The sequence below is a fragment of the Rhizopus delemar genome, genomic scaffold (assembly GCF_000149305.1).
Source record: "Rhizopus delemar RA 99-880 supercont3.10 genomic scaffold, whole genome shotgun sequence".
In the NCBI taxonomy this organism is placed as follows: Eukaryota; Fungi; Mucoromycota; class Mucoromycetes; order Mucorales; family Rhizopodaceae; genus Rhizopus; species Rhizopus delemar.
The window spans coordinates 359,244-428,543 of NW_027137836.1; the positions used below are offsets into that span (position 1 = coordinate 359,244).

At 37.7% G+C, this 69,300-nt stretch overlaps 20 protein-coding genes and 1 non-coding gene across 21 annotated transcripts; 10 read left to right on the plus strand and 11 right to left on the minus strand.

Annotated features, from left to right (window-relative positions):
- Nucleotides 1–3,532: 3,532 nt before the first annotated feature.
- Nucleotides 3,533–8,596, plus strand: RO3G_12087 (uncharacterized protein; the record flags this gene model as incomplete). The annotated part of the gene is made up of 2 exons (XM_067666671.1): nt 3,533–5,171; nt 5,331–8,596. 2 exons carry the CDS (start codon nt 3,533–3,535, stop codon nt 8,594–8,596), a joined length of 4,905 nt encoding a protein of 1,634 aa, XP_067522772.1.
- Nucleotides 8,597–11,268: 2,672 nt separating this feature from the next.
- On the minus strand, nt 11,269–11,920 carry RO3G_12088 (uncharacterized protein; the record flags this gene model as incomplete). The annotated part of the gene is made up of 3 exons (XM_067666672.1): nt 11,269–11,450; nt 11,517–11,638; nt 11,772–11,920. The coding sequence occupies 3 exons, from the start codon at nt 11,918–11,920 to the stop codon at nt 11,269–11,271; spliced, it is 453 nt and encodes a 150-aa protein (XP_067522773.1).
- A 638-nt stretch (nt 11,921–12,558) lies between these two features.
- RO3G_12089 (uncharacterized protein) lies at nt 12,559–13,921 on the plus strand (the record flags this gene model as incomplete). The annotated part of the gene is made up of 4 exons (XM_067666673.1): nt 12,559–12,578; nt 12,722–13,473; nt 13,835–13,845; nt 13,910–13,921. The coding sequence occupies 4 exons, from the start codon at nt 12,559–12,561 to the stop codon at nt 13,919–13,921; spliced, it is 795 nt and encodes a 264-aa protein (XP_067522774.1).
- A 3,126-nt stretch (nt 13,922–17,047) lies between these two features.
- Nucleotides 17,048–19,357, plus strand: RO3G_12090 (uncharacterized protein; the record flags this gene model as incomplete). The annotated part of the gene is made up of 9 exons (XM_067666674.1): nt 17,048–17,155; nt 17,218–17,724; nt 17,826–18,011; nt 18,069–18,112; nt 18,184–18,515; nt 18,626–18,776; nt 18,826–18,960; nt 19,007–19,147; nt 19,195–19,357. 9 exons carry the CDS (start codon nt 17,048–17,050, stop codon nt 19,355–19,357), a joined length of 1,767 nt encoding a protein of 588 aa, XP_067522775.1.
- A 309-nt stretch (nt 19,358–19,666) lies between these two features.
- On the plus strand, nt 19,667–22,168 carry RO3G_12091 (uncharacterized protein; the record flags this gene model as incomplete). The annotated part of the gene is made up of 4 exons (XM_067666675.1): nt 19,667–21,320; nt 21,377–21,498; nt 21,550–21,751; nt 21,810–22,168. The coding sequence occupies 4 exons, from the start codon at nt 19,667–19,669 to the stop codon at nt 22,166–22,168; spliced, it is 2,337 nt and encodes a 778-aa protein (XP_067522776.1).
- Nucleotides 22,169–22,473: 305 nt separating this feature from the next.
- On the minus strand, nt 22,474–23,790 carry RO3G_12092 (uncharacterized protein; the record flags this gene model as incomplete). Its single annotated transcript, XM_067666676.1, has 5 exons — nt 22,474–22,758; nt 22,821–23,272; nt 23,331–23,411; nt 23,470–23,615; nt 23,672–23,790. 5 exons carry the CDS (start codon nt 23,788–23,790, stop codon nt 22,474–22,476), a joined length of 1,083 nt encoding a protein of 360 aa, XP_067522777.1.
- A 4,209-nt stretch (nt 23,791–27,999) lies between these two features.
- Nucleotides 28,000–28,440, minus strand: RO3G_12093 (uncharacterized protein; the record flags this gene model as incomplete). The annotated part of the gene is made up of 1 exon (XM_067666677.1): nt 28,000–28,440. One exon carries the CDS (start codon nt 28,438–28,440, stop codon nt 28,000–28,002), a length of 441 nt encoding a protein of 146 aa, XP_067522778.1.
- A 365-nt stretch (nt 28,441–28,805) lies between these two features.
- Nucleotides 28,806–30,116, minus strand: RO3G_12094 (uncharacterized protein; the record flags this gene model as incomplete). The annotated part of the gene is made up of 1 exon (XM_067666678.1): nt 28,806–30,116. One exon carries the CDS (start codon nt 30,114–30,116, stop codon nt 28,806–28,808), a length of 1,311 nt encoding a protein of 436 aa, XP_067522779.1.
- A 312-nt stretch (nt 30,117–30,428) lies between these two features.
- On the minus strand, nt 30,429–30,551 carry RO3G_12095 (uncharacterized protein; the record flags this gene model as incomplete). The annotated part of the gene is made up of 1 exon (XM_067666679.1): nt 30,429–30,551. The coding sequence occupies one exon, from the start codon at nt 30,549–30,551 to the stop codon at nt 30,429–30,431; it is 123 nt and encodes a 40-aa protein (XP_067522780.1).
- Nucleotides 30,552–32,125: 1,574 nt separating this feature from the next.
- RO3G_12096 (uncharacterized protein) lies at nt 32,126–33,932 on the minus strand (the record flags this gene model as incomplete). The annotated part of the gene is made up of 5 exons (XM_067666680.1): nt 32,126–32,235; nt 32,400–32,533; nt 32,583–32,682; nt 32,743–32,866; nt 32,970–33,932. 5 exons carry the CDS (start codon nt 33,930–33,932, stop codon nt 32,126–32,128), a joined length of 1,431 nt encoding a protein of 476 aa, XP_067522781.1.
- Nucleotides 33,933–34,695: 763 nt separating this feature from the next.
- RO3G_12097 (uncharacterized protein) lies at nt 34,696–37,536 on the minus strand (the record flags this gene model as incomplete). Its single annotated transcript, XM_067666681.1, has 2 exons — nt 34,696–37,259; nt 37,389–37,536. 2 exons carry the CDS (start codon nt 37,534–37,536, stop codon nt 34,696–34,698), a joined length of 2,712 nt encoding a protein of 903 aa, XP_067522782.1.
- Nucleotides 37,537–38,343: 807 nt separating this feature from the next.
- On the plus strand, nt 38,344–39,902 carry RO3G_12098 (uncharacterized protein; the record flags this gene model as incomplete). Its single annotated transcript, XM_067666682.1, has 5 exons — nt 38,344–38,376; nt 38,423–38,590; nt 38,820–39,129; nt 39,339–39,355; nt 39,666–39,902. The coding sequence occupies 5 exons, from the start codon at nt 38,344–38,346 to the stop codon at nt 39,900–39,902; spliced, it is 765 nt and encodes a 254-aa protein (XP_067522783.1).
- Nucleotides 39,903–41,162: 1,260 nt separating this feature from the next.
- RO3G_12099 (uncharacterized protein) lies at nt 41,163–43,106 on the plus strand (the record flags this gene model as incomplete). Its single annotated transcript, XM_067666683.1, has 8 exons — nt 41,163–41,302; nt 41,434–41,750; nt 41,799–41,946; nt 42,089–42,132; nt 42,262–42,419; nt 42,474–42,871; nt 42,975–43,034; nt 43,085–43,106. The coding sequence occupies 8 exons, from the start codon at nt 41,163–41,165 to the stop codon at nt 43,104–43,106; spliced, it is 1,287 nt and encodes a 428-aa protein (XP_067522784.1).
- A 2,891-nt stretch (nt 43,107–45,997) lies between these two features.
- On the minus strand, nt 45,998–46,754 carry RO3G_12100 (uncharacterized protein; the record flags this gene model as incomplete). The annotated part of the gene is made up of 3 exons (XM_067666684.1): nt 45,998–46,308; nt 46,362–46,430; nt 46,499–46,754. The coding sequence occupies 3 exons, from the start codon at nt 46,752–46,754 to the stop codon at nt 45,998–46,000; spliced, it is 636 nt and encodes a 211-aa protein (XP_067522785.1).
- A 2,983-nt stretch (nt 46,755–49,737) lies between these two features.
- Nucleotides 49,738–51,587, plus strand: RO3G_12101 (uncharacterized protein; the record flags this gene model as incomplete). The annotated part of the gene is made up of 5 exons (XM_067666685.1): nt 49,738–49,969; nt 50,023–50,160; nt 50,215–50,953; nt 51,004–51,435; nt 51,491–51,587. The coding sequence occupies 5 exons, from the start codon at nt 49,738–49,740 to the stop codon at nt 51,585–51,587; spliced, it is 1,638 nt and encodes a 545-aa protein (XP_067522786.1).
- A 644-nt stretch (nt 51,588–52,231) lies between these two features.
- RO3G_12102 (uncharacterized protein) lies at nt 52,232–54,743 on the minus strand (the record flags this gene model as incomplete). Its single annotated transcript, XM_067666686.1, has 5 exons — nt 52,232–53,310; nt 53,358–53,771; nt 53,822–53,926; nt 53,973–54,221; nt 54,284–54,743. 5 exons carry the CDS (start codon nt 54,741–54,743, stop codon nt 52,232–52,234), a joined length of 2,307 nt encoding a protein of 768 aa, XP_067522787.1.
- Nucleotides 54,744–56,033: 1,290 nt separating this feature from the next.
- RO3G_12103 (uncharacterized protein) lies at nt 56,034–57,903 on the minus strand (the record flags this gene model as incomplete). The annotated part of the gene is made up of 7 exons (XM_067666687.1): nt 56,034–56,188; nt 56,252–56,517; nt 56,605–57,090; nt 57,152–57,271; nt 57,327–57,486; nt 57,538–57,611; nt 57,662–57,903. 7 exons carry the CDS (start codon nt 57,901–57,903, stop codon nt 56,034–56,036), a joined length of 1,503 nt encoding a protein of 500 aa, XP_067522788.1.
- A 2,705-nt stretch (nt 57,904–60,608) lies between these two features.
- RO3G_12104 (uncharacterized protein) lies at nt 60,609–62,260 on the minus strand (the record flags this gene model as incomplete). The annotated part of the gene is made up of 6 exons (XM_067666688.1): nt 60,609–60,628; nt 60,707–60,772; nt 60,834–61,274; nt 61,445–61,743; nt 61,834–61,872; nt 62,037–62,260. 6 exons carry the CDS (start codon nt 62,258–62,260, stop codon nt 60,609–60,611), a joined length of 1,089 nt encoding a protein of 362 aa, XP_067522789.1.
- A 1,692-nt stretch (nt 62,261–63,952) lies between these two features.
- On the plus strand, nt 63,953–64,498 carry RO3G_12105 (uncharacterized protein; the record flags this gene model as incomplete). Its single annotated transcript, XM_067666689.1, has 1 exon — nt 63,953–64,498. One exon carries the CDS (start codon nt 63,953–63,955, stop codon nt 64,496–64,498), a length of 546 nt encoding a protein of 181 aa, XP_067522790.1.
- Nucleotides 64,499–66,367: 1,869 nt separating this feature from the next.
- Nucleotides 66,368–66,463, plus strand: RO3G_12106 (uncharacterized protein; the record flags this gene model as incomplete). The annotated part of the gene is made up of 1 exon (XM_067666690.1): nt 66,368–66,463. One exon carries the CDS (start codon nt 66,368–66,370, stop codon nt 66,461–66,463), a length of 96 nt encoding a protein of 31 aa, XP_067522791.1.
- Nucleotides 66,464–68,200: 1,737 nt separating this feature from the next.
- On the plus strand, nt 68,201–68,272 carry RO3G_19148. The gene has a single exon. It is a non-coding gene; the product is annotated as a tRNA-Glu (tRNA).
- The last annotated feature ends 1,028 nt before the right edge of the window (nt 68,273–69,300 follow it).

Here is a 69,300-nt window from a genome sequence, read left to right on the forward strand (position 1 = left end):
ATGATCAATTTGACAGAATAGATGATTACTATTTCTAATCATTAGTTTAGCCTGTTCCTAGCTTGTACTGTCAATTATGCTATTGGGATGGTTTCAGATCACTCTGGATGTAGGACTATTTAAGGAGACGGTACGGATGAATATAAAATCCTCTAGTTCCGTGATTGGGTATTACGGCTAATAATAATATCTCAGTTAGGATAAAGGTTTACATGACTTAATGATGATCCAGTAAGTAATTGTCATTCCTTATTCAACATGCTCATATCATCAATAAACTACTGTAGCGGACAAAACTGGTGCACAAAAATGAAAATCAGTATTGCATCTCCGCCATATGTCTGCGACTTTTGTGGCATATACCATCTGAAAGGCAGTCTAAAAGATACATTATGATATGCAAACGGGAACTGTGTCGGACATCCCTCAGGGATAAGATCATTTTTAGTGATTTTTTGAATATTTCCATTTTCGCCAAAAATATAGTACTTGTGTAGCCTTCCTTCAATTTTCCTCATATCTCTCCCGTTTGCTTTCAGATTTCACAGTATATTAGTGAGCTTTAGTAGCTCTTGAAAGATACATAAATCCATGCTTATTTTGTATTTCCCATTGAATTCTCCCTTTTGTTTTCATCCTATTCACCATGGCAAAGTACTTGCCTTATATGCTTAAGAAAATAAGCAACTGTAAAAACAAAACTCTGAGATTTCGAATACACTTAGTTCGTACGGCAGCGGATCTTTTTAGGGTAGCAAGAATCTCCAAATGGACAATCAACAGGATAAGAAAGGAAGAAAAGAACATCAAGGCTTGTGACCGTGGTAGTCGACCGATCGTAGTCAGCAAAATAACTAATGCAATCATCCGCCTAAAGTTTCGACAAGGACCTTTACGCACAGCTTCTGATGCTCAGCTCTTTTTGAGGTCCTTAGGATACAGTATTAGCAAACTGTCAGTCAGAAGGCACTATAGGAAGCTAGATTTTGAGTCTGGAACTAAGGAATCGAAGATTTTCATTAGCTGTATAAGCCAGAAAAAGCGATGAAAGTGGTATCACGACAAACCATCGCATACTATAGAGGGCTGGAAGTCCATCATCTTTAGCAATGAAAAAAACATGAATGTTATGAGTGCAGATAGTATACACTAATATTGAAAGCAAGTCAAGCAACCTTAGCGATCTTTTTACGGTGATCAAACAATGAAGCATGTTGGTGGCTCTGTTACATTTTAAGGCTGTATTAGATATTGAGGACCAAGATATTTGTGTCAAGTATACGATGCTGTAATAAAGTCATAGGTATACACATGTATTTCGCTTACTACATACCACAAAAGCCTAGGGTATAATGGTCTAAAATATCGTAATCTCTCGTTTCAGCATGACAATGACACAAAGCACAAGCCAAGACATGCCACAAATTCAATATTTGATAACAGGGCTTCTGTGCTAAGGCGTTAGTTACCACTAATCCCGGCTTAAGCCTTCTTAAGCATGTCTGGTGGCAATTGAAGGCAAAGCTATGACGATACGACACTAGACCAAAAAGGGTAGATTATCTTTGGAAAAGAATAGTTAAAGAGTTGGGCTCTTTTACTGAACGTGATATACACGTATACTACTAGCATATGCCAAGAAGAATATTCGATGATATCAAGAGATGAGATGATTATACAAAGTCTTAGATTTTAGACACTTTTGCGGTTTTTAGAAAATATAAAATTTTATAAATAAAAAGCATGTTCCTCGCTCAGTTTTAACAATGTCATGCTAGGAATACACGTAAATTACAATGGCTAGCATATCTTCCTTCTAATATAGTTTCATAGCTATTGCAATGACCATGAGCAAGTAATGGTAGCTAAAAGCTGAAAAAAATTTATGTGCACCAGTTTTGTCCGCTACTGTATATTACAATCATGTCATCTTATTTGACTATGTGAAGTTAATATGAATAAAGCTTAATATAAAAATCTAATCAAAGTCTTTTATTGATCTGTGTTGGGAATAATGTTATAAATGATTCCAAGTTATGTCAACATATTATTTAGGATCATATTGGATTCCTTTTTACGGCTAAAGCAAAAGATACAGTAGGTCAAAAAACTGCTGCAAGGAATTGCAAAATTCAGGTTTTACAGCTGGTTGTCCATGGGTACTGCACCAAACTATCTCAAACTTTGACTGTTTGTGCCACAATAGGAAGGGAATTTATTCGTTAATTTTCGGATGTGGGCAATGGTTATTGGTGGAATTTGATACTGCTAAAGGTAGTATTTTAAACATCCGGTATTTTTTACTTGTTTACATATGTTTGACATAATGAATTTTAATATGAACCAACCGGTTGCCATCACAATTTTTCTCTCTTTTGACGTGATTAGAATGCTATCTGTATTTAAGAGTGCTTACAATTCCTTTATTTTAAATTTTATATTCCCTTGTTTAAATTATTTCTCTTTTTTACCCTCTCGTCAATCGTATGCATAAATGACTGTCAAAGGAGAAAGTAAACGATCTCAAACAGACATTAACCGAATCCACATCAAAATATGATATTGCTAAGGAGGCTGGATTACATGAATCAACTGTTAGTAGATACTTTATAACGTTGTTTTCAAGTAGGACAGTGAGCACAGGTGGTGGACCTACAGTAGTCTCCAAAGTGACGAAGCGGTTAATCAAAAGAAAAGTCATGGAAGGGGTTCTAAAGGCTTCTAAAGAGGTGTACCGGGAGCTGGTTGGATTTGGCTATGATATCTCATACCAGTCAGAAATTAACGTACTGAAATCAATGGAGTTCCATTTTCTGATAGAAAAAAAGGAGCCATTTCAGACAAAAGTGCATACGTAGTATCAGCTAAAATGGAACAAGGAGCATCAGGATTGGGCAATGGTTGACTGACAACAAATCGTTTATTTTAATGAAACCAAGACCAACGTATAGGGCTTTGATGGTGATGATCACTATCGGAAAAGGCCAAGTGACCTTCTTCAACATTGTTGTATCCACACAACTAATAAAGTGAACATTCATGGATAAACTTGGATACTACAGAATTATAGTCTAACCAGATCTCTATTAATAAACGTGAGAATTCTGCAATAGCCAATCTTGCCCTGTTGTCCTACCAGCGTTCTAAAAGACTATATCGGAACCTGATTACAACAACGGCAGTTCAATCCTATTCTATAATTATCATTAGATCAATAGTTTAATTACTTCATTGTCCCTTGATTCGTCAAGTAGACAGCGGCTATTGATTATCCACTATCCTTCCTTATATTCCATATCATTCTTTTAACCGATCAATTGAAATAGCGGTAAAGACCCAGACATTCAAAAAGTATAAATACCCTCAATATTTTTATTAATAAAGTCATATATAATCTTTAGTTTCACAACTATCGTCTTTTTGTAGTTTTTGTCTTCTATTTCATATTTGGCAAAACATTTTTTTTTGTGAATTCTTTATTGACTTTATTTTTAAAAACAACCCTCTTTTTATTACTACCTACCTTACCACTATGTCAAACTCAAATGACTTTAACTCTGCTGCTGCTGGTTCTTCCAGTAGTAATGATAAAACTTATCCTGATAACGCCCGTCGTATGTCAGATGTATCTACCTTATCTTCAGAGGCACAGTCCTCTGGAATGACCACGTCCGCAGTTTCTTCTGGTTCTTTTGAGCCTAGAATCGCAGCTCCATCCATCCACTCTTCTATTGAGGAGTTGGATTCCACCATCATCGGTGCCACCCAAGTTATCCTTAACTTGTCTGTTCGTCTTCTTTCCACGACCCCTGAGTCAGAGGAAGATAGCATGGTGCGCGCCAAGTACGAAGCCTGCTCCAAGGACCTAGAGAGACTAGTTCATACTAGATATCTCCTCCAACGAGCTATGACCCATGCTGTTCCTACCGCTTGGACTGGTGCACCTCAGGTTGCCCCTGCAGCCTTGAATGTTGTACCTCCAAACCTACCCCTCATGCAGTGGAAGGGTGCGGTCTTTGACCCATCTGCCCCTGTCTCTGTGGATGTTAAGCACTGCTTAAAAAAGTTTCAGGACGTGATGTTCGCACATGGTCTTGATCTTGATCAGCACTGGCTTCGTCTTCTCCCTCCCTGCTTGTCGTCTAGTCAACGTACTTGGCTTGATGAATATCAAGAAAAGGAGGATGTCCATACGTGGAGTCAGTTCAAAAAGGCTTTTACTGGCCATTATGGTGTTGGTTCGGCTGAAGAAAAGGCCACGTCTACAACGGAGTTGTTACGCATCTCCATGACTGCTGCTGAGACTGTTGACCAATACGTTGAACGTTTCAACAACCTCCGTCGCTTGGCACAGATCCAAGATCGCTGTGTCTTGACTCGTTGCTTTCTGATCGGTCTTCAGGCCGACATTTACAAGAAGGTGATCGTGTCCTTAGCCAATTGTACGGATGCGCAAAAAGAATCGGTCGACTACGTTGTCAAGTTGGCCAAGACTTTGTACCATTCATTGTACAAAGTACGTAGAGTTGCTAACGCTTCTCACACTTCTGCTGGCCCCTCCATGGTCAATGACTCCTCTTCTTCTGGTCGGAAGAAATCCTCTGCTTTTGTCTCTGGTTCTGCTGTTCGTGCTGCACCTTATCCAAAGGCTTCTAGGAAGTATTGCAGCTTCCATAAGACCACCACCCATAGCAACGATGAATGTCGTGCTATGAAGAAATCTTCCTCTCTTTCTCCTTCTTCGGGTTCTACCCAAGTTGATGTCTCCTCTGGTTCTGCTGCCTCTCAGTGGAATCCAAGAAACCAACCTTCCGGTTTGGGACGTCCGTGCCGCTCTTGTGGTGCTGACAACTGGCGTCCTGGTCATCGATGCAAAGGAAAGGGTCGCTCAACTGGCTCTTCGGCTGACGACTCTGATCTTGCTGGGCCTTCTCATTTGTTTCGCGGAATGAGTCGATCCCCTGCTTCTTCCTTGTCTTCCGTTGCCTCTTCTGGTAACGATGTTTCTGCCTCTGTTGGTTCTTCTGCCACTCCTACTACAAGTAGTAGTGATGCTTCTTCCGGTCGTAAGACTGATGCTGCTGGTCCCGTTGTCTCTGTTCCCGATTCGTCGGATGATATGGACATTGATGTTGCAGAAGCCCTTACTGTGGCTGAAGCTGCTCAGGCCTGTAAGTACATTACACATCACATCTTTTCTAAAGCGCCTTCAAACACTAATACGCTTTATGTTCCTATTATTGTAGAGCACATCAAAACATGGGCCATGATTGATACCGGTTCAACTTTTTCGTGTGTGTCTCCTTCGTTCTGTTCGTCGCTTGGTTTAGTTCCAACACCTAATCCAGGATCGATCAAGTTAGGACATAATAGTTCAAGTATTGTAAGCCGGTTAGGCATAATAAATCTTACTGTTTATTATAACCAAATCCGTTTGCCATATGAATTTGAAGTGTTTGATTTTAGCAGTGATGTCCCCATTTGTTTAGGACTTGACATTTTGCCTAAACTAAGAATAGGTTTAACAGGATTAGCCACTTCTTGGTTAAATTCTAATATTCCTAAAATACCTGATCCAGTTAACCCTGATGACTATAAGCCAAATGAAACTCCTGTTGGCACTAAACAGGAAAGACAGCAATTGATGAGCACTATTCAACCTTTGTTAGATGCTAATACGAGTATCCCCATGTCTTCTCATTGTAATTTACCTGGTGCTATCATTACTCTTGATACTGAACCCAATGCCTTTGCTTATCGAAGACAACCCGATATTGCTATTGCTAACAGAAAAATCATGGAAGACCAAATTCAAACTTGGTTGGATGATTGTGTCATTGAACCTGCTCCTTCCAATACTCGCTTCAACAACCCTATTTTTCTTGTTGGAAAAAAGGATGTTAACGGATTATACACTAAGAAAAGAGCAGTTATTGATCCACGTATGCTTAACCAACTCGTGAAGAATGTTGATAGAATGCCTTTACCTCTAATCAGTGATCTTCATCAACGTATGGGTTCTGCTACTATATTTACTACTTTCGACATACGAGCATGCTTTCATCGTTTTCTTATCCAAGAATCTGATAGACCTAAAACCGCATTTACTCATCCATTCACTGGTATGCAGTATCAATTTCGTCATTGTCCTTTTGGCTTGACAAGTACCGGTAACATTGTACAGCGTGTTCTTACAAATTTGTTCGCAGATCTTCCCTACACTGCACTCTATATTGATGATCTATGTGTCTTCAGCTCTGGTGACATGAATCAACATATTGAGTATGTCCGTGAAGTGTTGAAACGTCTTACTGCTGCAAACTTAATTATTAATGTTGAAAAGACACATTTTGCACAAAGTTGTGTAAACATTCTTGGATGGACTATTGGTAACAATGGTTCTCTAATCCCTGATCAACGTAAACTGACAAATATACATTCTTGGCCCACACCTAAAACTGGTAGACAAGTCATGAGTTTTCTTGGATTTGCAAACTATTTCCGTAATAGTTTACCTATGTTTTCTCGCTTGACTGCTCCACTTGACCGGTTACGATCTCTTAATTCTTTAAAAGGAATTTGGAATGAAACCCATGAATGCAGTTTTCGTAACATTAAGGATGCCTTGGTGAATGCCCCAGTTATTCACATTCCTAACCTTAAGTACCCATTCTACGTCGCAACAGATGCTAGTGCTTATGGTATCGGCGGTGTCGTTTATCAAGTCATCGACCAAGTCATTCAATATAACGCCTTTGCTGCAAGATCTCTTTCTCCTACCGAACGTCGTTATCATACAAACAAACGAGAGTTGTTAGCGATTGTATTCATGTTTGAGAGATATAATAAATGGTTATATAACCGTCATTTTACCTTGACAACTGATCACAAAGCCTTGATTTACATCAAGAAGCAAGTTGTTCCAAATGCTGCCATGCTTGTTTGGTTTGAAACAATTTTCGAATATTCCTTTGATATTGTTCATTGTCCTGGCATTAAGAATATTATCCCAGACGCACTTAGTCGTTTATTCCCAGATGACAATAAACTGGAGGGGGGTAACAATGTCAACAATGTTGCCATCTACAGTATCCGTGGTAAAGAAAAAGAAAAAAGAAAACCAACTTTTAAAGAAAAATCTAAAAGTTATGAAACACAAACATATGCAGTCACTTCTGCAACATCATCATCATCATCAAAACCCTTATTGCATCGCGCTTTGCAATATGAAGATTATATCACACCTCCTCCTGAGGAAAGAAAAGATATAATATTAAAGGCTCACTTATTAGGCCATTATGGAATTAAAGCCATAGAACAAACCATTCATGGTGATAAACTCCATTGGACTAATTTACGTCAAGATATTCAGGATGTCATATCCAAGTGTCACGAATGTAAAATGTTTAATATTGCCAAAACAGGTTATCATCCCCCTAGAAGTATCCTACCTGACGGACCTCTAGATCATTGGGTTATGGACCTCGGCACTTTTAATATAACATCTACGAGCGGAAATAATTTCCTTCTTGTCATGGTTGATTTATTTTCTCGCTTTACTATCTTGAAAGCCATTCCTGATAAACAAGCTCTTACTATTGCCAAACAGCTTGTTGATATCTTCTGTACTTTCGGCTGGCCTAAGGTCATTGCTAGTGATAACGGAAAAGAGTTTACTGCTACCATCGTCACTGAACTTATTAATAACAGTGGTATCGATAAGAGAGTGTCTAACCCTTTTAATCCCCTTGGTAACTCAGTCAATGAAGCATTTGTAGGAATTGCTAAAAAGACTATTGTTAAACAGTTACAAGGAAGAAAAGAAGATTGGGATCTATATGTACCTGCAACCCAATATGCTATGAATCTGAAATATTCCAGACTTCATAAGAGTAGACCATATACAGTAATCTTCAATAAAGTACCAAATGATATGAAAGATTATTCTCATATTAAACCCACTCTTAGAAGTGAAGCTGTAGATTCTAAAGCAATAGAAAACAGACTTAAATATGCTACTGAAGTCGTTATCCCTGCTCTTGCTAAACGCATTAAGGAAACTCAGGATGTAGACAATGCATATTTTATGAAAACAAACAAAATCGTTCACACACCATTCCCACTCCATAGTGAAGTCATGATTAAAAATGTGAATAAGGAAAACAAAACTGATCCGTATTACGAAGGTCCTTTTTATATAAGTGGAATGACAACTAATGGCAGTTACATATTAGTTGACAAACAAAATAACCTCTTATCAAGAGATGTACCAACCTCACACTTAAAACTTATTGCATTACCCAGCAATAAAAGTGCAGAATCAATCGATGACCAACATTATGAGATTCAAGCAATTATACAACACAAAGGAACTCCAGGTAATTACCAGTACCTTGTTCATTGGAAAGGATACGATGATCCTATGGATTACACTTGGGAACCTACTTCTAGTTTTGATGATCGATCTTCAATTGAAACATATTGGGCTCGTCGTCAAGCAGGTAATAATACTGCTGTCTCAAAGAAAGCAAGATTACCCAAACGTACCGTTCCTACTCGTGATCATCACAGTAGAAGCAAGAGATCAAGACGTTAAATTGTCTAAGTAGTTGACCGTCTTTTTCCCTAAGACAATTTTTCCTAAAGAAGGTTTTTTTTTACTATCAGGTTTTTATGACAACTTACTACTACGATCTACCCTCAATTATACTATGTCTATTTATCTGCCCTATGATCATTATCGCACTTATTGTGTATGACAATTACTTTTTCCTGAATCTTCACTTATCCTTTTACCGTTTGCTTCAAACTAGAAGGGGGCAATGTTGTATCCACACAACTAATAAAGTGAACATTCATGGATAAACTTGGATACTACAGAATTATAGTCTAACCAGATCTCTATTAATAAACGTGAGAATTCTGCAATAGCCAATCTTGCCCTGTTGTCCTACCAGCGTTCTAAAAGACTATATCGGAACCTGATTACAACAACGGCAGTTCAATCCTATTCTATAATTATCATTAGATCAATAGTTTAATTACTTCATTGTCCCTTGATTCGTCAAGTAGACAGCGGCTATTGATTATCCACTATCCTTCCTTATATTCCATATCATTCTTTTAACCGATCAATTGAAATAGCGGTAAAGACCCAGACATTCAAAAAGTATAAATACCCTCAATATTTTTATTAATAAAGTCATATATAATCTTTAGTTTCACAACTATCGTCTTTTTGTAGTTTTTGTCTTCTATTTCATATTTGGCAAAACAAACATCATGACCTGGATTTTGTAATCCAGCATGAAGCTAGCAAATTGATGTCCTGGTGTTGTATAACCTCTGAAGGACCAGGATATGCTTGCTAAATTCACGATGGAAAGTTGTACTCGGGTGTTTACTAGCATATTTTGAACACTACGCTTCGTGATAGTATGAAGTACTACAATTTCGACTGGTCCAACATTTACTTTTAGCATGACAATGACCCAAAACACAAGGCATAATTTACAATGGCCTAGTTCTGTAGTAACCAAGAGAGCTACATTAACGATTGGCCAGCTCAGAGCCCGGACTTAAATTCAATCGAGCACGTATGGCATCAATTGAAGTTGAATCTCAAATATTACGAACGTAGAGCAAAGAACACGAATGTGCTTTGGGAACAAGTTGATAAAATATGAATTGATTTCGATAAATATCTTTTCGGAAGTCATGTAGATAACATTTCGAAAAGAACTCAAGAGATTATTAATAGAAAAGGAGGTTCAACTAAATATTAATAAATAAATTCATTCCATTCAAATTTTCGTTTTTCCAAATTTTCAAATTGCGCATCTCATACTTCATTCAATACTTATCCAATAGGGCTTAAACTCTTTCGGATTTTTCAAGACATGTAGAAGATTTACTATGTGGGAACGGAGGCAGTTTGTGCCATTGTAACAGGATGTGCGCTACAAAAACCAAGAAAAATGGATTCCTTGCAGCAGTTTTTTGACCTACTGTAGGTCCCGGAGATCGCTGGCCTCAATTAAGCTCTGATCTTTATGCAACTCCGCATATACATTTTCGTACCCCGTATCATCCTTGATGCCAAATTTGGTAAGATTTCAATCAGCGCATCAGGTTCTATTGGCCATTGAATTTGCCTAGTCTACCGCTTAGAGAAATGAAATTGGGTGACCAAGATTTCAGAATTGGTCCAGCAGTTGCGGATAAGAAATTTATAGGAGTAGATGCAATAAGCTTTATTAAAGTCTGTAACAGTGATTAAACTTTATTAAATGAATAAAACTGCATTGGCTATGCACGATGAACTCTACGAGACCTTCTGTGTTCTCTAGTAATAGGTGTTTCCAAACTAGAGCGACCAGCTAAATCGGTCATTACATCCATTATCGGCGCCGTGGGATCAATCATTCCAGGGTGTTAAGGATACATAAGATTATAGCCACTTTATTTTAGTAAAAGGAATCAAATATGATCCTGAATAATATGTTGACATAACTTGGAATCATTTATAACATTATTCCCAACACAGATCAATAAAAGACTTTGATTAGATTTTTATATTAAGCTTTATTCATATTAACTTCACACAGTCAAATATATGACGTGGTTGTAATATAGTTTATTGATGATATGAGCATGTTGAATAAGGAATGACAATTACTTACTGGATCATCATTAAGTCATGTAAACCTTTATCCTAACTGAGATATTATTATTAGCCGTAATATCCAATCACGGAACTAGAGGATTTTATATTCATCCGTACCGTCTCCTTAAATAGTCCTACATCCAGAGTGATCTGAAACCATCCCAATAGCATAATTGACAGTACAAGCTAGGAACAGGCTAAACTAATGATTAGAAATAGTAATCATCTATTCTGTCAAATTGATCATAAATCTGTCCTAATTCTTTAACCGTATCATGTCTATAAATACTCTCACTTTTTACATGTAGAATTATTTATCATATTCAATCTTAGTTATCTTAACTTAATAAAGAGATACCAAGTTCTAACAGTATTTCTTTATCTTTGTTGTTATACTACTTTTACCTAAAACCCCCTTTCCTAAACACAGGGATCACTGCTGCCGAGGGAGTAGGAGGCATGCAGTCCTCGTCATCTGTATTATTCTCGCTTGAAGAAGCATCGGAATGATAGTTGTGCTCGAACTGAAATGTCTCATGTCGATCTTCTTGGCTATCATGGATTTCAGTATGATTTGTTTCTACCATTCTAAAAACTCAAACCTAATCTCTACGTGATCTACGCTTGTATTTACGTTTGTCAAATTTGGACTCGTCAATTTGAATATGATCATAGAGTTCGTTGTCACCGAGTTTGTAATCACCAAAATACCTGATAAGATCATTGTGCATAAGCATCTGCCAGTCAACAGCAAGCTGACTAGCAGTAGGACCACTAATGCGAACTGTGTTGATGATAGTAGCAATTGATGCCTTACAAAAATACTCCGAAAGAACTATGCACACCTTACTGATGTCCGACTTATTAAAAAATATAGACTCCTTCGTAATGGATTTTTGTCGATCATTATGAAGCCCAATTGATGAAGGAGTGCGACAACGATAGTAGAACTGAAATTTGCTACGTCTGTACCTAGGGACCATCTCATTCGTGCATCCATTAAAGTTGCAAATGCGCTTTCCCCCGTAGAACGCACCAATGGATTCCCTTAGGTGACTGCAATTCCATCAGTAAACATGCTCTACTTTCCTTTTATATCATTTACGTCCATGTAGTTTTTTCTGACACAATGATTCTTGCTTCGCTCACTCTGACACCATCTGAAGGAGTACGAGACCCATCAGGAGCAGACAATTGGCCAGAAGTACGGCCATCACGACGTGATAAGGATACAACAGAGCTTGAGACGGACATAGGCGAAAATAAGTAAAATACAGAGAAAATACAAAAATGCAAAGTGATGTATCCATCATTCATAACTCGATATGAAAACAGTATTAATAAGCTACATGATAAGATGCTGCGTAATTGCACGGTTAAACTATATTAAATCCAGGAACTAAATCACAGTCAGCCGCAGTCAATCATATACGAATATTCTATGACAAATATAACAATAGAAGAACACGTAACCCTTATCTATTTGTCATCAGCTATATCATACTCATTAATTATTAATCCATGACATGAAATATTATCTGTGTATGAAAAGTATAAATAGAGTACAATTTTCTTATTAAATAAAACAATCTCTTTATCGAGTCTCGTCCTCTCTTGTTCCTTTTTATTCGTGGATAAATCACAAAGGAATATTTATATTCTTCCTACAAAAACTTACGCAACATAGGTATCCAATCACATTGATGATTATCTACTCCGAGTCAGAGTTCAGGGTCAACAAATAAAAAACGCAGAATAGCACAAAAGGAAAGAAAAAAAATTACTCTAAAAAGTCCACTGACCCTGACTTATCTAAGCGGTAGACTAGGCAAATTCAATGGCCAATAGAACCTGATGCGTTGATTGAAATCTTACCAAATTTGGCATCAAGGATGATACGGGGTACGAAAATGTATATGCGGAGTTGCATAAAGATCAGAGCTTAATTGAGGCCAGCGATCTCCGGAACCTATCTTTTGCCCTTGCCCCTTTTACTAAAATAAAGTGACTATAATCTTATGTATTCTTAACAATCGATCTATCACATGTAAAGAGTTTGTGTCCGGGTTTTGCAACGCACTGTAATCTATCTGATCATCACTTCCAAAAGTTTTTTACCAACCTCCGCGCTTTAACTGTCCGTTCCTTTGATAAACCTGATTATGATTTAACTCCTCCCCTTACCAAACTACATTATTGGGGATCTAGCGACAACATCACCGTTGAGCAACTGACTCGCAAACTATGCTTCCTTTTAGCTATTACTGGTTTCCTTTGCCACTCTGACCTTCACCGAATCAACCTGGGAAAAACTTCCGTTACTACTAACGACTCTCAACTCAAATTACTCATTGACTGTCCTAAAGAAAAAAGACAAGGCTCACCTATTGAACGCGTGGTTATTATCAATCACCACCCAGATCCTATACTTTGTCCTGTTAAAGCTTTCCAATCTTATCTTACTCGCGTTGCCAATACTCCTTGCTTCGGGCCTCACCCAACTCGTCCTTCTCGAACAATCAACTTTCTCATAAGAAAACTTAATGACTTCTCTGTTTCTGTATCAGTTCAAACCGTTAGTCGGCATGTCCGCAGTCTTTTATCTTTAATTGCTGTTGCTGATGACTCTGGCGTTCGCCGACCTCCACTTCGAGCTCGTGCTGTCGGTTCCACTAATGCTGCTCTTCTTGGTGCCAATGTAGACGACATCTTGGTTCATGGGTCTTGGGCTTCTTCTTGCGTCTTTGATAATTTCTATCGCTTGTTTCGTCAGACTGTCACTAACTTTACTAGTATGGCTCTTTCATGTAATTCTCTTGCTGTCCTTCCCTCCCTCCCTTTTATTATTATTTTATTTTATATCTTATTTCCGAAATTGCGAATTTTTCTATTGATAATTGTATACATACACAATATTTTTATTTTATATTTTATATTTTATATTTTATATTTTATATTTTATATTTTATAATTACATTTCGATAAATAAAGAAAAATTGGTAACACAGTCAGAGTCTCCTCCTACTCCCAATAATGTAAGAGAGTGTTTCATTTCACTCACACAAGTAACTCATAATCGATGAGCCTCTTGAACCTCTTTATTGAGTAAGGACGAGAGAGAGCCCATTCAATGCAAACTACGCCTTGGAATATAATGATGTGTTTTAGGGTCCGAGGTAGTAAGGTATAAGTTGTGTGGACTATTTATTGTACATATCACTTCGTGCTATATATGATATACAGTCAAATTATTAGTTTTGTTGTAGAACAGTAACTGATTGTAGTTGACATTAATAAATGTAAGTCTTAATACAAGATCATAATTAAAATAAAATAAAATATAAGTTTATTTAAATAAGATCATACAATCAATTCCAATTAAACATGTTCTTTTAGAATATGTATTGTATTCATGAGAGTTCTTTGATAAGAAGAAGTATCAACTAAAATAACCAAATCCAATCCAATGTCAGGAATATTGCTAATCTTTCACATAATTGAAATAACGCGTAAAATAACGTTATTCAATTCAGTGAGGAATTCCCAGAATAAAAGATAATCTATGACAGACATACAAAAGAACAAATGAAAAGTTTTCATAATCATAATTATAGATAATACTTGCTAAAGTACCTGAATATTAGAAGAACGATCACAATAGAAGATATCAAGCCACTCACTCAATAAGATATAAATACCTGCCTTCAATTAGAATAATTTTTACTTTAACTTAAACTGAAATAAAGATCAGTCTCAAAAAGTACCCAAACTGTTTCTTGATCTTTGTTTTTACCTTTTCTTTTACTTTTTAAACCATTATACAACAAGTTTAAGAATCTTTTGAGTGATCTCATACGACATTAAGGAAATTACTAAGGTAAACACGACAAATGTAAAAGGTGAGGCTGCAAAAATGGCCCCTTCAAATAACAAAAGTATCACAATTACAACTGTTGGAGCAACTTGTGAAATGAATTTTATTGGCTCGATATTGGGTGAACCCAAACTTTTTTCCAGAAAAGCTTCTTCCAATAAGAAGAGAGACACGATGGTGAATCTCTGAGAATGCTGTCGTAAATGCCAAAGATGGCATACCTAATTAGCATTTCTTAGAGCTCACTACAGGTATAATGGTTACCTTAGATAAACACAGTATGACATGACGATGTGTCGTAATGGATAAGGTAGTTATTCACAAGGTGTCTGAAATTCAAGTTCTGATTAAAGACCGTAATTATAGAGTCGCGCATTCCTGTATCCATATTCACCATTCTTAATTCAGTTGAGCTATTATGGTCTAAATTCAAAGCTAATGTAAAGAAAGATTGTTTCTCTGTAGACAGTAATCTTAGCAAAAGAATGTTTCAATCAGTTCATCTGGTGACAGTTAAGGATTGTTGCAAATGGATTAAGCATGGAATTTCATTTTTTGATGAATGTATAAATCGTAAATGTATTTTTTAAATAATGCGCAAATAAAAAGTAACAAAAGGATATATCATGTATTTAATAAAAGTCCTATTAGGCGTGTGATACAAATAGATCTGTCCGCTTGAACCAAATCAATATGAAGAAAAGTAATCAGAAGCCAAAAAAAAGCCTTTTGGGATCAAGGGCAAAAAGGTATGCATTTAAGAAAAGCATGAGGGTATGGTGTTCAATGGCGACATAGAAATTTTGCAACCATTAAATATGCATTGAGAAATAAAAATAGAAAATAGCTCTAATGCATAGATTTATTGTAAAAATCGATAATAGTGTTTTTACTGTATAAGTAGATTGAGAATAGATAACAAAGGGTTACTCAAATGATATTGTGAAGAAACTTTTTACCAAAGCCTTTTCGATTGATATCCGCGTCTCTCAAGACAGCCCATCATCATTGACATTTGATTACTTATATAAAGTTTTTTACCAAGTTTAAAGAGTGTCCTTAAAAGAATTACTGCTTAAATGTACTTAAAGCTAAAGATAATATTAACAGTAAAAATTTTCTTGACTACCTTAGCAGAATTGATAGTCTTGTTCTATATCATATCATTCAAATTTTAGTATATTTCAATCACCTTTTGGATATGTCTATCTTTTACTTTGTATATATTGATTTGCTTTATTAATTAGTGACAGAATATATTAAAACTTCAAGGATATAAAAGAGTAAGTTTTTGAATTTTGTAAACCAATAGACCTATCGACATATTTCTATCTAGTTGATGACATATTAACAACCATTAGCCTGAACCCAAGTACATTTTATATTATATATCATACTACATCTGGCTTAAAAAAGTCTTACGTACATATCAAATTCACATGTAGCTTTATGGATACACTATAGTCTCCTTAGAGACCATATTATCTCCAATTAGCAGGTTACCTCTGTATCCAATTTGTTATTTTGATTCATGGAGATAGTTTGTCCGGTTTTTTCGTTCAGGAAAAGCAGAAAAGTATTCATCTCCTCTATAAATGGACAAACGTCTGATTTATATTGTAGTTTGCTTATTTCAACGTCAGGTCTGTGCAGCATAAAAGATGAGCTCCCAAAACTAGTGTCAGAGAGATTTGAACATTATAATTATCTCCAAATGTATCACTTCATTCAATAAATTTAATTTGAACGCAGTCAATAAGGGTCTGCATACATCTTTGGACAGGGTACAAATTATTTTTTGTTCCTTTAATTTTCAACTGGAAATGATGCCTCGCCCCTTATATGCATAAACTCCTTTGAAATTAAAATCTTAAAATCGGCCTTCAATCAGCTAATATTACTAGCTTCATAAAAAAAGCGAACCATAAAGTTCTCATAAAAAGTCATATCAAGATGAAGAAAGCATTTTTTAGTATGATTGTCTTTTAAAAATCACATTTATCCACCATCAAACACAATGAAATCGTTTGGTTGAGGAGAATAAGTACAATGAACAACGAGACCAACGTCAGAAACATCTTCTTATTAAGTTGTTCTTGAAAGAGTTGAAAATGCAAATGAATTGGGAGCTTTTGCGATTAAGAATTTAAAAGCTTAACTGGCTTAGGTCATTGTTATGTTCAGGTTGACATGAAGGACACCTTTTATTAAATTATTAAAGCAAATATCAGCTTACGGTAGAGAGGATATCAGACTTTTTAAATAGTTGTCGTATAAACAACAATTGACAGTAACGTTAAAATTTAAATTGGGGCTCTTTGTTAATAGTCAAAATACATATAAAAAAATCAGAAACTGTGTGAATTGTCCTTGGTTTTCAATCCCTGATACATTAATTCATTCAGGGAAAACTTCGGTGCTTTAAAAAAGTGCTATTAAGAAGCGTTCATCCCTTTTCAAACACGCTTTTCCTTTTCTCTTCTTTCTATTTTGTCTCATTCAAAAAAATGAAATTTGTGTTTCTTGCTTTAGTACTACCATGCTTGACAGTCGCTAATTTACTTTGGCCAAAACCGCAGTTTATGGAAACGGGTTTATTTGAATTAAATCTTGATGTAAATTAATACGACCTTCCATTTTTTTTTAGATGAACTAAATTATATTTTTGATACAACAGGATGAATTCCACATTACTGGATCAGATTCGGATATATTGGTCGAGGCAATTGATCGTTACACTCGGTTGATAATGCATGATAAATGGATTCCTGTACAAATTGAGCCTTACACTGCTAGCAAAAATCTCCATATCAAGCTGAGACGTTTGCAAATCAATGTAGAAGATATAAATAAGGAGCTTGAATACGGTGTTGACGAATCTTATGAGCTGGAGATACCAGACAATGAAACCACTGCAACAATAAACTCCAACACAATATGGGGCGCTATTCGTGGTTTAGAAACATTCTCACAGCTTATTCAGTATCGTCCAAGGCTGAATAAACACGGGGAGCAAGATATAAAAAACTATCATGAAAATGATGATGACAATGATGATGATGAGGAAGAAGATGATATTGGCTTTTCCAGATCATTCATAGCCAATGTGCCGATCAACATAAGAGATTATCCGAAATTTTCTCACAGAGGTCTTATGCTGGATACTTCAAGAAATTATTTTCCAGTAAAAGACATACTTAGGACAATTGACGCTATGGCATATAACAAAATGAATGTAAGTGCATGTTTCACTCTTTCTCTTCTGCTTATCTTCATTTCATCTAGGTGTTTCACTGGCACATAACTGATTCGCACAGTTTCCCGATCAAACTTGAAAATGCTCCTGAACTTGCGCATGAGGGTGCATACAAGTTACACCAAAAACGGTTGATTTACAGAAAAAAAGACGTAGAACGGGTCATAGATTATGCTTATAGACTTGGTATTCGTGTTATTCCTGAAATCGATATGGTAAATTATATAATAAGCATCATTGATTTCTCTAATCATCTTACTGGGAACAAATAGCCTGCACATACAGGCTCTTGGGCATTATCTCATAAAGATATCGTGTAAGTTTTGTTCGTCTGCATACTCCTTGGGGTTTTAATTTATTATTTTACTCCTTTATTTGGGTGAGTAGTACATGTTCTGGTAAACATTATCTAGATCCATCCAATGATTGGAGCCAAAGGTTTGCAGCTGAACCAGGCACAGGTCAATTAAACCCAGTTCTCCCCAAAACTTATGACATTGTCAATAAAGTCATTACAGAAATTGGCTCCCTATTCAAAGATAACTGGTATCATGGTGGCGGCGATGAACCAATCTACAAATGCTGGGAACAAGATGAGAGTGTATTAAAATATATGAAAGAGAATAATATGACCGGGGTTGACCTTTTAGATCATTTCTTGGATAAAGAATTAAACACCATTCAAAAAATAGCTGGTAAAGTGCCAATACTTTGGGAAGGTATATAAAGTATATTTATTTAGTTACATTATAAAAAAAAAAAAAAAAAAAAAAAAAAAAAAAAAAAAAAAAAAAAAAAAAAAAAAAAAAAACTGATATTGTCTTTATAGATCCTGTTACTAATAACAATTTACCGATTTCTAAAGAGGTTGTATTACAAGTATGGATAAACCCTGTTAGAGAGGCAGTCAAGAAAGGATATAAAGTCATCGCATCCAATTACAACTTTTGGTACCTTGATTGTGGTCACGGTGGTTGGAGGTAAATGTTCTTTTATTGTTGATATTTTATGTACAAATAATTATTATAGTGGAAATGATACGAGCTATGATGAGCAAACACCGCCAAAAGTTCCCAAATCATTAATGAAGGAACTAAAAAAGCATAGCGTTGAAGATAATTATCGTACACAAAATTGGGGCGGCTCAGGTGGAGATTGGTGCAGGTAAAGTATGAATTTAAGAAAAGCTTTTAATCTTATAACTTTCTAGTCCTTTTAAGTCATGGCAAAGGATTTACAGTTATGATCCAACATTCAACTTAACCAAAGCAGAGTCAAAAAACGTATTGGGTGGCGAAGTTGCTTTGTGGACAGAACAAACAGATGAAACTGCTTTAGATGTCCGCTTATGGTAATTTTATCAATTGAAAAAATGAAGGAAATTAATCTACTTTTTAGGCCGAGAGCAGCAGCAGCAGCAGAAGTTTTATGGTCTGGAAGATACGATGAGAATGGAGACAAGAGAGATATAGGAGATGCAATGCCTAGAATGTTTGATTGGAGATATAGATTATTAAAAAGAGGCATTCGAGCAGAAGCATTACAGCCATTATGGTGGTAGGATTACCTTTTTCTTTTAATTTTTTCAAAATTAACAATAATCATATAGTGGACAAAATCTCCATATGTGTGACTCTCAATATCCATTCTAATACAGAAATAAATGACTTTTTTGTATCGTTTAGAAATAAAACAGTATCTGATATTCTTCCCTTTGCATTTTGTTTTTATGCAGAGTTTTTTTTTTTTTATTTTTATTTTTTTTTTTTTACTTCGCCGCCACAGTTCTCCCTTTGTGACTGTTTAGTGGAGATATTAAGCATTAAGAAAAAACAAAAACTTTTTTGCTTAATTCTTCAACTGTAGCATTATGCATCGTCACAGACCTGGCAGCTTACATCAGTCCAACAAACCCTTTAAAAGCCGCCATGCAAGTAAAGGCGCTTTAAAAGAAGTCTCAAAGGGTAAAGTGAACCGAACTTCTGTCAAACAAGGAGGAGGTTTAAAGACACTTTCCAAAACCGATCGCCGACATGCTGCCAAAGTGTTGCAACAAAAAAAGCGAGAGGAGATGACTCGTACGAGTCGTATCTTTGAGGGACGTCAGGGTGCTCCCAAGATCGTCCCTGTATTACCTTTATGTCCAGATAGTGAGGTTTATGGTGCGATTGACGCTCTTTACAGGTCGCTGGGCCAAGAGTGTCCCAAGAACGCATTTGAAGAACCTACCGTATTGAACGTGGAACGATTTAAGCAAAAGATTCAGCTTGTGCCATTGAAACGCAATTTCTTGGATGTGCTTGATGCCTTTAAGGTAGCAGACTTTGGTATCTTGCTGATGTCGTCTGATGTGGAAGTAGATAAGTTTGGTATCAATTGTCTTTTAGGCATCCTAAATCAAGGCCTTGTGAATGTAGTTCCTGTGGTTCAAAACATTGAGAGAATACCACAAAAGCTTCGTGCCAGCACAAAGAAATCATTGACTGCCTTTGTTCAACAATTTTTCCCAAAGGAAGAACATTTGTTTACACTGGATAATGATACAGATGCCTTGAACACATTGCGTTTCATTACCTCACAGCGTCCCAAGCCGATGTCATGGCGTGATCATCATCCTTATATGTTGGCTGATGAAGTAGCTTATGAGCCTCTCACACCTGAGCGAGGTACTCTCAAAGTGACAGGGTATGCTCGCGGCAACCCATTTAACGCCAATCGGCTTGTTCACCTTCAAAACTTTGGTGATTTTCAAATTCAACAGATCACGGGTGCTCCTTTGAATGGTCTCTATCAGGGAGATATGGAAGTCGATGCTGAATTATTAGATACCCCAAAACCCGAAGAGCAAGATGATTTAGTTGCTGAAAATGAACCTGATTTTATGGAAAACGAGCAAACATGGCCTACGGAGGAAGAAATGGCCGAGGCTGATGAAAGAGTACGCCGTATGCGTGGTATGGACACAGATGAAAACTCGAAGCGTGTGCCCAAGGGAACATCTTCCTATCAAGCCGCTTGGATCTTGGATGATGACGATCAAAATTACAGTGAAGGCGAGTTTGATGAAGACAACGACGCAATGATGACAGAAGAAGCTGACGATGAGGATACTGTTCAGCCTGCATCTTTTCCTGTGGATGATGAAGAATATGAACAAATTGAGATGGATGGCAAAAAACAAGACGAGGACGAGTTTGATGCTGAAGAAGAAGCTAGACAATATGAGGAATACCTCAAACAAAGACAAAATGAATACCAATCACATAACGATTTCCCTGATGAAATCGATACACCTATGCACATTCCCGCTAGAGAACGCTTTGCTCGTTATCGTGGTCTTCAATCCTTCAGAACATCACCTTGGGATCCCTTTGAAAACTTGCCTGTTGACTATGCCAGGATCTTTCGATTTGAAAACTATGGGCGCACCAAGTCTCGTGTATTGAATCAAGCTATTGTTGGTAATGTCAAGCCAGGTCAACGAATTACTATTTGGATTAGTAATGTTCCCATTCAAGCTTTCCGTAAATACCCACTTTATTTTCTTGAAAAAGACGGACTGACTTACCCCTATGTTTAGAGGCTTACGATAGAACAAGACCTTATATTGTGTTTGGTCTTTTACAGTATGAACACAAGATGTCACTTCTCAATATACAACTGCAAAGAGATAATGCATATGAAGAACCAGTTAAATCCAAAGTAAGAAGCAAGAAGCAAAAAACCCGATTATTTACTAATTTATAAATGTAGGATCCGATGATTATGCACATGGGGTTCAGGAGATATAACGTCAAACCAATCTATTCCCAAAATACAAACAAAGGCTCTAATAATGTCCATAAATTCGAAAGATTTATTCAATTAGGTCGATCTTACGTTGCCACAGTGTATGGACCGATTGCATTTGGAAAAACACCAGTGACATTTTATAAGGAAACTGAAAATCCAAATGGTAAAATAATAAGCAGTGTGAAAAAGAGAATTAAGAAATTAACCAGCGATTGATATAGAACCCATCTTGGTGTCTACAGGTACATTCATGAACGTTGATGTCAAACGTATTATTGCCAAACGTATTATTTTAAGTGGACATCCATACAAGATTCATAAACGATCAGCAGTGGTTCGTTTCATGTTTTTCAATGTGGAGGATATCTATTGGTTTAAGCCCATTCAATTAACAACAAAATACGGTCGAGTGGGTCACATAAAAGAATCGCTGGGTACACACGGTTATATGAAATGTATATTTGATGGAACCTTAACACAACAAGATACTGTGATGATGTGTCTTTATAAACGTATATTTCCTAAATGGAATACAGAGCTCTACAAAGGAGGATTATCACCTTCATCTGTTCATAATTAAAAAAAAAGTTTTTTTTAGATTTAATACACTATTCGCATGCATTTACAGAATAAAAACAAGATTGTTAACCGAGTGATTCTAGTACGTTTGTTAATGTCTTCATATCGTCACGAATACTCTTGGCGAATCGAACCACTTTTTCCTTATTGTCCAAGACTTCAATTGATTGAGTCAATGCATTGTATCGAACCGAGAAGGGCCTGTTCATCTTTGCTGCAAAATCTCGTACTTTCTCTTGTGCTTCTTTAAATGAGTTTGCTACAAAATAAACCTACAGAATTTTTTATTTTTTGACCTCTCTTGCTTCAATCCCTTACTGGCTGAAATTCAGTGATTGGATATTTCTGCAGAGCCGTCTTCTCAGGATCAAATGGCTTAAGTTCAGGTTTATCTGATAAGCAATATTCTAATTCACCAAATGAACTTAACAAGCCTGCACCATAAGCCTTCAGTTCTCCTCCTTGTCGACAGATACCGAACTCAACTGTGAACCAATAAATAGTCGCTAGTTTTTCCACATCTTCATCAGATGCACCAAGTGATGCTAAACCAATTTCTTGTGAAAAGTCAGCAAAATCAGGATCAGCAAACTACAAAAGTTTTTTTTTTTTTTTTTAAAGAGTATGATCTGAATTTTGTTTTTTTTCTTTACCAGGGGAACATGTCCTAGTAGCTCATGACAAACATCCGGTTCGGGTGTATAATAAGGCTTTGATGGATGACGAATGTATTGCGTAGAATAGAATACGCGAAAGGCAAATGAGTTCAAGAAATCTCGACTTGATAATAGTCCCATCACAGGACGAAGAGTAAATCCAGTACAGTCCTTTAAAAATCGCGAGACACGTTCCAGTTGAGGGATTTGTTGATCATTGTACCCACAGTTTTGAATCAGCAAGGGCAAGACATACTGATGCTCGCGACAAGCATGCGTGGGATACATAGATACCAGTTTACGAAACACTTTACCCCACGTCTCTGTCTCTTCAGCAGTATATTCAATCTCTGGCACAGGCTGGCCGGTACGATATGATTTGGCAAAACGGGTAATCTCAGCACGTCTAGCACGGTAAACGGGATCATTGGCACCAGGATGGTCGGAACCTGCGGAAAGAGAAGGGTCAATGAGTGAGAAGAAAATAAGCGAGAGTGTGCATCTTACTGAGTTCTTCGCCCATTTCCAATACTTTATCGGCAAATGTATCAAGATCTGTCAATTTTCTTGGGAACCATGCAACGCTGTCTAAATTCAAGCGATTTGTATTCACATTTATCTGGTGTAATTAAAATTCAACCCTTACCAGCAGATCCTGTGCCAGCTCCAATGACACGCACCTCTTTGGTATGCTTGCCAAGGTTTTCTACCACATTGCTTACTTGATTGATATCCTTGGCATCAAAGTCAACAAAGAAATCATAATCTCGATCATTTGCACGGCTGGGACGACTATACACTGCGTTTAATATCCTATCGAATGAATACAATAGTTAAAAGGTATTTACGATTCAATTCGAGTAAGAGAGATATCCATAGATTTAATTGTCGCTAAGCAGCTTTCAAGTGAACCAACTTTATCAGTAATCGAAAAATACAAGGTAGTCTTTAACGCATTTTTAACCATATTCAGAGATATTGCTTTTTATATATGCTTTATCGTTGTCAGGGAAAATATATATAAAAAAAGAAAAAAGGCATAATAAAATTCAGCAATTGGATTATTTATGCTAAAAAAAAAAGTTCATGCCTCTGATCTATCACAGTCCCGTGATTTAGCAGTTAAATCTTTAGATGGTATTAAACAAAGGATAAAAAAAGAAAGCAAAATAATAGGGAGCTATGATGATTCAAGACTGTTTGATGAGTTATTGAATTGCCAAATATCAAGTAATAACCTATTGGCAATGAAGAAAAGACACCATGACACGTTATTGTCAGTAGGTAAGATCATAGTAAACCCTCTTATTATTTAGCTCAAGTACGATGGCTGATGTGTACACTATTATTATATTCTACACATTTCAAAACAAACTGTATATAAACTGCGAACAAATAAAAATAAAATTGCATTATTTTAAGTGTTACAATGGGGATGTATAAAAAAAGTAGTTTATATTTTGCTTTGATGATAAGTGAAAAAAAATAAAGTATAACAATTGACTACCATTCCTTAATCATTTACTCCTTTTAATTTACTCTTAAAAACCACAATTATGCATAGCAGTACCCTTACTCAATAGGATTCATTGATCCAGTTTTTTAAATCAGTTTATTGGCTAAAGATCACGGTATTTTTATGCTTCTGTGCTTTTCTATAAAATGTCCTTTTTCGGTCGGGCTCAACAAGTGGGTGTAGGTTACATATTTCGTTCAAATTGGAATGCCCTATGCAGTCATAGTCAATGTTGTTCTTACTTGTTTCTTTAAAATAACCCTCTAACCGGGGATTATTATTAAAAAAAGTATTAATCATGAACTTTGATTTATACCAACAATTGAAAGCTGAATAGCAACTTTTTTTTTTTTATAAATTCAAAAATGTCAGTTTTCATTTCAAGTACTCTATAAATCATTAATAAATAAACAGCTGGTCTTTATTTTCTTTGTAGGTGAATACTCTTTTATAGGTCATATGTGTCAGTTTTTGTGTAAATTGGGACAAAGTCTGTTATTTCTTTTCGATCATGTTGACCTCATAAGATGATGGATGAGCTTATGCTATCCATGAGAATAAGGTAAAAAATCGTTCTTGTTTCAATGTGTGTATCTTGGTTGATGGATTCTTTCAAGTCTTCCGATACAAGTTGCTATTAAAATGATAATAAGAAGGGCTTGTATATGTCACCCTTTTCTTTCCATGTATTCTTATCTACTCGGACATACCGCTCAGCAACAAGTAATAGACAGCCAAGAGGTGGCAGTACAAGCTATAGGTTGAAGGGATGCAAATCTCTGGTTTCCAATTAATTTTTTTTTTTTTTTTTTTTTGCTTTTTCCCTCTCCAACCCTTCATTCTGTGAAGAATAAATGAAGAGCATAGCTATATGAAGTAGGTGATATGAGTGGAACACACTTCATAAAATTCATAGCTCAAGAAGGTTTTAGATGGCTTCCTCTGAGAGATGGTATACATGATCTTTAATAATTTTATTGTGTATATGAGGGTTTGATTCGGATGCCACGTTTTAGCTGGTCATCGCCAAGAATATGTTTAATAACGGGTCTTAAACCCACAAACAGAAGACAACCATGCAAATTGAAACGAGTACCGCCAGAAGAGAGACGAATCCAGCAAAAAGAATTTGACCAATTCGCTAGGGGACTTTGCCCCATGATCTATTAGTGAAACAAACACGGTGGATATTTCAGAATTGAATGTCGCATTCTTACAAATTTTACAATACAATTGATACATAAAAACGACCAAATAATGCAGCATTCATTCCTAAAATAGTGTATTTAAACCAAAAAAATTGTGGCTAAATTTCAGTACATAAACATTAAACTTTAAAAAGGTGATCAAAAACAGCAGCTTTTTCAAGTACTCATAATTTGTTGAATGATATTTTGTACATAAAGCTTATTATTGTTCCTAATTTCTTTAATCAAAGAAATATTTTAATGAATATCTCGTCGCACTTTCCTTATTCAATGCTTCCATGTCGTGTGAGGCCATTCAAGATCTCCAGGTTATATAATTGAAAGCATCGTCTATTCTATTTGGTGTTCAATAGCCATCACACACACAGACAACTTTAACTTGTGCAACTTTGGGTTCCAATTATTCATTTTGAAAAATAGGATATAGTTTGTATTCCATGGGTTCCCCCACCAATTCAACAGAAGGACCCAATTCACTGATCCATGCCCCATTTCCCTTCCTATTTTACTTTGAATTGACTCCAAACTACCTACCCAATATCACCCACCGATCCATCCTTCAATAAAAAGAGGCATATTCTAAGAGGAAGGAGTGCGATCATGAATGGACAACTCCTGTTGCATTCCTATTGGTTAAAATAATAAACATACTCGTCTATTCTTTTTGCTTTTTAATTATCACAAAGGCACACTTATTTTTAATAGTTTTCTATTGCCAACATTTTATGACTTGTTCTGATCAGGTCTATTTTTATTGTCAAATGGATTTATCCAATCCTTTAGAGTGCTTTGAATGCTGTCTATGCAAAGTACAATATTGCTCCAACAGGATCCTCTTTGGCGAGACAGCAACTGATAAACAAAGGAGTCTGCCCATACCTTACGTCCCTCCCACCTATTGCTGGTCACCTATGACGAAGGTGCATTGAGTGGAGTGTTCATGCAGATTATAGATAGAAAGAAAAGAGAGGGAATGCCCATACTCTCTTTCTGCATTGAGGGTCGATTCTTTTACTGCATGTAACAGATGTATTCACAAGGTGAAAAGGTAGCTTTATTTCTAATAAAGAATCCTTCTTTTAAAACCTTGGATTCATTCTGTATAACTTTATCCGTACTACTGTTCTGATGACATCATTTCAACTCAAAACTATTTTTTTTTATTAAGACTATTCAGTACTTTACTAGTGAAAAATAAGTTTATTTATTCAACCTTTGTTTCTCTCCTTTTGTTTTTCTATAAACATCTCGGCCTTTTATTTGTTAGTCAGCTGTTCTATGCAACAGATGAGAATAATCCAATTGAATTCTTTTTCTTGGGGGGAACTGATCCGGCAATGATTAGAAAAGAAAAACAGTAGTTTTACACTACTCTCGTTGAACGATCAGGGACTGTTTCTCTTTTAATAAAAAGGGACATTTGATTCATTTGTATTCTTTAAACATGAAAACAAAACATGACTTTGGTTTTATATTATTTTATTTTCACCGCAGTGTTATATAAAAGTAGCATTATCAAAACAAAAAACAAAAAACCATGCATCCCTCATGAATCTCAAACCCATCCTTTCACTGCCCTTTTCTGTTTAAGCCGAGAGCAAAGAATGAGGCCTGCACGGATCACTTGCTTTTTAGATTGAAAGCCATCCGTTCGTTCCAGGTTCCTTACAAAAGATGAGCACACATCAAATAATAACCACACATGCATCTATTCTGAATATCAAATACCGTAAACTTCCTTGGTATTGTAAAAAAGAAGGAAATGAAAGCATCCCCCCCTTTTTTTTTTTGCTTAGCATCAAGCTACATTAATACCCGTTTATCATTACGGAAAGAGGATGGATAGAGCGTCACATCTCTTGCTTAATCTAAACAGCTTGTTATTGACTTATTTGTGCAGTCAAAGTCAGCCATTCTTTCTTTATATACACATTCGACGATAAAAATGCCAGTAGAGCCTCTGGCGTGTGATCAGAGGCCCTGCACCTTATCTTGGCATTTTTTTTTATAGAAACACAATTCTCTTTGATGCACAAGAAGACGTAATGATGGAGTCCACTGGATGAAAGTCCATGACAAATCATGTCATTCGTGGAAATCCTTAACAACAGAATGACGACATCAAAAATGTGAGTTGGATTAAAACATAAAAGTCTGACAATGTCGACTTGTAGGATAACATGGACAAAACATGAATCAGTATCTGTTGATCACATCATGAGTCTCTAGGAAACAAAGATACGTTTTATTCTAGAAAAAAAAAAATTAACGTGACACAATCATCATGCTAAACAAAGTTTGAGGCAAAGCAAAAGAGAAAAAAAAAAGGGGGGGGAATGAAACATCCTTTTTTGGTTACACGAACATGTATAAACTCTGCTAGAACAAGAGAAGAGATGGCTGTGTATAGGAACACTTCTCTCTCTATCCTCCCCCCCTCTCTCACATTCTTTTATTTTTTTATTGCACGAAGGGAGGGTTGGATAGGAAAAGTAAGCTTTTTGGTATACATCGTTTTGGCAACGACAAAGATGGCTAGGGTCAATTGAATCCAGTGAAAGATCAAGTGGGGAGCCTGATGGAGGATGGCGAACCACTGACAGACAATTTGCCAAGGTCGGACGAGATGGTGGGTCAATTGGATTTTGCCAAACAGGATCCTCATCAGTCTCGTTTTGGATCGAAAGGAATCGATGGGCTTCTTTTGCTTCAGAGCCAGTCGTAATCGATCGAGTTCAGACAGGAGCTGTTGCGGTGAGTGGACATTGGACTGAAGCAGTAAGAAGAACGCACGGTAGAGGTGAGCGGATGTGGGCAGCTCGGTTTCTGGGATTAAATTGGTCTTGATACGCTCAAGAACGTGTAACTTGGCCGCGTAGGAAGAATAAAACATTGTGTTAGGGGATGTTTGAGATGGCGATGCTGCTGAGCTGTTGGATCTTTTATCCGATTGAAACCGAAAGGGTTCTTCGATGACCTGAATGAGTTCACTGTAGCTTGGACAGTGTCTTGGTTCAATCTTGTTTTGTATACGAGTCAGTTCATGCTTGATCCATTCATTCAAACTCATCGTTTGACCCGAGATGAAATCTGTTAGTTGTACTTCAGACATGAGAAACAAAGAATGAGAATAAGAGAGAAAGAGAGAAGAAGATGCGAATCAATGCAAAATAATCGCTCTTTTTTTATATACTTGGAGAGGCTGATGCATATTTTTAAAAAGGGTTACACATATTAAAAGATTTATTTAAACAGAAATCATTGTGCCGTGGAATGGATGCGTTCATAACTACATGGGTAAATAGAATAACCTGATCGGACAACATCTTCTGCACTTCTGCCTTTGGTTTCTGGTAATATAAACACAGCGATTACCGTGAGAAGCAGAAGGGTCAGACTAAACAGATAGAACACATGTGCTTGACCAAGCAAATTTCTGAGACTCAAAAATCCAGCAGAGATAATAAAGTTTGAGATCATGTTCACTGACAAACCAACAGAACAAGCGCTCGAGACAGCCTTGGTCTCGACGACTTCGGGTATCATCAAAAAGGGGATTGGGCCCAATCCGATGGCGAAGGAAGCGATGAATCCAATGATGGCAAAAGCAGACGTACGATCGTGTCCTGCCCCAATACTCCAACCTAGCAAGGTGCCCATGAGGGTCATCAGACCACTGGATGTCAAGAACAACGTGCGACGACCGGCCCTGTCCATCAAGACGGCCGATAGGGTGGTCATGACCAGGTTGACGATCGAGATAGAGACAGTGATCAGACCAGACGATTCAGGGAATACGGTCGACATGATCGAGGTCGAATAAAAAATGACGGCATTGACCCCCGAGAGCTGCTGAGAGAGCTGGAGGACCAAGAGGATGAAGAGCGGTCTTCGATAACGAGCAGAGGTCAGAAATTCCCAACTGGTCACTTTTTGATAGCCCTCCTCCTCCTCGGTCCTTGGATCCTCCTGAAGCAAAACCGCTTCCTCGCTCTCTTCCACCCCGTTGGCCCAATCCCGTTTCCAGGTAGCGATCTCCTCTTCAACCTCCTCTGCCGGCTCCTGTCTTAATCTCAGCAGGGCCGCTTTCGCCTTGTCCACACCACCGGGTAAAGACGCAAGATAGCGAGGCGAGTCCACACAGAGAGGCAAGAGGCTGGCTTGCAGGACGGCAAGCACGATCCCGACCGCCAAGATGTATCGCCAGCGAGCCAACGTAGACCAGACCAGGCCCATGATCTGAGCTACCATGATGCCAATCACGATCGACAGCTGGTTGAACGCACCAAAGAGTCCACGGCGAGCCTCAGGCACACACTCGGCAATGTAGGCCGGAACGACCACCGTGACCAGACCGCTGCCGATCCCCGAAAGAAATCTTCCGACCATCATCCCCTTTGCTGTCGACGCCAGCGTGCACAGGACCGAACCCAGGCCAAGGAAGACGTTGGTGGCCAGCAGGGTCCGTCGACGGCCGTAACGGTCGTTGAAATAAGGCGCACTGAGGGCACCTACCAGTCCACCGGCGGTGAGCATCGAGACGATCAGTGCATAGTCAGCATCTGGCATAGGTATACATTCAGGCAGTCGGTTGACGTTCGAAGCTCCCTGACACTGAGATATGACGGATTGAGGTGTGTTGAGTTCCCCATTATGATAACCATATTGAAATGCGCTCTTTTGTGTGGGGGTAAATAAATGGGTAAAAACGTCTCAAAGAAAGAAGAATACGGTCTCTTTTGTTTTATTTACCAGTAATATTGTAGTGACAACAAAGAGTAGATAAGGCGTCAAATGGTGGTTGGACATGAAACGATTGAAAAGAGAAAAAAAAGATGAATTTATTTTCCTTCTTGTACACACACCGGGTTCGATCGCAGTTTAAATCCCCGCATGTTGCTTTTTATTCATGACGATAGAGATCGCATGCACCGTGTCTCCATTCGCTTCCTCAAAGGCTTCGAGTATGCCACCGACATCTTCATGTGGCAAGACGGTGACCATATAGTTCAATTTCGATAGGTGCTTTTTCGAAATGTCTTTGAATGCGTCGGGCTTAAAAGTGCGGGAGGGACTGGATTTGATAAAGGAGGAATGGATGACGCTGATCAGACTCCTTTCGATCGGTCGTCGGTGGACCGAGTTGGCTCGATGACGGATGGACTTGGGGCGATCCTGTCTGTGTGTGGCCCGGTGGGTGCCAAAGGCGCCCAGGATACTCACCGATCGCTTGAGGCCACTGCCGGACGCACTGGGTAATCTGGAGGGTGTGTTCTCCGTCGGGTTGTCCCGCAAAGGAAACGCTTGAGATCCTGTTGCTTTTCTCCAGATGTGAGAGAGAGATCCAGTAAAGAACAGGCTGCTGCCATAAGAGGGACATTCAGGCCGTGGCTTGGGTCGAGGCACCGGAACATGACCTAAACATCACTTTCAATCCGTCGTACTCTTCCCCCCCCTTCTATTTCATTTACCTTCTTCCAGAGCCAACAACTTTCCTCGGGTCGACATAAACTTGATCCAGCGAGCGATAGGTGACTCTACAGCGAGACAGGCATCCAGGGTCTTTTCATAAAAGGACAGTCTTTCAAATATATCAGGTATACGCATCATTTCCTCAAACGTCCTTCGTATGTATCTTTGCTTTGGCTTTTCTTCTTTGGCCAGACTGGCCTTTGTCCATCGCACGGAGGGTGTGCTCGACAACGCGGTCGTTCTTAAAAGTGAAGGCGTGGATGGACCATGAAAGAGGGACAAAGACCGTTGGGGACCCCCGCTGTCCATCAGCGGCCTGCTCACTCTTTGCAGTGCGTCTTGTCTGGTTTCTAACTTGAAGGACAAGCTGCGGGCGATGGTGGTGGTGGAAGCAGGGGATCGATGGAGAGGGTGTGTGGAGGATAAAGAACGGGTCGAACAAGATCGTTCAACGGTCGCCTTTTCTTTTCTGATCTTGTACTGGCTCAAGACGGCCTTTCTCTGAACCTTTTTCGGTTGTACATCGATTTCATGAGGCTTGTGCTCTTGATGGACTCTTGTTGAATACACACTCTCTTCTCTTTGGATGTATATCGGTTTTGTATGCGTCCCTTTGACTTTTCTTTCTTTAGGTACTCTCCTTTCAACGGTCGTATTCTCTTTTTCATGAGGTACTTGAGGTCGATAGATGGCCCTGATGCTGTAGATCGAATCTATTTCATCTGGCTTGTATACTCTTTTAACCCTATCTGAGTCCGTCGACGGTGGTGTGGCTATAAAAGCATCCATTAATTTTCCGCTTGGACAAGATGAGAAAGTAGAGTACCTTTTGCATCCCATTCGTCTATCCATGATCCTACTTTACGCATTTGATCAGGTACAACTTTAAAAATACAATAAAGTCTCCTTGGTTTGTTATTTGTATACCTTGAGAGGTCATTTCGTTGATAAAAAGATAAAATATGAAAATGCTTTTTTTTTTTTATGTTTGGAGAATTATTATTTTGTCTACTGACATTTGAACATTACTTAATATTAGGATCAATCCCTATGAGAAATTTATTCTAATGAAATAAAGAAAATTGAATGCAAAATGTACTTTTTATTTAAGCTGTTTCTGGCATACCAACATCAAGATCTTGTTCTACATCTTCATGCATGTTCTGACTATGGCTATTGTCATTATCGGGATATGTATATACTTTCACACAACCATCTAAGAAACAGAGTGATGAGTTGACAATGTAAAATGATCATCTAATTTACCATCTCCACAGGAGAATAACAAAGGTCGGTAAGGATGAAATATCACATCACGTACTTCCATGTCTTTTATAAACAAGAATAAGCATACATCCTACTACTCATTTTATCGCTTACCTTGATGTTCTTTTAATATAGCAGTTACTTGTTCCGTCAGCATGTTGAAAACAAAGATTTGGCCATAAATCGTAGGTGCAAGTAAATATCTTCCGTTCGAAGTGATTTTTACTAGCCATGAATTGGAATGATAACTAACACGTTCATTAATCATCTCTCTCCTTCTCCTCTTGCCCTACTCACTCTTCATTTTGGTATTTTTTAACTTGCTCTAATCTAAACTGTTCGCCATCTTTGGTAGGATACACCAGTTTATGTAAAGTACATGTATTTGGCTTTGATGCTGTCGATACAAAGATTAAGAAATGTGTGTTTTTTTTTTTAAAAAAAAATCGATACTTACAAACCCCTTCGCTTACATCGCATAGCTCTGCACCTCTACTGATAAACCAAGCATATTGACCTTCCTCTTCCTTATTTTTTTCAGCTTGTTTTAAATACAGTGATTCATCTAACCAACGCACAAACTTTCCACAATCACAATAAGATGAATAAAGATCGCTAAAGGTTTGCAGCAACTGACCGAAAGGAGGATGAATAAAGCAACATGACAAAATGTCTCATGCTTACCTGTGCATTTTCAAAGTCATAGAGTCTCAAATGTTCATCCACTGCTGCCATAAAATACTTGTTGCCTGTGTTGGGTACAAAAGAGACGGTGAAGGCCATACAGGTGATGTTATCATCCATCTTGGTACGATCGAGCAGTGTGATCCAATCGCTTGCCATGTGCCACTTCATGATACTACCGTCCTGACTGGTCGAGATATAATAATTCTCGCCTTCGAATTCCAATGCCTTGATGCACAAGATTTCTTCAGTGTGACCCTCCAGTTTGGCAACGACCTTGGACTCTGGCACGTTGAAGATCTTGATGGGACAGGGCAAGATGTGATTGTCATCATCCTCGGCCGACCAACGCTGTCTGTCCTTGAGCTTGCCTCCGACGACCATGTGTTCATCACCGACAAACTTACCACAGTAAAACTCGTCAATGTTCGCCTCGGCACCGTCTCTGAGCTTGTGGACCAGCGCGAAATCGTTCTCGACATCCCACAGTTTGATGGCCCCGATGTTTGAAAAGGTCGCGAGCAGGCTGCCGTCTCGAGAAAGGGCCATGCTGGTGATCGGCGCCTGGTCGTTGATCGTACAGGGGATGCCTTCCAGCGGATGGTCCTCGTTGATGGTATGAATCATGTCGGAGGATTCGGCGTGAAAGGACCAGTAGGGATCAGGATAGGTCTCTCGCAGGGACCGAACGCGTTCAGCCTTCCAACCCTCAGGTCCCCGCTTGACCACCACCTTGGCCTTGGTCTTTTTGGTCTCCTTCTTGGTCGTCTTGCGTTTTGTCAGCGTCTTTTTCTTTTGTGTCTTTTTCTTCTTCTTTTTATCTTCTTCGCTCGAAGTGCTCTGGAGTAAGTCGTCTGTTAAGATATCGTCCGTGTCTTGGTCCTCTCGACTTCCAAACGATAAATTCTCAAATTCTTCAAGGTCTGAAAGTTCTTCATAGGACACTGTCTTTCTTCTAGGCATAATTATCGTGGTTTGCAAAATAAAAAATAAAAAAGTAAAAAAAAAAAAGGACAAAAAAAATTATTTATTTTCGTGGTGTTTTAAATTTTTTGGCGTGATTGGCTAAAGGATTTGAGGGCCGATGGCTTGCCTCTTGTCTGTCTGTTGAACGAGACAGTGGCATGCCATGCATTGGACAGAGATACTGGGTCTTATTTGTGAATATACTGTTTGGTGTCCATACTTTATTTCAAAGCTTCTAAAAACAGTTTTCCACTGGCCTTTTTTTTTTAAAAAAAAAAAAATTTCAAACCATTTATCAAAGTTTCCAAACGTCTCCAGATTCAAATACGCCGTTTACAAGCAAAGTCTGGCTGTAGATAGTTGAAGGATGGTGATAGCGAGTTGAGAAAAAAAGAGAGAGAGGGTTTAGATTGAAAGGTTCAATCGATATGAAATAAGTGCGGATAGCATGGCTATCCGCAGGCCTCATCCAAAACATGTGAGAGCAGGTGTTAAAGATGTATGGATTGTATCAAGACAAACTTGAAAGAGCAATCAGAAAAAAAACGCTTTTTATTTTCCTTTTAGTTAGCATCCTTTGATGATCACAAGCTATGCAGAGTCCCTCCCCTCCATGTTTTCACGCTCCTCTGTTGATTCACACGCTCAATTAAACAGAAAAGGAGTAGATCAATAGGATTGCTTATACAGCTTGCTAACCAAAACACAGAAGCAAAAAAGAGATACAAAAAGTCACGTTCAATTTATATTTTTTTTTTTTTCAAACGACAAAATCACTTTCATCCGCAAGATCGATGCTCTTTGGAGACTTGTACAGTTTGTAGAGAGCCAGACCACCAAAGGCACTGTATTCCAGCTCATGACTTCGCAACTTCTTTTCATCCCAAGGAGCATAGCCAAATGATTTATGAGACGCCTTTTCTTTCACTCTTTTCGTTTCGCAGTATCTTTCGTAATCCGGCCAATGCTTGAGATAGATGTCGACCGCCTGATGGAAAGTCAACTGCTGGCCCTGATCAGCGATCGCGATATAGGACACATCGATCGAGGGACCGAGGGAGAAACCGAGTCTGTCGTTGAGGCTGTCTCGGATATAGTTCATGAACCAGACCAACCGTTTGACCTTTGGATCCGTCAGCAAATAGCCCACTTTGGTCGCCGCAAGCTTATCCCGGTTCTTCAAGAGGCAGGCTTGATCCAGCACAATCGTATAAGACTCACCCGTGGTCTCGGTAGCAATGAAGATCTGGAGTGCCTTCACCAAGACCGTAGGCTTGGCATCGTTCTTGTCGAGCGAGGTGACATGGTACGTGATGGCAGCCAGAAAGGGCTCTGAAGGAATGTGCACCATGTCGAGTTGATTGGGTGCGTTGATGACGTGCATCGAAAGCGAATTGGGCGTGTCTTCCAGATAGGCATCATCCGCCCACGTCGTCGACTCTTCTTCTGTTCTCTTGGCTGGACCCTGGGTGTCCTCATCGTCTTCATCGTCCTCGTCTGCATCATCATCATCAAATATGTTGTTTACTGTAGGACCTGAAAAACGAGATCGAATAGGGATCTGGTTCATTGGCATCTCCATCGTTCTCGGCCTTTCATCCACTGTTTCCCAGTCATCGCTTGGTATGTTCTGTGGGTCGTCCCAAGTCTTGGCGGTCGTGTTGAACTTTTTGTTGGCTTGATAGGGCGGTGTGGAGGCTGCTGATGTTGTGTCTGTTTCGGTTGTCACTGTCATTTTGGTGGCTGTGACCATATTGGCAGGAGAGGTCACGGGTGATATCTTTTCAATGTCCTTCAGATCTGCATCGATGCCCTTATCCCACAAGGTTTCACTTTCTTTGGCAAAGTGACTCCAACTTTCTTCTGCCAATTCATCTTTATTGACAGGTCCCCAGGTGAATTCGCCCGATTGGTCACCGACCGTCACGCGATTTCTGAGATCGGCCCTGTATCGGTCCCTGCTTGGTTTTGACTGAAAGTGAGATAGGTTTTGATTGGGAATCGCTGGTCGGGTATGATTATTTCGAGGGCTTGTGAACGCCGGCTTGGGTGAATGAACTGAGCGAGGTGCTCTTGGTGTATTTTGTCGAAAGGCTGGTTTGTAACTGTTGCCGCGCGGAGACCGAGGTGAATCCGTTCTGCGTTCATATGGCCAAGGTTTGGTCCAAGAGAGATCATCTGGGTTAGCATCTTCAAAAGTGTTGTTATTATCCCAAGAGTCTGATTTGACAGGAACCGTAGAATCAGAGACTGTCTTGCTCGGTTCTCCAAAATGAATCTCGCTTTTCTTTTCATTCAATTCCTTTCGCCAATCATCACCTGAATCACACAGTTCCATGTCTTTTTCTTCCTCTTCAAACCAATTTAAATTATCCTGACTCGCTTTGTCTTGTTTGGCTGCAGAAGACATGTATTCTTGTTTAGAACGCTTGATGGCTTCTTGAAGATCCTGCCTAAACTGTGGATCATTGTCATCATAAAGATCATCCGTCGTGTCAGTAGAATTCGCTAGGGTAGCATTAGCAGCGATCGGCGTACTGTTCTTTGAGCTTGAATTTCCGCTAGAAAATGAAAGGATCCTGGAAGAACCTGGCGTGTGAGGAGGAGATTTTGTAGCGGACATCAGACTTTGCTGACTAGGAGACGAGTTTCTGCCGATAGCCCTCTGTCTGTGCCATCGATCGAGCGCTTTACGGTTCGAGCCCTGAGTGACAGTATAAGGCCAGTAATGTTCGGTCAGGGTGGGATAGGTCAGGGTGGCCTCATAGAGAGCCACGAGACAGACAACGTCAAAAACCGAGTAAACAAGCGCTTTCGCAGGCAAGGGATCCTTGGTCCAGATACAGTCATATGTTGAGAATGAAAACGTGTCGCGAAACTGCTTGATGGTCATGAAGGCCTCCAGGCCTTCCCAATCAGACGCATACCTAGCCATGGCGCTGTTCAGGCTCAGTTCCTCGACTGCGACCGGCTTCAATTTAGCCTGGAGATCCAACACTGAACCTAGCTCAATGTCTTTTATAAAACACTCAATCGCCATCGCATCACCTCTGTAAGCCCATCCGATCAGGTTCACATCATCATTCTCCAGCACAGGCTTCAAGTGACGTGTGATGGCCTGAACACCCACCAGATCGACCTGGATCGCATATCCTTTTTCTTTTGAGACAGCGATCTGCAGTAGTTTAAGAACAGGCAGTTCCTTTTTGATACCCAAGAATTCACAGTCAATGGCAATATATTGACTCTTGTAGATTTCTGGAATGATGGCTTCTAGCTGCGCCTCCGTTGTAATGGCGATAGCAGTAATACATTTTTGATTTCCTAATGACACGCAAATAGTCCTGTCATTTTCTTTTGTCCAATTCGGCTCCAACTCGTAATGTTTGTGATTATTGTTGAATGACTTGGGTGTTTTTGTATTAAAAGATTTCAAACTTTCAAAATCTCTACCTTTTTCGACAAGTTTCCTTAACGGTTTGATTGTATCATTAATTAAATCATTTTCTTGGTCTTCAAAAGCAGATAATAAACCTAAAACTGCTTCACTTGCACATATTGTATTTTTCCAATACTGTTCAATCGTTGTTTGTAATTCCATTTTTTTTTTTTATTGTTTAAAAAAAAATGAAAGAGAGGAAAGAAACATGTAGGAAAACAAAAATGATAAAATCTTGTTGTCAGTTTTTTTGATGATAATTTTTGTGTGCGTGCAGGATGTGAAAAAGAGTGCTGATGGTTCTGAGTATAAATAAAGAGGAGATTGCCCATTATAGAAGCCATCATTCATCTCAGTCTGTCTTTTTCATAAAGAAATCTCAGTCTTTTCATGCCAAATTAGCTTATAGACAAATAAGGAAGGTAAAAATTGATTATGTCAAGTATCAGAATAAACCGCAGTATGGCAAAATGGACTTTTTTTCTTCAAAAGAAAAAAAAAAAAAAAGGTCCTTGTTTCGACGACTCGATTTAAATAAGAATCTATCAACTGATAAATGCTGGTCAGTTTAGATTTAATCGTAAGAGAAAGTCTGGAATAATAAATCGTATGAAAACAACTGCTCAATTTAATTTCAATTACTGCATCATCATAAAATGACGTAAAAAGGGCCTTTTTTTTTTTTCTTTCTTTCTTTTTCTTTCTTTTTCTCTTTTTTCCAAGTTTTTTTTAAATGTCAAGATAATAATGGACAAGGAAATAGAATTAGAAGAGATAAAGCATAAAGTAAAGTAGTTTTAAAGGATAAACAAATAAATAAATTACATGTTGCATAAATACACATAAAAAAATAGTAAACTTTATTGCTTCTAGATACTTACACATAATAAACCAGCACAATGGAGATTGGATTTAATACCTTTGTATGGATCAAGACATGATACAAAATCATGGACAATATATAATAATATGGTGCCTATTACACCCCATCTACAATATCCTGTAAGATGATATCATTCAATAGACCACAATAACCAATCTATATTAGTGGCATCCTAATCCTTTAGGTGTAGATGATAATTTAGAAAAGAGTTTAAGAGAATCTCACGAGAGAGAAAGATATTTAGAACGTATTATTCAATCACAAGCAAATCAATTAAAAGAACCCACAGTTCAAAATGCATTAAACACATTAGAAAATATTTACTTGTATAACGTAACGTATCCTTTTTTTTTTACGCAGTAATGATAATTAATAGATTATTTAGCAAAATGAATTAAAGATACATCATTCAAATCAAGTGGATAAACTTAAAAGTCAATTGAATATTTTATCAAGGAAAAAAGACAAACTAGACGTCATTCTAAACCACTTGAATCGTCTGGAAAGCACAAATGAGGTAATTCAATCCAAACACAAACAGAGATACTAACGTAAACAATAGAATGATGATGATTGGTCTGTGAAGGACAGAAAGAGCTTATTAAGAAAATTAAGGTTAAATGAATTAAGATTGGCTGTGAAAAATGTTGAATTAGAAGCACTGGTTCATAAACAAAACAATGATCATCCACCGACAAATAACAATTTGACCAATTTAAGTTTATTGGCTGATAAACTATTACAACAAGATCATCACAAGCGTCTGCTGGATGAAGAAGACGACAACCATCGTAAAAGATACAAGTTGACAACAGAAAAACATTGGACAGAAAAAGAAGATGAATTGTTATTAGGATTAATACAAAAGTCAGGTATAAACGATTGGCAGCTTATATCAACAAACTATTTCCCACATCATACACCACTCGAATGCTTTCAACGCTATGAAATCATGACTAAAAGATTACCTTCTATTTCTGCATTATTAAAATAAATACGATTAAATAACATGTTCAATGAGCACACAGTAACTGAACTGTACTTGTTCGGGTCAGATCTGAAATGATAAAAAGTAATAAAGCCTTCAAGACACAAGAGGTAAGAAAATATAAAAGTCTAAAGAAATCAGGGAGACAGTATTGAGATACTAGAATTATGATGAGGACAGCCAGTTTACCAGTTTGGTATGAGAATAAATACAATGATTCCACCGTCCATTGGACGATTTTCTAACAATGGCAGTTGGACTTGAGAGATTAGTTTATGATTCATCTTTTTGAAAACAAACTGGTCAAATGAGTTGACAGATAAAAGGGATTCTTTGCTTTCACAGAGTAACACGAGCCTGGACCATGTCTTCATCTTCAATGGTACGAGGTTACTATACCTACTTTACCTCTTCTATTAGATTATCCCATCACCCACTGTCGACATAGCTTCTGCCCTTCATTTCTTGCCCACAAAGAAGGTTCCCGACATGGACCAACTGCCTATTGACATCCTACAGCCTATGCAGCACGGATTGGCAACCGATCCTTCACCTTCTCTTCCGAATGGGTTGGTCCTGGTCTTGCGTTCTATGGCCTTGGCAGATGATTCAAGTTGCTCTCATAGACAAGAAAGATTCACCATCGGACCCAGGTGATCACTGTCCCCATTCGTCTGATCATCGCTTTTAGAAAACGCTGTATACAAAGCGCCGTGCAAACCAAAGGATCGCCACTGGATAGCGCCTAAAAACGTTTCCATGGGTCCCGTTGTGCTCTAGGATGAAGCCATCTGCCTCTCCGAACTCTGTCAGATCTTACGCTCACAATACCGTATCACTTTAGTCTAGTTTTTTTGGATATCAATTCTGCATGGGATACAGTGAACCGGAGCTTCGTTTAGGGAAACCCTCGGTCATTACATCTCATTCTTTATTAGACTAATTTCTAGCTGCTACCGATCTGTGTCTGTGAATCCGAATAGATGGTTTACGTGTGTCCAATAAAGAACATAGTCACTGTGTACGATGGAGATAGGGCTGGCTATCTGGTGGCAAGCCTAGACCATGTCTCAAGCAACCTCACACAGCACCTCTCAAAAAACCATGCTTGACTGCCTTACTATGCACCGACGCCTGTTGATATCCAAAGCTAGAAAAGATCCACGATCATTTCTTGTGAATATGCTCCTGCTACATCCTTTGATTCCCTCTAGGTCGTCCTCTCCTGATCACAGTGATGATCGATGATAGACTCAGTACTGCACGAATTAGACCGGCTGCACCATCACCAATCGATCCCTGCCAAGCACCCACATGATCAAAACTTTCCTGTAGCCTTTCTTTTGATGGCTCCACTCGTTCCTTTCCCTTTTACGCTTTTTACCCTTGATCCAAAAGGAGAGGTTTTTTTTTTCTTAGCATTCACTTCCTAACGAATTGGCCTGGTCCGGGCGGACATTTTTGGGCTTTTTTATTTTTTATGCACTCCATTGGACCTTAAACGAGAATGTTTAAACAAAAAATCAAAATGAAAACATGGTCCAGGTTCGTGTGACTCTGTGAAAGCAAAGAATCCCTTTTATTTGTCAACTCATTGACCGGTTTGTTTTCAAAAAGACGAGTCATAAAGGTTCCTTTCTTGGATTAAACGAACCTCAAAAAAAGCAATCCATTTTTAGAGAATCGTCCAATTGGTGGTAGAACCAGTCTCACACACACACACACATACACACTTTGGGCTGATCTTCATTTTAATTGGATCTGTGTGACTTTTCACTTTCTGCCTTTTTTTAATCTGCATACAAAACAAAATAATAATCCGTGTTTAAACTGTCTTTTATATAATTTTCCTTTAATAAAACAACCCAAAAAAAAAAAGAAAAAAAAGAAAAATCACTTGTTTTTACTATACCAAATATGCAAATTACAAAAAACACTTCACCCAAGACAACAACAAAGACCATTGCAAAGTCTTCGTCAAGTAATTTATTAAACAATATTAAAAAAGAAGAACTGGTCAGGTTGATGATGCAGTCATTAATTGATCTTGGTTATCAGTAAACACACTCTTTCTATCCCTTTTCCTCCTTTCTTATCCCTTTTTTTCTTGTAGAGAAACAGCTTCCGCTCTACAGACAGAGTCTGGCATCTCTTTAGAGTCAGACATTGTATCCTATTTTCGTTCTAGCATCTTGAAAGGAGATTGGGCATTAGCAGAGACTCTCTTGGGCGATTTACCCTTTATCTCCCACAGTCCGAATGTGGTAGCCAAAGTTCAGTTTTTGATTCGACAACAAAAATTTTTGGAACTTTTAGAAAAGAATGAAACGATGCAAGCACTGTACGTGTTGCGCAATGAGATTACGCCCTTGGGAGAGAATACGGATCGATTGCATCAATTATCCAGTTTGGTCTTGTGTTCTTCGATAGAGGATGTCATGACACAAGCTCAGTGGGATGGAACCAACGGTAGTTCAAGGGAACTTTTATTGATTGAATTACAGAGTAAAGAGCTAGATAGGATCATATGTTGATGTTGCTAATAGACTGTAGACTATATTGAATCATCTGCAATGATACCTAAGCACAGGCTATTAAGTTTAATTAACCAAGCGGTCGAATGGCAAAAGAGACAATGCTTTTATCATAATCCAAGGAAAGAATTTGAATTTTCATTGTTTTCAGATCATGTCTGTGATAGGTAAAAGAAACAAGTTAGAGTGTGTGATGTTGGCTAATGATCCCTTGTAGAGATGTATTTCCATTACACACGATAGAAGTCTTGCATGGACACATAGATGAGATATGGCATGTTGCTTATTCAAATAACGGGAAATATTTAGCTTCGGTATCCAAAGACAGATCATGTATCATTTGGGACATGGAGGTAATTCGCATTAGAGACTGTACAGATGTGTTGATACGCTCCATTAGACTTTTACACAAATACAGTCATTTAGAAGTGAAGTGAGCGGGTCTTATTGTGCTTGGTCTCCAGATGATTCAAAACTATTAGTATGCGGTACAGACAATGCTGTCAGGTTATGGAACCCTCACACGGGTGTCTTGATGCATACCTTTATACAGCATAAAGATCAGGTGACGAGTTGTGTGTGGTTACCAGACAATGCACATTTCATAACGGGTGCATGCGATAAAGTATTATTTATGTGGGTAAATATTGAAAAATGACATCATCCGTCCATCACCTCACTCACCCTACCACAGTCTGTGGATGACAGGAGTCCGATCGCACGATGGGCCGTTCATCGTACGACGGACATGAAGATGACCAAGGACGGCAAGAGGTTGATTACGATTGGATTGGATAAATGTATTACGATATACAATGTAGAGGATATGAAAATAGTCGAAGTGGGTAAAATTACCGAAGAAGGAACGATCACTTCACTCTCGATCACCAAGGATGGAAAATTTGCACTGGTTAATATCCAAGACATTCAAGAGATTCACTTGTGGGATCTGGATACTTTAGAATTGGCTCATAAATATTCCGGACAAAAGCAAAAAGAATACATTATACGATCTACTATTGGCGGAATAGATGAATCGCTTATTTTGAGTGGTAGTGAAGGTATAAATCGAAATAGAGGTACACGACTGGAGTAACTTATCTGCTGCAGATAATCTTGTCTATATTTGGAGTCGAGATCAGGAAACGTTATTAGACGCACTGGAAGGACATGAAAGTACTGTGAATTGTATTAGTTGGTGTCCTGTTGAACCGATGCAATATGTATCTGCTGGTGATGACAGTACCATTCGAGTGTAAGTTTACTTTTTTACAACTGTATTCACTTAACCTCTGTCTTTTGTAGTTGGGGCGCAAAGAAATTGTAAATGTATGTATGACGCAAACATCGGATATTCAATAAAGGACTAGCTTTTTTTTTTATTATTGTTTTTTTTTTTTTTTTTTTTCTTTCTTTTCCTCTCTCTCTCTGTCCATTGTACTAATTATTTATAAAGATGTCGTCCAAAGTTCAAAAGATTATGGTCCAACCCATTGTAAGTGCAGAGAAGCAGACAAATGTGCTCACAATAAGATGACTCATTGTAACTTGTAGAATCTTATTTTTAGATACCTTCAAAATGTAAGTTTTTATTCAGAATGGATTAATCAATAAAAACAATGACTGAAAAAAAAGAATGAAATATATAGAAATCAAGAGTTCAAATTTGGTTGTTTGAAAAGAGTGATTTAAGAATTGAAGGACAAATCATTGTAAGAGAGAAAAGAAAAAGACACTCTTTGTTTTAACGCGTTTCTCCTGTAGGGTTTTGACGAATTTATGAATCTAGTACTTGAAGCCGCCGAAGAAGTGGATGTAAAGAACAAAACAAGAGTTAAAATTGGTAAAAAAGCAAAGAAGTGTGAAGCGAGCAATTGATTTATGCATGCATTAGGTCGAGTTTTATTAAAGGGAGACAACATCACTCTGATACAAGCAGCAGAAAATTAAAAGTGTCATTTGTGTGAGCGTGTAATAAAAGGAATAGAAAAAGAAGAAAAAGAAGAGAAACAACCCCTCTTGTTTTCACAAAAGAGAAAAGAAGATCATTTTTATTGTATTTAAAGTGACATGATTGATGAGCAAAACAAGTCTGTTGTCGTTGAGAACTACATTTTGTATATCGTGTTCATCAGTTGCTCTTATATTCTATTTTGATTCATTTTTCTTTTATTTCCTTCATACGTCTTCAAAATGTTTTTTTTTAAAGCTTAGGATGAAATAGAACTGTATTCAATGGTTGAATTTGTTTCCTGTAAAAATATACCATGTTTGTATTTAGTTCATTTAGGCTTTCGACAGTAACATCATTGAAGTCGGTATGGTTGTTAGGGTTACAACCCACATGCCTTATAGCCCAATAGCTTGAAGAGTCATCTTGATGATTGCATGATATATTTGTGTTGCATTCATTAAATCATTCAAAATCTCTTCTAACCCATCCATCTCATTTCATACTACCCCGCCCACCTACCGTAGGGATGAAAAAAGGAACTGAATAGAAAAATATACGTTTGATTTCATGGACTTTATTTTAAAAATGAAAAAGAATGCATTGGATATCCAATGGAGCACAAGAACAGCCGCCCGAACAAGATCAAAGAAAGAAAAAGAGAACAAAAAATCCTTTGGGAAACAGGGGGGCAAAAATAAGACGAAAGAAAAGTGGGTGATAAAGGAATCAGGAAGTCAAGGATGAGAGCTGAACCAACAAAGAAAGCGTTCGTCAAGAGACGTGGTACTCTGAAGAAGTCAGCCATGTTGTTTTGTCAGCCCCAAGAAGGATTGAACAGGCCAGGGGAACCGCCCAGCCATCATGAGGAGTTTATCAAAAAGGGAATGATAAAGCACCAGGCACGATTGCAGAAATGCAAAGCCATGGGTATCTATCGAGACCATGGTGGATGGATGTCTTGGGCATGGCTTTGGTTTGCCTCCAAATAACTCACCACGACGCTAGCGAATACAATGGCTTTGTTCTTGCGTTGTCCTAGGTCTCCAGAGGAGAAGATCCATCACGAGGGTGGGCAACAATGGCAAAATAGCCTAGACCCCGCGATCCTGCATCCTTTGTAGCAGATACTGGAGTCGATCGGTACGAGAGGATGGATTTTTGATAGCATCCAGCCTTGGTTGTCATCCACCGTCCCTTTGTACAATGATCCTCGGGTGTTGGACATGAGGTAAGAGGGGCGGCTGAGTATCGTCTGGTACATGGAGGGAGCGATAAAGAAACTAGGCTTGCAAAATGGAAACGCTTCCTGTCATCGCAGGTCGTTTCGCCCATAGGAACCATCCCTTTCGTTCACGACCTGTCCCTCTTTCTTTTGCATTTGTTTTCTGTATCGCACGCTGTGAGCTTGTGAAGAGGTGGCTCGTCAGTCCATCTGTGGGCAAACATGATTTGCATAGCACCTTGAAGAAATCAGTTGTGAGAAACGAGTAGGATTGACCTCTCCTGTTGTGCTGAGGGATGTTTATAGTGACTGATACTTTGGAACAGTTTCAGTGAACAAGAGCTTGAAAGCCGCCAGGTCTGAATGGGGACACACCAAGGGTAAGCAAACAAAGATGGACGAGGCAGGGCATGCTCATACAGTTTGCAAGTCAAGAGGCGCAGTAGGATGATTCAGAGTAACACATTTTGCTGAATTCCACCTTTACGAACTTGTAAGCCATGAGTTTCACACGTCTTGAGTAACTCAACCCGAATGTGTCGGTCGACAATGAGTACAACACCACCAGTGTAGAGTGGGCAATTTAGTAACAGGATGGCTTCTTTAGCAGACAGATCGTCCGTCATCCATCGAGACCACCCTATGGAAGGAAGTGGGTGAATGTATACCAAGGGCAGGTGAGGAAAAACGCCGGGTAGACAACAGCACCCCTTTTTTGGATCACTGAAATATAAAAATATCCATTCTTTCGCTGCCAACTCTTTTATTTTAAAATGGCAACTCTACCATTTTGGGAGGTATGACCGTATTCTATATTTAGTCTACCTGAACCCAATCACTGACAACAGCCTTTTGAACATCGACACACAATGTGTACTAATGATCCTTGTTGATTTGTTCTGAGGCTCAAATTTGAAAAGTGGGTTCAAAAAAAAGAGAGAGAGGATGCGAGAGATCATTTTGGGAAAAAAAGTATTTATTATTAGAGAGATGTAAAGAAGAAAAAAAAAATTAAAAATAAGCTTTCAGGAAATTTCCTTTTTTAAATAAGAGCGGCGACAACAGCACCGGCGGCAGCCATGATACCGACAGCGGCGACATTCTTGTTACCAGCAGAGGTGTTGACGGAGGCGGCAGAAGTAGAAGCGGCAGCAGGGCTGGAAGAAGCAGGCTTAGAAGCAGCAGAAGTAGAAGCGGCAGCAGAGCTGGAAGAAGCAGGCTTAGAAGCAGCAGAGGAAGAGGCAGCTACTGAAGAGCTGGCAGCGGAGGATGAAGCAGCGGAAGAGGAAGCAGCGGCAGATGAAGAGGGAGCAGCAGATGAAGAAACAGCGCTAGATGAAGATCCAGAAGTTCCTAGAAAAAAAAAATGAATAAAAAAAAAATTTCCCATGTTTCAAAGTAATTACCAGAAGCGGCTTGAATGGTAAAGTAGGGGGTGTAAGAAACGTTAGGGCTAGAACCAAAGCTTAAAGCGTCTATGTATTGACTCGTTAACCTCTTTTTTTTCCCCTTGAAACATTCAATTTTTTTCTATTCAACTTACAGTCAGAGCCAGCGGGAAGAGTGGAGGGAACTGTCCAAGAGTAAGAACCAAGAGAGGAGGCAACATTGCTAGCGACATGACCACCAGTCACGGGAGTAAGAGCAGAGGCAGCACCTTGCAAAAGATCGATGGTAGAGATCGTATCGAAGCCAGCAATGGGAGTCCAAGTGATCGTGGTCGTCTCACCAGCAGTAAGCACTTGGTTGAGAGTGGGTGCGTGAGGAGTCACAATGTTCGTACTCTGGGCAGAGACCATGGTAACAGCAAGAGCAGCAATGGCAGCAACAATGGACTTCATTTCTATAAGGAAAGGGGAGAAGAAGAAAAAGGTAAAGAAAAAAAAAAGGAAAAAGGTTGAAAAAGAATCCAATGGCAGCCCTTTTTATATATTTCTTTTGTTGGAGAAGATCTGGAAGAGAGTGTTACACATTGCCATTATTTTTGATCCCAGAATAAGGTTGTACTCTAACAAAAAAAAAAAAAAGGGAAATCACACAAGAATTCACCAATGAGACTTGGATGGATTTTACACAGAAAGCATAACTGTGGGCTTCAAAAAAGAAAAGGAAATAAATCATTTTGTGTTTTTTTTTCAAGCCTTACTCTTTATTGTTTATTTTCCACTGGCTTATCTGATTTTAGTGGAGAATTAAAATAATTTACCCTCTTTTCTTTTTTTTTTGCCTTTTGAACAATCATACAGTTTGTGTTACACTCAATTTATAACTTAGGTACCTGTATTTTATTTTCAGTGATGAAATTTATGTCTTACATGTAATAAAAAAGATAAGCTTTGTATTCCATGAAAGAATGAGTGAGAAAAGGGAATAAAAGTATGAAGGTATCATCTGTACACATCATGAATACAAATTAATATCTACTGTGAACGAAAGGTATAAATAATACTTTAATGGGAGAATGTATCCTCTATTTTCTTTTCCTATGAACAGTAAATTATATAAAACTGGTATTTCAGACAAGTAAATTACAAAAGGTATTTTACCGCTTTTCATTACAGTCACAAGGTACTTTATTAAAGTCAGAATAAAGAATCGTAGAATTAGAAAAATCTGTATTTGTAAATACAATGAAATATGCTTACTATCGTATTTGAGCTATTATAAGGATGATCAAGTTGAATGGTTTCATGGAGAGGAATATACTTTTTCAGTCAATCATCAAAAGTTGAATGTGTTAGCAAAAGGGGGGGGGGACATTATTTTATGATCAGATCTTGACACAAGCAGTGAAATACAAATCAAATCACACTACCCATCTATGTTTATATCATTCAACACAAGTCAAAAGTGTTACTCAATCCACTTTGAGGAACATTCAAACAAAATAGGGAAACTTCTTTTAGACCACATATCCCCTCCTCAACAACGTATACGTGATGGAACAAGAGTGCATGTACCGTAGGGACTATTGGTTCAATTGAATGAGCAACCAAGTAGAATAAACATAGCTTAAACGAGATTTTGAATCACTCATGATAACATGATCTGAAAGAGAGAGAGAGACTTTTATGGTAATTGAGCAAGGCAAGGAACGATTGGAGATGAATGGGATGAGACTCATTTTGTCTAAAGTCAAACCTGGATGGGTGGTGTAGGAGAGTGACATAGGTTGTACGACTGGATTGGATTGTGTGCATTGGGATGATTGAGAGATAAGTGATGAAAGCAGGTTGGATTCGGATCGACCTGGCTGTGTGCGCAAGGGTTAATGCCTCAATCAGCTTTATCCACCGCTCTGTTGAACAAGCAAGCCTTGTTCCAATATCAAGTACGATCACAACAGCAAGGTTGAGTGATACGTTATAACCAAAACAACAATACAATCACACGAATCGATGTACTTGTCTTGCTTTCATTTCAGCACTGTCCAAAGACCGTGACAACAAGTCATTTGCCACACTGTAGGTGTTTCTGCTCAAGATATGAAACCTTTTCTATTCTTCAGCAACCCCAAGACGGATGAAAATCAAGCCGGTACAAGGAAGGATGGCTGGATTGTTATTGCAAAAAATAAGTGTAAGATGCAGTATGGAGATGACTGATACCCACAATCTACTTTACATCGACCATTCCTCAATCTTACTAGTTATATTCTGCTATCCTATGCTTCTTCAAAACATCGCTACTTGCACCAAGGTATGACCATCACTTGTTACGTATTTAAAATAGAAGGATCTCTACTTACAAATCATAGCACAAAGGAATACTTGGCTACTTGTCAATTGATTTGATCAAGAGAATGATCGCTGTCTGCGAAACTCAAGGTAACATCGATCACCTAAGCGTTTGAACAAGCCAGGTTTCACAGCCAAAAGGTAGTGTTGCTTAGAACGTGATTGGCCTGTTCATTTGATTTGCTGGGTATCAAAGCATGTATGAAAGGAACGGTTGTATTGGGTCATTCTACAAAAGGGGAAAGAAACTAGGTGAGGATAAAAAAAAAAGATGTCTTTTAAAAAAAAGCACAAGCCATAATGCATAAAAGCAACAATTGTATGTGTCCATAGAACCATCTTTTCTTCTTTCTCATTAATCTTGTCCCACCCTGTTTTATTTCCCTTTTGCTCTCAAAAAAAGCATTATTTAACCAAACAATCTTTTGTATTTTTAAACGGCTTTCATTGATTCATAAGGCTGCTTTGTGCTCTTTAGAAATCGACCTGCAAGTGTTTCAAGATCCTTAACAAAGCCACATGGGTACAAGCGTTGGCTTCCTGTTTGTTACGATAGAAGGGTGAACAAAGAGTATGTGAGGGGTATTTTTCCCATGGTCCTTGGAATAATCCCCACTTTTGCTTTCTATTGTTTGGACTAAGCCCAAGTGAGTACGAGGTGTATGTTCTCATCGATCGATAGAGGTCCTATTCAACTTGTAGCCAATGTGTACGTTCCGATCCTACAAAGATGCATTACAGATGATCACCCTTGGCATGACTACATTCCAAACTGACTGTGTTCTGTATACCCTTCATGCTTGATCCTAGAGGAACCTGGATGATGATAAATACGATTCAATCTATCTTTCTTTTAGGCCAAATCAATTGCTGTTTTTTCGGAAAAGGAAGACTCCGCAGAACACTCCGTACAACATTTTCCGCAGCAATCGACTTGGACGAATTGCATAAGGCTGTCACTTTTACCAATAAAGTGCAGAATTTATTTTTTTTTTAATTTTATTTTTTTCCTTTCAGTTTAAACAAAAAAAGACTAGTTCAAGCCATGAGAGGACATCACAAAGGATCAAGAGGTCGTGGAAGACAAGGAGGCCGTGGTAGAGGGGGTCGTGGTAGAGGAGGTCATGGTAGAGGAGGTCGTAGAGAGTTGATTCCTACTCGAGATGGCTTTTTATATCGTCCAGAAACCAATGTCGATTATTTTGAGTTGGAAGACGACTTTAGAATTTATGGACAGTTCAGTAGCGACGAACAAGACAGCCCACCAGAAAACCTGAGTAAATATAATAAAATAATAAAGTGGACAAGGCTTGACTGTGATTGAGTATAGAAAAGAAAAAGCATCCGCAGCAAAAGAAGAAGGGAGATCATAAATCATTTGAACCTAAACCTTCAAAGGGACAGAAAAAGACAATGTATCTTCAACCCTTGAATTTTCAAAAATCAAGCGAATCACCCGACAACAAAGGTTTGAAAGACATTAAAAAGAGAGAAAATGAAAACTTACTTTTTTTTATAAAAGAGGAGGATACGAGTGAATTGGATGAAGCCACACTGCGTTCAATGGCCGATCTTTCTTTAAAGGAACCAAAGCAAACACAAGGCGAAAGTTCCAAGGACACAAGTTATTTATCAAAGAGTCAAGGGGATGAGAGTACGGAGGATAGCATTGAGGACTTTGAAAGTGATTTTGATGAGAGTGAAGGAGAGGATGACCTCTATCGTGATGGATACCTTAATGACACAGAAGAAGATGAACTGCTAGAAGAAGACATGTTAATCATGGAAGATTATGTGGAGAATATGTTGCTTCAAAGCGATGAAGATTTAGAAGAGTTCATTGCTTCCACACGATGGCAAGAGGAGGAAGAGGAACCATCGGAAGAGTATGATTATGATGCGTTGAATGAAACAAAAGATCAGCGAGTGAGAAGGATCTTGACGGAAATGGAGGAAGAAGAGGCCATGATGACAAAAGACAATATTCATAAGCAGATCATGAAAAGCAGTAAAAAGAAAATACGTGACGCCAGTGATGCCGTTGTGGATCCCGAGATCTTTGGACAGACATTAGAAGCCGCCATCTCACAGGTTCCTCCAAGCTTACGGCCAGGCATGCGTGCATGGTATGAAAAGCAGCAGAAGAGAGAAGAAGAAAAGAAGAAGAAGAAGGAGATGAAAGAAAAGAGAAAACAAAAGCAAAAGGGTAAAAACAAGGAGAAAGAAGCGAAAGAACAACCGAGCTTGATTAAAATTGACAAGTAAGCTTCCTTTAAAAAAATCCTTTTTTATTCATCCTTTTGATGTATAGACGTTTGAGAGATTTTATTCAAGACGCTTCCATCGCTAGCTTTGAGTTTGCGCCTATGCCAGGTCTTTTGAGAAAGCAAGTACATATCCTTTCTGAATATTATAATTTGTATTCTAAAGGAACTGGACATCGTGAAATACGACATATCGTCGTCAGAAAGACACCAGAGACCTACTTGCCAGCCAATCGAAGTGCCATTGATCGTTATATTTCAGAAATGCAAACCAGCATGGATGAGCACACTCGAATCACTCAAAAGCAACTCACACTTCACACAAAAGGAGCAAGACAGCCAAAGAATAATAAAAAGAAGGAGAAAGACAAGAAGGCAACGAAAAAGAAGGGCATGGCAACACACGGCACCATTGTGGGTCAAAACGTGGCACCGATCGGAGATGATAACATTGGACACCGCATGTTGGCTGCGATGGGGTAAGTGTCATAGCTAGCAAAAGAGGACATTTATTTATTTTGAGGGATATATTAGATGGCAGCAAGGACAAGCATTGGGAACGAGCAACAATGGCATCACGGCTCCACTTGAAGCTGTGATTCGTCGAGACAAATTGGGTCTTGGTTTATAATAAATAGAAATGGTTTTGCTGCAACTCATTATTGCCAAAGGGTCTTGACCATCTTGCGTTGTCGTGCCTTCTCTTGGGCTGTTTCTACTCTCTTTTCTTCCTTTTCAGCGACGGCCAGGGCTCGAGCAATCTTCTTTTGCTTTTTACTGTTGGATCCCTTTTTCACGCCTCCTTTCTTTACTTTATGTACGGATGCATTTGGTTTTTTAAGATCGATCGCTTGTTTACGAGCATGTAATAATTTTAATTCTTGTTGGACTCTTTCCTTTGCTGTGTCATATGCGATGGTTAAATATGATTAAAAACCGTTTTATCCTTTGTACCATTCTGAGGTTCATTATCAGCATGAGCATATTTAGAGACAGGTTGATTTCCAGTTTGAACTACCAGTTAAACAGTTAATCAAAACAAACAGGCATCTTGAACTTCAAAACAACTTACGATCTTGAGGCATGATTCAAGTTTTTTTTTTTATTATTTGGGAAAAAAAAAAGAAAGAGCAACCAAGTGGCTTATTAAAGTATTTCTATGGATCGACAGCGGGAGAGAAAGATCGGAATGACTGCTTTTCTACTTTGAACAGCAGCCATAAAGACGTGTCTCCTACGTAAACTCTGTTTTGGATGTGATGATGATACAGGGTTTTATTGATACATGCGAGCCGCCGTCTCGGCTTCTTCTTGTTCTGCCACACTCGGCTGCTCCCTGTCCAAAATCGGTTGATAGCCAGCTCGGGCTGAGGACACGCGCATAAAGACCACATAGGCCACGGTGAGCACCAGACCGATCAGGCCGATCCAGAAAAGGGCAGCAAAGAGGGACCGTGCCCGACTGGTGTCCTCCACAGGCCAGAGGACGGCATCGATCTCGATCACCATCCCGCCCTGGTGAAGATGGCCAAGGTCAAGGACATGCGCATGCATCCCCGGCGGTTGTCCAAGCACCCTGACCATCCTCGTACCCGACCCGGTCGATTCCAACACGACCCTGTTGGCCGCCGAGGTCAGTAGGGTGTTGTGTTCACCCCAGAGGACCTTTGGCTTGCGGGGCAAGATGTGAAGTTTGGCCAGCCGTGTCAATTGAGCGGTGTCGTTCCAGAGCGACTCGAGGTCGAGCTGCTCAAAGGCCCTGTCGGTCGGGGCCAGGACGAGCCAGTCGGTGCCTTCGATTTGATCCTTCAGACCGGTCCGGGTGAGGACGATCTCCATCAGGTTGGCCTCGATGCCTCTCAGCAGACGACGATGGCTGATCTGGACCGTAGGGGGGATCTGGAGGGTGTGTACCATGTGAACCACGCCATTCGAGACAGGCAGGTCGGATGCTTCCACCAGGGCAGATCCGAACCGGACGTGCTGTCGGGTGCTGTTGATCAGGCGCGTTTCGTTTGTCAGCAAGGTGTCGACGGGCTGTAGGCCGTGATGGAGCAAGTCCTGGTAATAGAGGGGGGACAGGGCAACGTGGTATTCCAGGATCTTTCGAAGGTCACGGTGGCCAGAAGGATGAAAGAGGTAGCGGGAGACAAGGCCGAGGGAGCGAAAGGCTTGATTGGTGGGAGCAAACAAGGTGATACCCTTGGCCGATCTGATCTTGTCCGCTGCGTTCGAGATGTAGATGGCCGCGATAAACGTCGACAGGTTGAGATCGACGACGAGCGTACTGAAGATGTCCAGTGGAAGGCCCAGTGGTTTGGAAATTCGATAGATGATGTTTCCATCGATAGACACTAGACAATCAAGTCAGAAGTCATGTACTCTATCCATCGCATCTTACTCTCTTTGCCAACCACTTTTTGGTGATTGAAACTATAAGCCGAGTTCATCAAACCCTTTTCTTCTCTCGTGTTTCTATCCACATGAACCACAAGCCGTTGGGGTCGGTTGTTGAGCATCGAAGAGTTGTAAAGGGTCTTGAGTAGCATCATGTCGTATAAATTTTCTGAGGGATAAGCACCTTGGATGATGTGATAGGTCAACCACTGTATCTTTTGATTATTGGGAATGTCATCTTCATCCATCATTTCATTCAACGGAGCCAAAATGGTCTTATTGCTACTGATAAGTGAAGTGAGCTGATATTGGTCAATTAAAGAAATAAATTTGGTGGCATTCACGCCAATAAGGTATTTTCGTGTATCAAACACAAACGAGTTTGTGTAAGGCACATCCTCTAATACATGTACAACACCTGTGAAGGATGGCTTAATAAGCAAGTACATAAAATAGGTCTACATTTACCATTAGCAGCAATAATGTCTCTTTCCAAAACTCTTAATCCGTTCACCGTGATCTCATTACAATCGTTCAACTTGATCTTGATTACTTTTCCCGATTCAGTTCCATCTATTTCAATGTCTATCAGTGACTGTGCACATCCTATGTCACCTACAGTTTGTTTCTCCTCTTCCAATATTATCAAAATAAACAGGCTCTGAAACAATCGTGTACTTCAACATCATCTGAAGCTCCTCTAAACCATAGTGGGATATCAAGTAGTCTTGCTCAATCTGTTTAAATCTATCCAATAAATACCGCTTGGATATAAAAGCAGTAAGCGGTTTGTTATTCATCCACAAGGGTACTTTGGCCTTCTTTATTAAATCATACATTTTTCTGTCAAGAGAATAAAGTAAATCCTCTATAAAAAAAAATTTTTTTTTGTGTGAGTGGGCCTGTTCAGTGGGTGATAATAGGATTTACCTAGCGATTTGGGTGGTTCAAGCACACGATTGATGACATGAATCACTGTTTCTTTATTGACAAAGATGTCATTATCCATCATCTTTGCATCATTCACATAATGAATCGTAAACAGCTTTTTCGTCAACTTCATGCGTTGTCCAGACTCGAGATAGCCATCGCGCACATACATGGACTCGACCAGCTGACCATGTCGCATATCCGATGTGATGAGAGGCATAGGCAAGAGGTGATAGAGTAAAGTCTCTCGAGTGATCGCATGAGGGTATTTGGCAAAGGCGATATTGTCTGGTGCGAAAAAGGTGGCTCGTGGTAAGTTGTTGATGAAGGGTATGAGCTCTGTACGTTGCAAGTGGCTGACGAGAGTTGAAAATCTTTCTTGATCAGAGATGATGTCTATGATTGTGCTGTAAGCTAAACAAGAAGCAATCAATGAAATGAATAAAAAGAGTTGTTTCATGTTGGGAAGAAAGAAAAGAGTGTCATGCAAAACCAAAAGTATTTTTACTTGTTCAAACTCCGGTATTTATCTTGTTCTTGACACAGGCTGAGAAAAGGTAAATTCAGCTTGCAAGATTGCTTGTGATACTGATAGGATGTGTTGTTTCAATACTTTAATGACCAAGTTGATTGAATGATTCAGTGTGTGCTTAATGTATCAGCATAAGATGATAAAGTTGTTTTTATATTGACAACATAATAGAGCTCAAGTGTTATAGCTCATGAAAGTAAAGAAAAGACTTGATGACTAGAGATTACTTCTTTTAAACATAGAGCTTATCTCTCTTCTCTCTTTTGATGAACGATTCATGAAGTAACCAGAATAAAGATTCAAGACAACATCACAAAGTAAAGAATCTTATTCCTCCTTTTATTCTTGTACACCTTTTTCGGAAAATATTCGTACACTTTGAGAAAAAAAAAAAATTCGTACAGTGATGGAATAAATTTTAGAACTGTAGGATTTTGTTGTGCACAAGTATATCTGTCTTTGCCCATCTTTTAATCTAAATGTATCAAACCTGAGTTACTTTTTGGCCATCACGCTTGACAGGTTAATAGTAAGTGTCTCCCTTAAACTCGATCTGTGATTGTCTTTCATGACTTTATATCAGATTGGGATGTTTTTCAATTGTTCAAACTAAGATACTACTTTTAAGAAAAGAAGGATTTTAACCAAACATACAATCAAAAAAAAAGCCTCGTGTCCTTTCCTAAAGGATTTTTTTGGGTTGCTTTTTTTTTATATATATTTTATTTTGTTCAGCTTTTGGTAATCCATCAGCCCAAGTTTTAAGTGTTTTTTTGTACTATGCATCCATAACTACAAAGAAGCACAAGTTTTGTAAGCCAGGGTACATCACATGGGCTCCTATTCAAGCCTTTTTCTATTTTTCCCTATTTTCATGCGGCCCTTCAACTCTGTGTAGGCTCCTCAGACTTGGTCCTCCAAATAACTACACATGCCTGTCAACACTTTATGGTCAACAGTTACTTCATCATTGCTATCGTATTTTTCTCCTTTTTCTTGTACATGCTTCTTTGAAAACCTCAAAATAAAGTAAGATTGTAAATTTATCCTTAAAAAAAAAAACAAGCTTGTCCCAAATTTAAATCAAGTCTTCCTCTTTTTTTTTTTTTTTTTTTTTTTTTTTACAAACTACCCATCATCCATTTTTGTAAATATTGTATCGATCATTTTATTGTGCTGCTGAATTTTTAAGTTTAAAAGCAGACATATCTTATCGCTTTAGCGCTTTCCGATGGTCATCTTTAGACCGTGTTTCATTGGCAATGTCAACGCGAGGCTATAAGTAATCGTCTGGTTCTCTACCAGCTTAAATGAATAGCGCCTTAGAATCATAATGATGCATACAAGTGCCTCAAGTGTAGCCAAGTTTTGACCTTTCAAAAAAAAAAAAAAAAAAAAATAAGCGACAAACAAAAAAGACAGGTTGTCTTATTTACCTAAACAAACACGAGGACCAACATGGAAAGCCGACCATTTTGCAGCAGGCTCTCTTCTTAATTTACCGTTTTCATCTATCCATCTTTCCGGAATAAATTCCTTGGCGTCTTCACCCCAAATTCTCTTGCTTCTTCCTTGTGCGTATGAAAGCCAACCGACATATGTTCCTGCTTTGACATGGGTGCCATCAGGCAGCACATCATCATGAACAGCATATTTTTGATTTGAAGAGACCACTGGATATAAGCGAAGTGTTTCATAAAACCTAAGGTGAAGCAGGTTAAGGAGAGCGTGGGATGTGAAAGAGACCTACACGGCATGAACATAGCTCATCTCACTGGCAGCTTCATACAAAGCAGGAGAGTCACGTTCGATCTCGTCTGTAATATTCTTTTCAATCTCTTGGAGCATCTTCTGTTCAACCTGAGGGTGTTGGCTGATACAGTAAAACAACCAGGACACGGCTTGCGCCGTGGTGTCACGGCCAGCGATAATAAAGTTCAAGACGTTATCTCGAAGCTCTCGATCACTCAACATCTCCCCGCATTCATTGGTCGCATTCATGAAACGAGACAGCAGGTCCTTGTGATCCGTCTTGCCTTCTTTCATTTCCTTACGTCTTTGTTCAATGACTTGCTGGGCAAAGCTATCTACTCTGCTGACATTGTAGCGCGTAGTTTTTTCTTTAGAGCAAAACAAGTTCACCAAACCCTCTTTGATCCCCATTAAGGGATCAATAAAGCGCTCGGCACTTAGACGTTGAAGAAAATCAAAAGATACAGCAAAGGGGGCCTTTTCTTTATTCAAAAGTGTGTCCAACTGGATGCCAAACCCAAGACTAAACAAGAAAAAAAGTTGGTTTAGTTTATACAAGGAACAAATAAAAAGAACAACTTTACTATACAAATGAATCCAATGTGAATCTAAACATAACGTCATGAAAATCAATCACTGTTCCTTCTATAGAAGCTTTTTCAAGAATATTATCAAACATAACATGCATTTCTTTAACAAACACACTATATTCAAAAAAAAATTAGCCGTGATTGGGGTTTTTTTTTTTTTTTTACTTACTCTGTGAATTGATCTCTAAAGTTTTTCACGTTGAATATATGACTTGCCGTCTTGCGTTGATATTTCCACTTGTCTCCGTTAGCATTAAAGATACCATAGCCCAAAAGATCATACAGGAATGCTTTTGCTTGGGGCCCCTTTACATAATTGTAAAAGTTTGCTATAAATAAAGATAAACAAAGCTGTTGTTGTTTTTTTCACTGTCACGTACTTTTCAAGATGTATTCGATATTTTGTGGGTCGATTGTAGTGATTGTCTCTGGAATGCCTGCTGCTGGATAGGCTCTATGCGACCGTTTGTTATTAAAAAAAATCGACTCAAATGAGTATCTTACAATGTAAGTGTGTCATGACTTTCAAAGAGCTCCACATTGTAATCATAAAACCTTTCACCATGCTTCAGTATACTTGGAAGGTTACCGACAAGTGGATAACCTTTCACGTTAGGGATGCCCTCAATTCTTTTCCGAAAAAGAGGGCGGTCGTGATATTTTAAAGATAAGAAAACGACGAGGGAAGATAGAGCAGCTCCAGCTAAAGCGATTTGCTGACGAAGGGAAGTATCTTTTATAGACATTATTTTTTTTTTTTTTGGCTTGTGATAAAAAGAAACAAGTGATGTATAAAAGAAAATTACTTTTTTGTTTAATTAATTGAAATTGTTTATTTATATATAAAAAAAAAAGGAGATAATCCGGTTCGCTTTTTTAATAATACAAACATAATATTTGTTTACATCTAGAAAGCCAATTCATATTGGCTGCCCTTGAAGGAGCTCTCCTTATAAATCCTTTATTTGGATCATTTGAGGGATTGCTGCTTAACCTTTTATGTCATTATTCATGCTGAGCATGCGTCTTTTGGTTTAAAAAAAGACCACAAGAAATACCTGAGACTCTTTCTAGCCTATCACAGAGCATGATCGACGTACTTTCGATCACTGACAGCATTCCTGCGCCTTCATTATTACTACGCTTTTTTTAAACAATGCACAGCCTCATAAATTGCAAGCTACTCTAGAAAAAAAAAAAAAAAGCTGGGCATGAGGGTAACATAGGCTAGCCCACATCATTTTATACACATTCTAGAAAAAGTACGACGTTTGCATGCATCTAAAACCATATGCCATAAGCCTGTTCACACGATCCTGTGCTTCTTCTTTTAGAGTTCATTGCAAAACAAGCTATCCGTCTGCGCTTTCGATCTTGGTTTAATGATATAAACATTACAAGAGTTGTTTATAACCAGGTTTGTTCAGGCCATTTAGGTTGACATGAAGAAGACTTTGTATTTAGCTATAAAAATCAAAAAAGATAAATGAAGAGAAATAGAATAGATATAAAAAAAATCATTCAAACAAAAAGTTAATTAGGAAAAGAAGGAGCAATAGTAATAGGATCATGTAGATATCCCTTTTTTTTTCAATAGATGTTAAAGGTTTGGGAAATTTATGTAAAAGATACGTTTCATGTATATAAAAGAAACTATTAAATTCAATAACGAATGATATTTCTGTCGTTAACATGTAACAAAATTACTATTGACTATTCTGAAGCTTGATAAACAAAAAAAATAAGCATTGAACGTACCAAGGCTCGCTTTTATCTGGAATCTTGTTACTAAGAAGCTCTACATAGATTTCGCGAAACTTTACTTATAATCAAAATTTACCCTTATGCTTTGAGATCTATATATAATTATCAAGAATGACCAATTAGTCTTCAGTATAGAGTTTAAGGAAGAATGGTATCAAAGATATCAGTGAACCCTGAATATGCCTTATTCATCATTTCAACACAAACGAATCTTGAAGATTTTGTGAATGAAATGCAAAAGAACATTTTCACCTTTTTTGAAACGATCAGTTTGCCATGATCAATAGCATAAAGAAATATAATATTTTTATTGGATATTTTTCTTTACAGTTATATAAGGAGGAACCTAAGCAATGCATTCCTCCTTATACCAGCAATCGCCGTGGAACTTGCTCATCTTCACAGTCTTAGCTATGAAACCTCTATAGTTCACTTTCCAATACTATTACACAGCAAGTAACCCTCGCATTCGAATTTCATATAACTGACTTCAAGACTTTCAATTTAAAAAAAGATGAAATCCCACAAAGGAGACGCAGCGGATTGGTTGCTTAGACAGGCTACAGATTGAGGAAACCATGGTTTATTAAGAAGAGACGGAATAAAACGCTTTATGCTCAAGACAAGGAATAGAGAAAATATTAAAAAGCAAAAAAGGTATCTTTACAGATGCATCCGGATAGAATTTTAATTGATTCCACGCAGCAATTAAAGTGCAAGTATGGAAATAGCAAGCTTTATATTGATTGGCTGAAAGAAAAGGACAAGAGACACCCTAAATGGATTCAGGCATACAAAACAAAAGCACTGTCCTGAAGGATCAAGTGTTTGAAGAAAACTAAAAAGTGACTTGATCATCGCTTGCTGTTAAAAAATAAACTGTAGCATTGAGTTTTTTTTCATTTTTTAAAAAGTAATATCACTGTCTGGTGTGCTATGTTACATTTGACAAAGAAATCATTTGAATTGTACAGTCGTTCCAACACCAAAGGGCGGCTTTTTTTTTTTTTTTTCAAAAGACCAAGTTAAATGACTGTACTGGCCTGCAAAAATAGGTTAAACACACATCCATGTCACATCAAAGGGAACAAGAGGTGACGAATAGTGAACCTATTTTACAATTCTTATTTTGACACTTTTCATTATGCATTTTTAAGGTGAGCGAGAGCTTTTTGACGCAGAAGATCACGAAAAGTGAATTTATGGGGTCCCCTTTTTTTTCTTTTTTGAAAACTCATCGCCCTGCTGCTGGACAAAACAAAAAATAATTTTTGATGTTTTAGATGTGGGATACATATAGTTGGTTACTTTGCTGATGCTGCTCATGTTGACTCGAATTAGGTAAAAAAAAAAAAATAACTATTATAGATATAATGCTTTACATTACACATATATTTTTATAATGCAGGCAGATAGGTTAAGAATTAATGATATGGATAGTAAAAACAATCTGAGTTCTGTCTACTGATCGTTCGGTAATTGCTTTTACGACTCGAGGCTCTAATGAAGCACCAAAATCGCACTTTTCACATATATTTGATTCACTGTAACAACAATTAAAAATTGCTTTCATAACATTGTACAAGCGATCGAGATATGGAACAAATTGGGAGCAGTTCATCTAGCGATAATGGAAGGCGAACACTATCCAATTCAACCATAACAAGTACATTACTAGCTGGCTTACTTAGAATTTTATGTTTGTACCTAAAGAAATATGGTCAGGGTTTAGTATGTCAAGTGGCTGCATATATGTTCTTCCGATTTTATTTATAACAAACTTACCAATGACCATTACTTCAAACGTGTGCTTCAACTTGTATTCGGTGGTCGCTTCTTTTGCAAAGATACCTAAACGGTGTCAATCAAGATTGATTTTTCTGTGATCCTTTGACTTGTCAATTGGTTTTACTTTGATAAAAACCGATTGGTTTTCGAGAATCTTTTACGCATCCATCTGGTCGACTTTTTGTCAAGATATCATTGCCAGTGTTTTTTAATCCAATCGTATTTGTCCATTTAAAGAGAATTTTATCATCTCCACTGTCAAAGAGCGGTTGAAAAAATGGTTGAAGATACCTAGTGCATAACTCAAATTCTTGAATTTCTTCCGTTTGGTTATCCAATGGAAGCGTTTCGATCATCGACTTGACACATAATAGCAATTTTATGATAATTGGATCGATATTGTCACTTGTTAATGCTAAAAGTTTAGTTGCAGTATCTATCCTTGATGCGGATCCATAATGGACGTTGTTCACAATTTGAATTAAAGCCATCATGATTTTCATGGGAAATTTATGGTCGGAGGGCTTGAATCCAAGAGAATTGTACATACTTTGACAGATACACTCTATATTATAAGTGAAGTGACTCTCCAAATCCGTGTGATAAGCCTTCTTTCCAATAAAGAGGACATTGGAGAGGGCAAAAAGATGCTGCAGATGACTTTCAAAGGTTAAAAGCGATGTTTCCAACGACTCAAATACAGTACGCTTAAATCGAGCCAATGAATTTGGTTACCATCTGTACTGTTATCGCAAAGTGTAAGGTTTTCAGAAATTATTTTTTTGGCTTCGTCCAAGGTGACAGATTCCACTGTCTCTGTCGTTTCCAATGTAATGGAGCCTGTCGAAGTCAAGTTTGATTTTGTAATGACATCATTCTTATCCGCATTACCATTGTTTGCCTGATCTCTTTGTTTCCAGTACTTTGTTGCTTTCTTGCTTTTGCGCCATTTGTTGTATGTGTCAAGTATCTTTGCTCGTTTTTCTTGATCCTCTACATATTCAATGACATCCAAGAACTGAATGTGTGTTCGTCTTTTAGAGTAAGTCTTAAAAAAATCGAAAAAACGGATGTGAAATAGCCCCAAGGATTGTTGTCGTTTTCGATTTTGTCTTTGTTTTTACAATTGCTCGGGTTCCCACTCGTGACCACGCAAAAGATCGCTTTATGTTTATATGAAAACCTGCTTCATCAATGAATACGCAGTTACTTTCAAAATCCATGTCAGTATCCTCCCAATATTTGACTCAATTGTATCTTTGCTCGATTTTCTCAGGACGATTCCTTTCCTCAGGTTGAAAGTGAGCTCTTTGACAGCTGATTCTACATTTTGTTCTGGCAAACTCGTGAAAAAGCCAACTTAGACATTTGCAGTCCCATACATTCGGTCGTCAAACTCTCCATCATCTGGTCAAGAGCCAACCCTGTATCGTTCTCGTCTACTAGCTTTACTAGATACTGTCGATGAGCATCGGTCAACTTCGGAGGTCTACCAACTGGCCTTCCACTTCCAGGTTTTCTCAATTCAACAAATTCGTCCGACGCTTCCATACTTTTTTTTTTTGCCAATTGAAAGCGGAGCTAGAAGGAATTTTCAAATGTTTTGCTGCACCGCGAACAGTCATACCCTTTTCATTCACGAGGAAAAAAAATGCTCCATGTCTTCTTTTTTATACTTACGATACGTTCTGAGGGTTGAAGCATCATTCTCGGATGAATTGTCACTTTTTACTTTACTATTAGTTGCTTCCTTTCGTTCGTCTTTTGGTTTCTCAGGAGGTTTAAAATCGAGATACTCATTAAAACTAGTAACATCTCCAAGTGGGAAACTTGGTTCATCAACTTCCCATTTAAAGTACAAAAACTTCATTGCCATCTTCACTAAGCATTTTGCCTTTACCATCTTCAAGTATAAATTGATTCATTTTAATTGCTGTAAGACTTTTTTCGAAAAAGAAAAAAAAAAAAGATCTGCAGAAGTGTCCCAATTTCAAATCTTTTTAGTGCCTGATTTTTTTTTATTTTATTTTTCTTGCTTTCAAGAAATACTTGTCAAATCCTAAAGATCCCAACTGTAGCTCAATATTCGAGGATTTATCCACACTTTGATTATCCAAGTATTACATCTTATGCTATCATGACAAGTTTACAATCTATGCTTTTTTTTGCTACAATCATTCGATTCATTTGGACAACCCACTGACAACAATTCTTTGAACAGACTCCAGTCGTGGATGAAATTGTCCTCAATCAAATTCAAAAGAAACTATTGAAACTATCTGCTTACAATTCTCTATGCTCATTTCTTTTGTATTTTCGCGACAAGTCACTGTTTAATACACTTGTATCGCTCGTAATCCTTATACTCTTTGATGAGTTTTAATAAACATAAAAAAAAGAGCCGCCCTTTGACGTTGGAACGACTGTACTTTTTAAATCCGTCCCTTTTTCTTTTTTCTATAAATGGAAATGACTCGAATGATCACCGCAATTCTTGAAGTTGTATACTGGGTCTTGTATTTTTTTTTAACGTCTTTGCAAATGTTTTTAATTGCGTCGGTTGACTTTAATGCAAAGGCAATGTGATTAATATCAACTATCTTAATGACTTATGTCAATGTTAAAATGTAACATAATAAATGTGGACATTTTTATACATTTGCTTCACAAAATCTCGATTTGGAAAAGAAAAGTTCTGAAACAATTGTTTCATTGATTACATAAATTGAAGTGCAACATTCAATATGTTCTTGTTTGAAATAACTGTTGCGGAGATCCATTAAAGGTAAGAAAATACATGATCAATATCCTATACATGGATACCGGATCTACACAATTATCTTTTTCTTCAAATCATACAGTCCATATTCCGCCAATCTTGATTATTAGACGTATTCTTTTTTTTTTCCTACTAGGAAAATAAAAGGTATATTGTAATCAGTATAATTCACTGGGAGTCATTTGAAGTATAAAATAATCATTACATTTTACTTACTTTCAGTTTATGTGACTAGAAAGAAACAGAAGTTCCGAATCTGACACAATCTACTTCCGTTTATCAAATTTGTTTTGGTAAATTAATTTGACTTATGCCTATCAAATTTATTTTTTTTCAATTGAAATTTAAAAAAAATGGTGTGTTGTATCAAAGAATGCATTCATTTGAACAAGTATAAATAAAGGTCAAAATAGCTTCTCTTTTTTTCAATCATTCAAATTACAAATCAATTCAAAAAAAAAACAATGCTTCTCAAGTACCTTAGCTTCATCTTTTTCTGTGTCATTGGTCTCGTTGCAGCTGCTGATAGAGGCAGCTACATTGTCCCTGGTTTGGGTAAGAAAAAGCAGGCTATCTTAAGAAATGGTGGTGGTATTTGGGATATTGCAATTGCTATGCTTGAAAACGATCATTTGAGCACTGACTACCCCTATGGTGACAACAAGTCGGGTGACTCTGCTAACTTTGGTATCTTTAAGCAAAACTGGTTCATGCTTCGTACCTCAACCTCTCAATTCAAAGGACAACCCGCCTCAAATGCTAACAAAGGTGCAGTACTTAATAAAAACCTTAAGGCTGATATCAAGGCAAGACAAGAATCTCAAAAATTCTATGGTACTGACAAGTGGTTCGCTGGTCACAGAAATGGCCAATCTGGTTTGAGCAATCCTTATACTCAAGATATCACCAACTACAAGAATGGCGTCAACTGGATTCACGATCAACTTGCCAAAGACAAAAAGTACTTGACTGATGACACTAGATTCTGGATTTATGTTGTTCCCATTTAAGGCGTCATTGGTGCTTTTTTTCAATTTTGAAATTATACGTGTACTGTTTTAAATATCTTGTTGAATAAACTTTAGATATTATGAGCTAATATTATACATTAGCTCATCATTCATTATCCATGAGGACCATTGGGGTTTTTTCATCATTATTTGTTCAATAGTCAACAAAGTCTCTTAAAGACGTATGCGTCACGCTTTTGGAATTATTGAATCTCTCATAAAAAAAAAGGGGATTTGAATTTATAGAAAAGAATTGGTACAAATTCAGGTACAACCAAATTTACAACATTTTAATTGCAAATTATAATAGTGACACGAGAACATCAATGTAAGAATGCTTACACAAATCGAATGTACTACATGTTCCTATTTTTTTATTCCTGAATGACATCGGAGTATTTGTAGACAGCTTTACATTGTCTAACCAAACTTATTGCAATGCTATTATAACGGATATTAATAGACGTTACTAGTACGCTCCCTCTTATTGTAAAAGTCTTCAATATATATGATATGGTAGAATTTTGTGCTTTGTGACCTAATAAAATGAATTTCGAGTTCCCCTCGATTACAAGTATTCAGAATAATCAGACACCGGCTTGTAATAAATTGAGGTTTTTGGGGGATGTCTTCAAAAGCTTTTTCTTTCTTTTCATAAAGGCACCAAGAAATTTTGTGATCTATGGTCATTTTCTAGTAGAAATTAAGATCTAAAGGAACAGCAACCAAGCCATTGGCTGCAATAGTCAGAGATCCCTTGGATTTACTACTTGGTATGATTTATACGCTTGGTGTTGTTAATTTGATAGATTTAATAAAAGCCGGAATGAAATGATCACCTTGTATGTAAATCAGTTGAAAGGATCCGATTGATTATCGACAATACTTTTATTCATAAGCCGAATTAGAAGGACCTCCAATGACTGGCTGTAATGGCCTTATCATTAGAATTGAAGAGGCTAGGAAAGCTGCTATAACTGAAGAGCTCTAAGGATGAGTAGGCCATTCGAAATCATATTCTCAAATATGCTTCGATAAAGTCGAATAAATTTAATTGATTTTTTTTTTTGTTGCTTCTTTGAATTCGAGACTGACACTGAATGTCGAGCTTGTGGAAATGTATGGCTTCTTCTAAATCAAATCGCGACAGCACTAATGAAACTTGGCGATTGTGTATAAAAGCTTTACAGAAATTTGAATAGTCATAAAGCCGACGATAATAGTTGATGTATCTACTTAATTTTTCAGATGCTCGTTATTGTATTTATACGTTGTAATCGAGCTTTGGTTAATCATTAATCATTTCAATAAGCCAGTTAAAAGCGTTCATGACATAACAGAACGTTCTATTATAGAAGAATACAAATATAATTATATTAAGGTACCGCACAGACATTGAATAACCAGGACAAATCATGCGTTTAGAAAACAAAGTAAAATATGTGTGACAACACACGCGTGTGTATTAAGATGTATTTTCATGACATTCATAGCACAATAAACTCACATAATAATAAGCATAAAAATACCCAAGGTAAATTATATTGGTTTACATTCATAATAAACACATAACAAATTAAGACCGTATTGATCCACAGCTAATCATTAACATATATTCAAAAAGGTTAGCATAGTAATAATATTGTAAGGTCATCACTTAAATTCATATAAATAAGCACAGTTTTAACAATAAAAGAGATCTTAATTCAATTTTACCAGATCAGATAGAGTTTGATTAATTTATACTGATCTACTTCTATTTTTATTTTATTTTGTTCTTCTCGTATTGCGGATAAGGCGCTAGTAATAAAAATAAAATAGGCTGAGAACATGTCCACGTACTGCATGAGATTTGATGCTTGAGCTAGCATGTCTGAACGCAAGAAAATAGCTACACTTGCTATCTATAAGAACAATCCTTCCAAACGAGGCAATCTTGTAAAGACCCTTAACTTTACATTTTAACTTGTTGTTGGCATCTTCTGTTTCGACTTCTCCAAACAAGTAGTATCCTTTTTATGATGATGGAAAAGGATCCGTGTAAATAGTAAGCAAGAGACACATTTATGGACAAACATTTTTATATTTATTATAACTCATTATTGTGCTCCAGAAATGATTATTATACTATTAAATTTTTTTATTTACATGAAAAAATTTAATCGTATAGCAATACAATGTATTGCATCCATGCTGTTATGTTTCGGAAAAGCCGTTTAGAAAATAGTAATCTAAAAATAGAAGGCGTGCTATTCATATCCTTCTATCAGCTGACTGATAAATGAATGGTTATGAGCGAGGATCCAATAATTGACGTGTCTGATTGAAGGATAATTGCTGATTAATTATAACATTTTTTGACTCATTGCTTAGTATAGATCTTATTGTTCATTAACTGATCTGGAAGATTCGCCTTTGTAATAGTAATTAAATAAAAGATAAAAACAAAAATAAAGAAACAGTGTAAATACTTTTTGATACTGATCTTTATTGAAGTTTAAGTAAAAATCACTCTAATAGAAGCCTGGTATGTATATCATTGAGTGGGTGGCTTGATATCTTCTATTGTAAGCGTTCTTCTAATCTTCAGGTGCTTTAGCAAGTGTCATCTATAATTATGATTATGATTGTGATTATGATAACTTTTCATTTGTTCTTTTGCATATCTGTCATAGATAATCTTAGTAATATCTCATAAAAAAAAAAAAGACCATAAAATTTAACGAGACTGAAAAAAGTTTCATTTTTATTTAATATCACTGTACCTAGCATTTATACCCTTTTCATTAAATTCTTTCTAAGATACTTTAATTAATTATAACTGTAGATCTTTTATGAATAAATTTTAGTATGAAGACCTATCACTGTCTATGCAAGTGGACTGTTTACAATTATTTCTTAACTTGATCTATTTTTCATTTATGTGTCATTACATTAAAAGCTATATTAGGGTAACTTGTAATATAAAAGAAGTAGAATTAGTCGTGACCGAATAATAGAGAAAATAATATAGTGAATCTTTTTAAAGCATCCATTATCCTGATTTTTTATGGGTTGAATATGAATCATATTTAACACTTATTGGAATACGGCATCCAAAAAATTGCTTAAAACAGGGCTCCTAGGTGAAGGGCGAACTTAAGGGTGTGTATAACACTCGCGGACCGAGCTAACCCGGTCCGCACCGATTACGAATGTTACAATTTAAAATTTAGACTTTTCATGAGACAATTGGTACTTGGTTGTTATTATATTACTGTTTTCGATTAGTTATTACTGTTGTTCTACAGCCGCACGTAGTGATTGAATTGGATATAACAATAATTCCACCAATTCCTTCTGAGTATATTATTGTAGTGTATCCGTCAAAAATAATCTCTTCCTTAAGATTAAACCAACAGATTCTTAACGAGTCGCAATAGAATAAACGTAGTATTTAGGGATTGTTCAGTTAAATATACAATAAGGATTATATATATAAATTTAATTGAACGTGAACACAAAGGGATCGAACAATAAGTATTTGTTTGTTAGACAAGCTTCCCAAGATAGAATTAAAATTATAAATCGGAACAAAAGTTATCCTTTCTCTTTATTCTCACAGTACTAAAATAAGGTACATCCACTGCAGGAATTGATGACGTCGACCAATCACGTGATTAGGCGTAACACCATCTATTATAGCGTTTATCATTCAAGAAGTCCTCAATGGTCCAGTGGCTAGGATCTGTCGCTTTCACCGACATGGCCGGGGTTCGATTCCCCGTTGGGGAATATGGCATTAGCAGTTATTTTTGTCCATTTTTTCTGGATAAACTAATATCCGCTCCCCTTTTTTGCTGTCTTTTAGAAAAGGTTCAATCTATTGTGACAATAGAAGTGAATAAAGAGGTCACACGAAGCAAAAGTGAAAGAAGTCAAAATATGAAAAAAGTCGAAAATTGAAAAAAGTTGAAAAATGAAAAAAGTCAAAAAAAAAATAAGAAAAGCTAAAAAGAAAAAAAGAAAATATTCATATATATATATCCCATCTTTTTGTAAAGAAAATGTTAGTCAGTTTAAATAAATCATATATTTCTACTCAATAATTAACAAACTTTAACAAGAAAGTCCCTGTTTACCTAAACTTTTTACTCTACTTTAACTTTTATCAAGAAACATCGTATTGATCTTACACATAAGATCTGGTGGTCACTACTTATCAAGCATCTGCTTAAATTCCATACAAAACAACAACTTACAAGGCAATCACTACCTTAAATCAAGCTCTACAAGCAAACTTTACCCAATTTAACTCACTTACTACAAGCCAACCTTTAAAATAACACTATTTCTGATTTTAGCTTTACTTTATAATGTAGCACAAATGATGAAATTTTAGATCAAGAGAACAATGCTGATCACAAGAATAATTTTGATGTCCAGCGACATTGATGTCGTTCGACATAGATGTCAAACAACACAAACAATAAGCCACGCCAATTTTTATATAAATAAGATGAATATTTTTAAACAAAATAACATTATCCAATTCAATAAATCAAATCTTCTTACGCTTAAAAAGCAATCTTTTCTTATTGGATCACAATAACCTTTTCTTTTCTTTTTATTTTTACTTATTCTTTCTGATCTGATACCCGAGTTATCACAAATCAAGAAAGATCCCTTTTATTTTTATCGTTTATCAAACAATCTTATTCTTAACCTTATTGATCTAAAAAGATCTGGTGGTCACTACTCAAAGACAATTTACTCTAAAGAACTGTTAAACGTTCAATCAAGTTACCTAAACTCAAGTCATT